This window comes from Rattus norvegicus, chromosome 15, assembly GCF_021556685.1.
Source record: "Rattus norvegicus strain SHRSP/BbbUtx chromosome 15, alternate assembly SHRSP_T2T, whole genome shotgun sequence".
Taxonomy (NCBI): Eukaryota; Metazoa; Chordata; class Mammalia; order Rodentia; family Muridae; genus Rattus; species Rattus norvegicus.
Genome location: NC_141548.1, coordinates 61,996,271 through 62,068,359, shown reverse-complemented (window position 1 = coordinate 62,068,359; position 72,089 = coordinate 61,996,271).

The window sequence follows — 72,089 nt, the reverse complement described above, 5'->3', positions numbered from 1 at the left end:
ATATGTATTAGAGGATGGCCTTATCTGGCATCATGCGGATTGGAGGTTCTTTGTCCTGTGAAGGCTCAATACCCCAGTATAGGCGAATGCTAGGGCAGTGAGGCAGGAGTGGGAGGATGGGGCAGAGGAGCACCCTCCTAGAAGCATGGAGGAGAGGGGATGGAAAAGCAGTGTTAAGAAGAGGAAGCCAGGAAGTAGGATAACATTTGAAATGTAAATAAATACAATAACCAATAAAAAATTTAAGAAATAATGTGAATAAACACAGTTGGCAAATCATCAGTTAATGGTGGGTGATTCAAGGATGTGACTCCTGGTGGGTTAACCACACTCCACTAGATGACCCCAAGTTACAAATATAGGCAGCGCTAAAGTAGGCTGGGAAAGGTTATTCTCCAACTCCCAGCTGCCAATAGTCCCATATAGTTTTTTTGTCCAGTGATAGACTCCTAGAATAGTAACATGACTATTGCTATTATTCCAGTCTTGTATCTTTAGAAATTTCTAGAAAAGACCGTTTCACAGCATACTTCCTGATATTCTGAATCTTTCTGCTCCCTTTTCCAAGATTCTTTGGTCCAGAAGTAGTCATGTGTCTGATGAACTCAGGGCACACAAAGGCAAAATTCCTCTGGGACCAGATACTTCCAGTTTCTAGCTGACGCTCAGACCTCACTGATCCCGGCCCACAGCTCCCTGCTCCCAAACCCCTGGGAAGAGAGAGCAGATCACACAGAAGTGTGGGCAATCCTGAGACTGCAGGGCTGGAGAGACCTCCACTTCTGCTCACCTTTGCCCACATCCTTGGCTTGGCCCAAGAGGAAACTGTATAGTGCCTCCGGGTACAGGAAGATTGCAGCAGTCAAGCTGTAGGAGCCCTGTGGTCCAGACTGCACCCAGATCTGAAAGGACCCAGTCAAACAGCTCCCTGCACCCAAACCCCGTAGGAGGGAGAGCTAGACTTTCAGAGGGGCAGACACACCTGGAAAACCAGAGGAGATTACTCTCTGCCCATATTTCTGATTCTAGAGGAAAACACTTAGCAACATCTGGGTCCCCTGCACTCAGGGACCTAGGAGAAGTAGGGGCAGGCCCTTCTGGATCCTGCACACAGGGACAGCTGAAAGCCAGTAGACAGGAATGACTACGTGTATGAGAGCAGAACACTCTGTTCCCATAAATGGTTGAAAGAAAACAGGAAAACAAGTCTACAGCACTCCTGACACACAGGCCTACAGGAAAGTCAAGTCACTGTCAGAAATAGCAAAACAAGTAACACCAGAGACTACTTCATTGTGAGAGGCAAGCACAGGAACCCAAGCAACAGAAACCAAGAATACATGGCACCATCAGAGCTCAATTCTCCCACCAAAGCAAACACTGAATATCCAAACACTTAAGAAAAACACGAACTACATTTAAAATCACATTTGATCATGATGACGGAGGACTTCAAGAAAGATATAAAGGATTCCCTTAGAGAAATGTAGGAAAACACAGTAAACAAGTAGAAGCCCTTAGAGAGGAAACACAAAAATCCCTGAAAGAATTGCAGGAAAACACAATCAAACAGGTGAAGGAATTGAAAATGGAAATAGAAGCAATAAAGAAAATACAAAGGGAGAAAACCCTGGATATAGAAAACCAAAGGAAGAGACAAGGAGTCATAAATACAAGCACCATCAACAGTATACAAGAGATAGAAGAGAGAATCTCAGGAGCAGAAGATTCCCTAGGAATCTTCAACACAACTGTCAAAGATAATGTAAAACGGAAAAAGCTACTGGCCCAAAAAATACAGGAAATCCAAGACACAATGAGAAGATCAAACCTAAAGATACTAGGTAGAGAAGAGAGTGAAGACTCACAACTCAAAGGACCAGTAAATATCTTCAACAAAATCATAGAAGAAAACTTCCCTAACCTAAAGAAAGAGATGCCCATAAACATACAAGAAGACTACAGAACTCCAAATAGATTGGACCAGAAAATAAACTCCTCCTGTAACATAATAGTCAAAACACCAAATGAAAAAAGCAAAGAAAGAATATTAAAAGAAGTAAGGGAAAAAGGTCAAGTAACATATAAAGGCAGACTTATCAGAATTACACCAGAATTCTCACCAGAGACTGTTAAAGCCAGAAGATCCTGGACAGATATCATACAGACCCTAAGAGAACACAAATGCCAGCCCAGGTTACTATATCCAGCAAAACTCTCAATTAACATACATGGAGAAACCAAGATATTCCATGCCAAAGCCAAATTTGCACAATATCTTTCTACAAATCCAGCCATACAAAGGATAATAAATGGTAAAGCCCACCACAAGGAGGCAAGCTACACCCTAGAAAAAGCAAGAAACTAATTGTTTTGCAACAAAACAAAGAGAAAACAAGCACACAAATATAATCTCACCTCCAAATACGAAGATAACAGGAAGCAACAATCACTATTCCTTAATGTCTCTCAACAGCAATAGATTCAATTCCCCAATAAATGGACACAGATTAATAAATTCGATATGCAATGAGGACCCAGCATTTTGATGCCTACAGAAAACACACCTCAGAGTCAAAGACAACCACTATCTCAGAGTGAAAGGCTGGAAAACAAATTTCCAAGCAAATGGTCTGAAGAAGCAAGCTGGAGTAGCCATTCTAACATCAAATAAAATCAATTTTCAACTAAAAGTCATCAAAAAAGATAAGGAAGGACACTTCATATTCATCAAAGGAAAAATCCACCAAGACGAACTCTCAATCCTAAATATCTATGCCCCAAATACAAGGGCACCTACATACGTAAAAGAAACCTTACTAAAACTCAAAGCACACATTGGACCTCACACAAGAATAGTAGGCGATTTCAACACCCCACTCTTATCAATGGACAGATCATGGAAACAGAAATTAAACAGAGACGTAGACAGACTAAGAAAAGTCATGAACCAAATGGACTTAACAGATATTTATAGAACATACTATCCTAAAACAAAAGGATATACCCTCTTCTCACAACCTCATGTACTTTCTCCAATGTTGACCATATAATCAGTCACAAAGCAGGCCTCAACAGGTACAGAAAGATAGAAATAATCCCATGCGTGCTATCAGACCACCACGGCCTAAAGCTGGTCTTCAATAACAATAAGGGAAGAATGCGCACATATACATGGAAGTTGAACAATGCTCTACTCAATGATAACCTGGTCAAGGAAGAAATAAAGAAAGAAATTAACGACTTCTTAGAATTTAATGTAAATGAAGGTACAACTACCCAAACTTATGGGACACAATGAAAGCTGTGCTAAGAGGAAAACTCATAGGACTGAGTGCCTGCAGAAAGAAACAGGAGAGAGCATATGTCACCAGCTTGACAGCACACCTAAAAACTCTAGAACAAAAAGAAGCAAATATGCCCAAAAGGAGTATAAGGCAGGAAATAATCAAACTTGGAGCTGAAATCAAACAAGTAGAGACAAAAAGGACTATACGAAGAATCAACAAAATCAAGAGCTGGTTCTTTGAGAAAATCAACAAGATAGATAAACCCTTAGCCAGACTAACCAGAAGACACAGAGAATGTGTCCAAATTAACAAAATCAGAAATGAAAAGGGAGACATAACAAGAGAATCAGAGGAAATTAAAAAAATCATCAGATCCTACTACAAAAGCCTATATTCAACAAAACTTGAAAATCTGGAGGAAATGGACAATTTCCTAGACAGATACCAGGTAATGAAGTTAAATCAGGAACAGATAAACCATTTAAAAAACGCTATAATTCCTAAATAAATAGAAGCAGTCATTAAAAGTCTCCCAACCAAAAAGAGCCCAGATCCAGATGGGTTCAGTGCAGAATTCTATCAGACCTTCATAGAAGACCTCATAGCAATACTATCCAAACTATTCCACAAAATTGAAAGAGATGGATCGCAACTGAATTCCTTCTATGAAGCCACAATTACTCTTATACCTAAAACACACAAAAGTCAACAAAGAAAGAGAGCTTCAGACCAATTTCAATCATTAATATCGATGCATAAATACTCAATAAAATTCTTGCAAACCGAATCCAAGATCACATCAAAACAATCATCCATCATGGTCATGTAGGCTTCATCCCAGGTATTCAGGGATGGTTTAATATACAGAAAACTGTCAATGTAATCCACTATATAAACAAACTGAAAGATAAAAAACACATGATCATTTCATTAGATGCTGAGAAAACATTTGACAAAATTCAACACCCCTTCATGATAAAAGTCCTAGAAAGAACAGATTTTCAATGCCCTTACTTAAACATAGAAACAAACCATATACAGCAAACCAGTAGCTCGCATTAAACTAGCTGGAGAGAAACTTGAAGCAATCCCACTAAAATCAGGAACTTGACAAGGCTGCCCAGACTCTCCCTACTTATTCAGTGTAGTACTCAGCGTCCTATCCAGAGCAATCAGACAACAAAAGGAGATCAAAGGGATACGGATTGGAAAGGAAGAGGTCAAAATATCACTATTTGCAGATTATGATAGTATATTTAAGTGATCCCAAAAGTTCCACCAGAGAACTACTAAACCTGATAAACACTTTCAGCAAAGTGGCTGGGTATAAAATTAACTCAATCAGTAGCCTTCTTCTACACAAAAGAGAAACAAGCTGAGAAAGAAACTAGGGAAACAACACCCTTCATAATAGTTCCAAATATATAAAATAACTCGGTGTGACTTTAAACAAGCAAGTGAAAGATCTTTATGATAAGAACTTCAAGCCTCTGAAGACAGAACTTGAAGAAGATCTCAGAAGATGGAAAGTTCTTCCATGCTCATGGATTTGCAGGATTAATATAGTGAAATGGCCATTTTATCAAAAGGAATCTACAGATTAATTGCAATCCCCATAATAATTCCAATCCAATTCTTCAGAGAGTTAGACAGAACAATTTGCAAATTCATGTAGAATAACCATTAACGCAGGGTAGCTACAACTATCCTCAACATTAAAAGGACATCCGGCAGAATGACTATCTCTGAACTCAAGCAGTATTACAGAGCAATAGTGATAAAAACTGTATGGTATGGGTACAGAGACAGGCAGATAGACCAGTGGAATAGAATTGAAGACTGAGAAATGGACCCTCACACCTATGGTCACTTGATTTTTGACAAAGGGGCCAAAACCATCAAATGAAAAAAAAAAGGATAGCATTTTCAGCAAATGGTGCTGGTTCAACTGGAGGTCAACATGTAGAAGAATGCAGATGGATCCACTCTTATCACCCTGTACAAAGCTTAAGTCCAAGTGGATCAAGGACCTCCACATCAAACCAGATACACTCAAACTAATAGAAGAAAAAGTGGGGAAGAATCTCAAACACATGGTCATGGAGAAAATTTCCTGAACAAAAAAAAACACCAATGGTTTATGCTCTAAGAACAAGAATTAACAAATGGGATCTCATAAAACTGCAAAGCTTCTGTAAAGCAAAGGACACTGTCCTTGGGACAAAACGGCAACCAACAGATTGGGAAAAGATGTTTACCAATCCTACAACTGATAGAAGGCTTATATCCAAAATGTACAAAGAACTCACGAAATTAGACTGCAGGGAGACAAATAACCCTATTAAAAATGGGGTTTAGAGCGAAACAAAGAATTCACAGCTGAGGAATGCCAAATGACTGAGAAGCACCTAAAGAAATGTTCAACATCTTTAGTCATAAAGGAAATGAAAATCAAAACAACCATGAGATTCCACCTCACACCAGTGAGAATGGCTAAGATCAAAAACTCAGGTGACAGCAGATGCTGGAGAGGATGTGGAGAAAGAGGAACACTCCCCCATTGTTGGTGGGATTGCAGACTGATACAACCACTCTGGAAATCAGTCTGGAGGTTCCTCAGAAAATTGGACATTGAACTACCTGAGGACCCAGCTATACCTCTCTTGGGCATATACCCAAAAGATGCCCCAACATATAACAAAGACACATGCTCCACTATGTTCATAGCAGCCTTATTTATAATAGCCAGAAGCTGGAAACAACCCAGATTCCTTTCAACAGAGGAATGGATACAGAAAATGTGGTACTTCTACACAATTCAATACTACTCAGCTATCAAAAATCATGACTTTATGAAATTCATAGGAAATTCCAGGTCATAGGACCTGGAAAATATTATCCTGAGTGAGGTAACCCAATCACAGAAAAACACACATGGTATGCACTCATTGATAAGTGGATATTAGCCCAAATGCTCAAATTACCCAAGATGCACAGAACATATGAAACTCAAGAAGGATGACCAAAATGCGAATGCTTCACTCCTTCTTTAAAAGGGGAACAAGAATACCCTTGGGAGGGAATAGGAAGGCAAAGTTTAGAACAGAGGCTGAAGGAACACCCATTCAGAGCCTGCCCCACATGTGGCCCATACATATACAGCCACCCAATTAGACAAGATGGATGAAGCAAAGAAGTGCAGGCTGACAGGAACTGGATGTAGATCTCTCCTGAGAGACACAGCCAGAATACAGCAAATACAGAGGCGAATGCCAGCAGCAATCCACTGAACTGAGAACGGGACCCCCGTTGAAAGAATCTTAGAAAGGACTGGAAGAGCTTGAAGGGGCTCGAGACCCCATATGAACAACAATGCCAAGCAACCAGAGCTTCCAGGGACTAAGCCACTACCTAAAGACTATTCATGGACTGACCCTGGGCTCCAACCTCATAGGTAGCAATGAATATCCTAGTAAGAGCACCAGTGGAAGGGGAAGCCCTTGGCCGTGTCAAGGCTGTACCTCCAGTGAACCCGTGGTTGGGGGGAGGACAGTAATTGGGGGAGCATGGGGAGGGGAACACCCACATCGAATGGGAGGGTGAGGAGTTAGGGGGATGTTGGCCTGGAAACCGGGAAAGGGAATAACATTTGAAATGTAAATAATAAATACCCAATTTAATAAAAATGGAAAAAACTTATTAAATGAGAGATACTAAAAGAAAAAATTAAAAGAGTAAATCCCATAAACTTTTAATATATTTTATTTTAAGACAAATGTATTGCCAATACTTTATAAAATAAGTATGTATTATACAAACATTATACATGTAGTTATGAAGAATAAAGACAAAGCATTTTTCTGAAACTTTCTTTATGAAATTGTAAGAAAGAATGTAAGAATTGATGGCATTACCAAAGGACAGGTCTAGTTGAGCTTGGCTTCTAAATGAGGCTTATAAATTCAAATGTATTTTAGAATGCAAATATATTTTAATAACGAATGGTTATTAATGTTTTTAATCAAGTATGAATTTGTTATTTAAACAAATAATTATCTTTTAGAATTAAAAGATAAATAGGGAGATAATTCACATCTCTGTTTATTTTTCTCTGCATTGTATATTTTGTACAGAGTGAATATCTTATCAGTGACAGTGATCAAGGATACAGATCATTACATGTGTTTGGAAAAGAAACGGCCTTAAAAATACCAGTGGACAAGTAAAAACATTCTTCAGCCTTACAGCCCCTAACCCCATAGTTCAAAGGAACTCAAATTTCTTATATACATTTACATATATAATTTACATATGAACATTAATGTACATATTACACCTATATATTTACATATAGGATATGTATATGCTCCTTCCTAGGATTATCTGTTTATGGATGTCATTTCTAGACCTAGAATTTCACAAGTGCTTTCTCAATAGAGTAACTTCTGTATTTCTTTTTTCAGCAAAGTGAATAATTATTAACGTCCAAGTAATTTGAGGTTTTCTTTTCATAATTCTGGAAGCTGAGGGATTCAAAGTCAAGAAGTTGGCATCTGCTTGGCAACTGATAGGAACATTCCAGTTGAGACATTCTGTGGAAGGAGAGAATTAGCACACACAAGAGAGTCAAACACAGGAGAAGTTTTGCTTTGGTAGTAAGTTACTTCTCAAAACAAAAGCCCACAGTGGCAATAGCAGCATCAGTCTTTCATAAAGGCAAAACATACACAATCTACTCACCTCTCAGACTCTCTCTCTCTCTCTCTCTCTCTCTCTCTCTCTCTCTCTCTCTCTCTCTCTCTCCCTCCCCGCCCCCTACTGCTTATGCAACTTGACTAAAACTCTGAGATGCTTGTCCAGTACCGTGTCTGTCAGCAGGCTGCCATGTTTCCCACCCTCACCATGATGATAACACACTAAACCTCTAAAATGGTAAGCAAGCCTGGGTTAAATGCTTTCTCCCATAAGAGTTGCTGTGGTCATGGTCTCTTTACAGAAATAGAACCTAAAGACAAACTATATCACAAAAAAGTGTCTAATATCTCAGATTTTGCTTTATTTTACAGTTTCTAAAGAATATATTTAGTATTCTACATATTTACTTTTTATTTTAAATTATAAACTTGAAATGTTGCCTCATAAAACTTCATATAAAATGAACCCTGATAGCCGGATGTAGATCTCTTCTGAGAGATACAGCCAGAATACAGCAAATACAGAGGCGAATGCCAGCAGCAAACCACTGAACTGAGAATAGGACCCCTGTTGAAGGAATCAGAGAAAGAACTGGAAGAGCTTGAAGGGGCCCGAGACCCCATATGTACAACAATGCCAACCAACCAGAGCTTTTAGGGACTAAGCCACTACCTAAAGACTATACATGGACTGACCCTGGACTCTGACCTCATAGGTAGCAATGAATATCCTAGTAAAAGCACCAGTGGAAGGGGAAGCCCTGGGTCCTGCTAAGACTGAACCCCCAGTGAACTAGATTGTTGGGGGGAGGGCGGCAATGGGGGGAGGATGGGGAGGCGAATACCCATAAAGGAGGGGGGGAGGGATTAGGGGGATGTTTGCCTGGAAACCGGGAAAGGGAATAACACTCGAAATGTAAATAAGAAATACTCAAGTTAATAAAAAAAATTAAAAAAATGAACCCTGATGACCATCTGTGAGATATTTTATAAACGTTTAAAATATCTTTCCACTCTTCTATTTTATTTTGTATAATATATGAATGTTTCATGGTGACAATTATGTTTTTAATAATTTATTTTTATGTGTGTGACTGTTTTTATGTGTCCACACACACACACACACACACACCACATGCATGCCTGGTGTCTACCAGACCAGAAAAGAGTATTGGATCCTCTGGACCCAGAGTTACAGATGGTTATTTGCTACCTTGTAGTTGGCATTTACATAAACTTTCATATACAAACCATCTCTCCTGCCTCACGGCCATGTTGTTATGATCTTTCAAAAATAAAAACATTGATAAATATTGAGATAAAATATAATAGGCTGGAGAGATGGCTCAGCGGTTAAGAGCACTGACTGCTCTTCCAGAGGTCCTGAGTTCAATTCCCAGCAACCACATAATGGCTTACAACCATCTGTAATGGGCATCCAATGCCCTCTCTTGGTGTGTCTGAAGACAGTGATAGTATACCCAAATATGTGATATAAATAAATCTTTTTTAAAAATCTAAATGTATTTCCCACCGGCATATCATTTTTTCCATCTTCTCACATTATAAACAAAGAGATCCTTACAAAAACAGGGTATTATTTCAACAGGGTTCTGCCATAGGCAGGAACTATGTCTGCATTTTCAGCAAACAAAACAAGGGCAGCCTATATGAGAAGGGCCAATAACCTTGTATACTTCAGTAATGTGTGGAAGGCACAGCATGAACCAAGCCATCTATCCTTTAAGGGAAGATGGTTATGAATTTGCTACTAAGAGTCAGGAAATCCTGGACTCACATTCTAATTCTCTTTTGAGAACTTAAATAATTATTTTACTTACCTAAGTATCTGTCCCTTCCCCTATAGCATGGTAATAATAAAAATACCCTTGTTGAGTATGTTTGGTAAATATGTTTCTTATTAATTAATTAAAACTAATATTCAGGGAAATATAAATGAAAACCACCATGATATGGTATTCCTTGTGTCTATTAGAATGGCTATTATAAAAAGGACCAGTATCATCAAGATGTAGGAGAATAGAGAGCTGTGTGTACTGTTAAGTAGGAATTTAAATTAATACAGCCATTTTGCAATAATGCAGATATTTCTTTCAAAAAGTAGAAGCTATTATATCATATACCAATTCCACTTCTGAGTATATATTTAAAGGAGACACAATCAATTTCTAAATTCATGTCCACTACAATATTATTTATAATGGACAAAAATAAAATCTACCTAAATAAATATCATCAGATTTATAAATGTACAGTACTATCATTCGTGTGTGTGTGTGTGTGTGTGTGTGTGTGTGTGTGTGTGTGTGTGTGTAATATAAAGTACTATTTATCTACAAAGAGTGAATCCTCTTATTTGCAAACATGGAAACTTTGAAGCATGCTGTGTTGTGAGTATGTCAGTCATAGAACAGTGAATACCATGTGCTATCACTAGCTTGCAGAATTCAAAAATGACAGTGTCATAGTAGCAGATAGTAGAAAGGTGGATGAAAGAGAATGACTGGAAATCCAACTTGAGAAAACATGGTCAATGCGTAGAAAGTTTTAGAGAGAATAAAAATGTCCAATGAATTTATTATAAATCACCACACAGTTATTTAGTAATACTATAGTACATCTTGGAAATACTTAAAAGAACAAACCTTAAACATGCTTGACATAAAAATAAATATAGGAGTTGATAGAAGTATTAATTTAGTCAATATGATAATATGCTTATCAAAGTAACATGCCACATAATAATTTATAATATTATCATGTGTGTCCTAATAAGGCAATTAAAAATAACGAAAAATAGTATATATGCACTATTTGACCTGATCTTGACATAGTTCCTTTAAATGGGATAGGGTTTGTTAATTATAGCTTAATCATTATTTAGTCCACTGTTGATTCTGTGACTTCTAACCACTATTTAGTGGACAAATATTTATTGGGTATTGATTATGCAGAAAGCATTGTCTCCTGGGTAAGACAAACCTAACCACATCTCCATACTTCAGGATTTTATAATTACTTTATATTATTAGTGTATGAGCCATGATCTTTCAAGGTAACATAATTTCAATTATACTAGTTTCATTTTCAAATGGTCACAAGTAGATGTAAAGTAATTTCAAATGCAATGGATGAGTATCCTGAGGATCTCATTTCCTTTCCATACTGAAGAATATACCTGACACAACTATTATTTCAAAAGTCTCAAGGTTGCCAAGAACTGAAAGAGATTCAAACACGTTAGTGAGTGCGTGCGATTTCTTTCCCCTGTCCATTTTCTGTCACTTTGGCTATTGTTCTTTTGCTCTATTCCATGTCACCTTCTCCACTTGCCATGCTGTGAAGCAATAATCACCCAAAATAAGATTGCGATACAAATGAGAAAACAATATAGCAAAACCTTGTTAATCCCAGGCAACTTCATTCAAAATAACATTCAAATTGAATCAACAGTTATTCCCCAGTCAAATAGATATGGTTTCTCATTAAAATTGTTCATTTAATACAAAGCATGCATTATGAATTATTTAAGGGAGAAATTAGGTCCCAAGAGTACCTTGCATTATTAAAATGGTACGAATAATTCCAGGAGATGCCACCAAATAGCTGCACATTAGCCACCAGTGAAACTGCATCTGTGAACCACTGGGGGCTTCAGGGTTGGCACACAAGATAATCATTTATTCACCTCTTCTCTTTAAGACAAATATACGAGACCATCTTTATGAGTCTGCAACATTGTGCCGAGGAAGAGCTTCACTGCTAATTAGGGCATTCAGAATGTAGTACAGAGTTATTTCACTTTAATAATTAACAATAATCAATTTAAGAAGTTTGCTCCTAACTATGATCTAATAGATCAATGAGAGACTCCGTGGGTCTTGAATTTTTTAAAGCTGAAAGTTTCCCATTGTGGTGGCTGTGGTTTTATCCTGGAGCAATTGAGTCTTGCTGTCACGGCAAGGTTCTGAGTGTATCTGATTGAAGAAAGGTGCAATAGCAATGCTGTGTTTTCAGGGGACAGATGCCCTCACCATGGCCTCTGAAACAGAGCTACTGTGATGGGACGCTCACAGGACTCAGATGCTTGCTTCTGAGAAATACAATGAGGATGCCTTAGAACCTGAGGACTGTGTTTCAGAGATGTTATAAAAGGTTATAAATGAGGATTATTCAAAAGCATTCACTGTCTCATCTCTGTCTAAACGCAAACCTTATTTTAGTCAGGCTCTTGGGGATTCGGGTGGTATATCTCTCTTAAAACTATCAAACAAGCCAAGACCTGACAGTACAGTATATGTGGTGGAAACTAGTGCCTGATAACAGGCAGGAAGCTAGTGTGACATCCTTCTCTGTTATAGGCTATGGAACTGTGAGAACAATTATTCCCCACTCTAGCCCAAGTAGTGTCAATATGACAATTCATTTGGGAGATTTGTAAATCATTAGAAAAGGTTTGCTGTATCTTATTCCCTAAGGACCACAACGTGCTATGTCACCATGGTGATTTATGGCTCCTCCTAAATTTCCTTGGAATAGATAAGCCATGTGCAGCTTAGCATCTTACCCTCTTTAAATTAACCAGCATAAGTATCTCTACATGATCCATTTACAACACAGAGAGGGGTAGATTTGAAGGTTAAATCAAAACCGCATGCTAGCAGAATATGTTGTATGGTAATATCTCATATTGTGGAAACTACAATTTAGAGAAAAGCCAATTCAAACCATGCGCAAGGCACGATAACATCAAACTTGGGCATATAATTTGTTTACAGCCGTTCTTAAGACAACTATTTATTTAAACTCTATTGTGTGTAATTTTTAAAATTCAGCATGAAGTAAAGATGTTCAAGTAGGGACCGTGTTCTAAAAATGAAGGCCGGAAGTCTATGAATATCCCCTCCTCTCCCATCTCGAGTCCTTGAAACCAAAGTCAAAAGGAAGCAAAAAAACACAAGCATCCACGAAGCCTTTCTGCCTCCAACTTAGACATCACTTTGAGTAGGACTAATGCAATAGCCTTTAAACCCCCGTTAATTTCAGACAGCCACCTGTGGTCCTCAACTCTTCCAATATATTTCAAAAGCCAAAAGAAGCAGAGGTGGTATTTAACCCTTAAGATGCTATTCCCAGTCAAGAAGTGACCAGGAAACTAGTGTCTGTCTTTCTCCTGTGATGAAAGTCACTTCTCCCTCCCTCTCCCCCATCATAATTCCTATCTCCTGCTCATCTTCCATATACGTGGAACTTTCCTCTGTATAACCCACTTAGCCCCACCTTCTTCAGGTGTCTCCATACTCCAGACAGCATTTATCCTTCAAGGCTGTATCACGTAGCAGATGCATGACCATCACCAGACCAAAAATTCAAACTGTGTAAGTTTTTTGACCTTCTCTGAATGAACCTTCTACTTCTACACATCAGGGCAGGCCTTGTGTTTATGGGGTAATTACTGGATAATTATGGAATAATTGCAGGGAGGATGATAGGCTCTAAGCCCATGTTTCGGTTATACACGATGGTGTGACAGGCTTGCACACCGTCCTCAGATCAAACCAAAGTTTTATGTGAAGACACTTTGAGATAACCTGACATAAACAAAAGACAACAGGGTCACTGGTTAGCAACTGTCAGTGGCTGTGAAGGAAACTGTAGCTGGGTGTAGTGTATGCAAGTTAAAATTAATACAAATTGGCTGATAGTGGTAAACAGAATATACATTCAAATTAAGTTTTGCTGTTTTCTCTCCTTTTCTTTTGTGTCTCTGGAATCCATTAGAGATTTGACAAATAATATACGCACTCTCAAGATGACAAATAAGGACACATGAAAACCATACACTTGACCATGTCAGCCTCTGCTGAGTTTTGTTTTAATGTTTTGTATATAACTCAGTCCTCTTCCCAAGACAGGATAAACTACAGTGAGGATGTATGCTTGCTACTCATTTCTAGCCTTGTCAGATCTGAATCTTTAGCTCACTCAGTTTCTGGCCATTATTGGATCAGTCGCGTTTCATTGATGTTTGCATGTTTTGCATCTTCAGCCCATCTGCAACCTCGAATTCATTGCTTCCTCCTCATCACTGCTCCTAATTGAACAGGGTCTTTCACCACTCCAGCCCCCTGCCCCAAATCACTTCAGCCCTGTATCCCCAGACCCAGAATACTATGGCCAAATATTTATCTAGTAGTTTAATCAATGTACGATATACCTTTGGCTCAATTTACCTTACATTTGAAGAAAAGGAAAAAGGAGAGGAAGAGGAAGAAAGGAGAGGAGGGGAAGAAGAGAACAGACTGTCTTTAAGCTGAGACTAGATCCAATTTGATATGCCATGGAAGCAGTGACAGAATGAACCTATTTCATTACTTCTCACTGACATCCACTATTATCATAATCACCATCAACTCCACCACCACCACCACTGCTGCCACTGCCTGCTGCCACTGCCACCAGGGCCACTTCCTCCTCCAACACTGCTGCCATCATTATGACGCTGGCTTTTTTCAGTTCCAGGCCAACCCATCATGACAATCAATGCTTTGTATTTTGTTCTTGGTAGTGTTTGTTTGTTTGTTTCAAATGAAATCCAACTCTGTGTGTTGCATACCCCTATAAAAATGCTTGGCCATCGGAACTCATAATGCAGAGCAACCCATGTCTAGGACAAGAATCATTGCTTAACAATACTCCAGATTATGGGTCGGACAGCTGGGACAAGGAGATGACAGCAGTGTTAACAGCTCCTCATCATTTTGAACGTTCAGGATTAGACATAAATATAATTAAGGGGCTGTGCTGATGTGCTCCTGGTCTCAAGGTTAATTAACCATAGGAAAATGACACCTTCAGGTGTCCTGAATCATAACAGCACTTGCAAGGAGAAGCATGCTTTTAAGTTGACAGCAATGGCCCAGCCAGACAGCACAGTTGCAATGAGCAGAGGTGAAAACAAAGACTGACATAGGTTGCTGCACTGCCAACAAGATCGACAAAGGCCAAATCCATCCTGCCTCTGCTGGATATAGCACTGTGGCAGAGAAACTCATCTGTGTGACATCCTCTGGTGACCACACTCTCTGCCTTGCTCCTTCCATTTGAGACCACCCATTTCCTTCCCAGAATGCACCAACCAGCCTCCGAGACACTTAAGCCCCAAGTAATCACTGCTAGTGTGTTTCAGGTATCTCTTTCCTTCTTGGATGTTCAATATCTCCCTGTTCCCTCCTCCCTCCTCCCTCCTCCCTCCTCCCCCCTCTCACTGCTCACCTAGTTCTGCATTATTTCTTTATTCCTGTTCCCAAGCTATGTCCCCAGTGAGCTTCTCTGGATCTTACAAACCCGAAATACCTAGAAGAGATTGATTCAGACAGAAAGAGAGTCTTCTGCACTCAACATCAATGCTTGGTGTTCTCACTAGGGATGTATATGTACCTTATCAACACGGGCCTGTGCAAACTACTAAGGAACACTGGGGTGAAAATATAAGAAATTCCTATTCTGGGGTGACTAGAACCCCCTCAGACAGCACAGATTTCACTTGAGCTTCTCCGAACATTGAATGCAGCATGCAAAACTCTCCCCTACCAAATCCCCTCTGCTATCAATTTGTAAACATCTCAGCTCTTCCTGCATATGTGAGCAAGCAATGCCAGCGCCACACTGTGCCCTTCTCTGTCCCCAGCCAAGTGCACCTGCTGCCCAGGGCTCTGGCTGCGTCTGTGCTACTGCTGTTACTGTGCCCCGCCACAGCCTGCTCTGCTGCCTGCACTACTGGGGACACATTCTTAGTGGCGGTGATGGTGTGTGTGGTGGTGGGGGAATGTTTATTAGTTTTAATTTGGGAACTTGGCTGGACAGTGACATTTGGGGGGCTGCTGTGTGTCATTCAGCCTGCATCGGGTGATGGCTGTGGCAGCAGATGTAGGTAGGTATTTCAGTTTAGAATATAACCTGCTGATTATTGTCTCCTCAGAAAAGCATGTCACTACATAGCTCCCTAGCCAGGAATATAGGAGACCTCTTTCCATTCTTTTCACACTTCATAAGTCCACTGCTTTCCTAAGTGGGGAGTTATATTTATTTTGGAATACAAACATCTCGCTAACAACATATTTCTACACTTCCTCCACAACCCATTCACACATAGTCTACAAAACTGGGTACCTGATGATGATACAAACATTTCCTTAACTTTACTGCTACAACTCCGTAACTTGCAGGGGGTCATATTGTCCAAATAATGGCGTGGATATGCATTTAGCAAATCCCTTTACCAAACGAATTTTCCCAGTCAGACTCTTCTTCGAGTTAACTCAATATAACCATCCTCTCACGGCTGTGAATCCTCAAAGCTGCATGAATTTTCCAATCTAGCCTATTTAGTTTTTCATGTTGATTTTCCTCCCTTTGCTTTTGTTGTCGCCTTACCCCTTCTGCAGCAGGCAGGGGATCATCCCGGAGGGCTGACAGGGAGCGCCATGCTCTTTCCAAGTAGCAGAGAATGTGTGCTTTACAATTGTCTCTCTTTTATGCACCAGTCCCGTGCCCTGGTTCAAAATCACACACAAATGTAACCTCAGCAAAGACTGTTCATTTCATGATTTTATTTTATTTGTTTTTTTTTTTTTTCTCTCTCTCTCAATCCATTAGCAAAGCACTGGCTTCACCGGACCATTTGAAACTAAGAACTTGGCTCAAAGTTGCTGCTTTATGCTTTAGTAACGGCGGTGTATGTCCCATATAGCTTCTGCTCCTTTATACATTTGTATCAGACTCAGCTGCTGTGGGAATGAGCTGAGACGGAACTCTCTGGCTGCCATTGTGCAGAATCAGGAACTGTAAAGCTCTTCTGCCACCTAGCGGAGAAAGAAAAGCGGCAATCACTGGGGAATGCAAATATGTCTACAGGGCCTGGAATAAGCAACTTGTTAAACTTTGGCTACTGTCTAAAAGCAGACAATTAAAACATATACCCGAGGTCCCCAAGTGTAGTAATTAAAAGAGACCTAAAAGTGATGATTTAATGATTCTAGATCTTTACACAGTAAACGGCTGCACACAAAGCCCTGTACTGATAACTAATTATAGTACTCCCAAATGTTGATTTCTCAAGCAGTGACCCAAGCAAATAAAATCATTGTTGGCAATTTCTTCCCAAGATTCTCGGGGCTGTTAAAGACTAATGTGTCTCACCGAACCACCGTTCCAAAGCTGAAGAAATGCCCACTGTGTGCTTATGGGATGGAAGCGATCCCTCAAATAGACACAGGCCATGTAATAACAAACAGGTACAGTCACAGAAGGCAAAGTTCTCTTAGACCACATTAAAAAAACCCAAAGGTCTCATTCATCATCACAACACAATATGTGGCTGCTGGCTACAGAATGTTTTAAACACTGACTTAAAATCCTATAACATAAGCCAACAAAATATCAAAAATCATCCCAAACTCTGCTCTTATTGTTTTGACACAAGGAATTCCTAGTGGAACTCCCTATTGAAATAGGAAGTCTATTCGCCTTCTGCAGACAAGATAATGGGAGGAGGAACAAGTGCCCCGAAGACCCTAGGAAACACTCTGCAGAGCAGATGACCTGGTTCCTGGTGGATGATCAGCATTCAACATCAAGATTTAACTAAGGCTAAAGGTGTAGAAAACCAAAATTTCCCTCTCTCTTCTCTAAAAATGTACAAGAAGAAAACAAAACCTATGCATAATTTATGGTGCCCCAGGACAGTTTTAAATTATGCAGTCCGCATACCCATGAAAAGTTGCTTAATATATCCCTTAGTTACTTCGCCATGCTGATTGTGATTGTCCCCCTAAAACGCCTGAGAGAGAGAGAGAGAGAGAGAGAGAGAGAGAGAGAGAGAGAATGAGAGAGAGAGCACACAGTGCCTATTTCTGAGATCAGTGGGTTAGGAAAATGTGTTTGCCTCTATCATGCGAAAAACATTTGTTTCTTAAGCAAACACACCAGTGAGCTGGGAAGCTCAAAGGCATTTGCTAGCTAAATGCTTCTTTTATCAACTCAGTGGTCTTCCTTGCTCAGAAAGCTTCTTAAACATGCATAATGGAATTAAAAGCACTCTCAATAAAGTTCATTACCTTAGTGGCCCTTCCCATCTTCCTGTGAAATTAACTGTGTCTCCTCTATGTACATCTACTTAAGGTAGTAATTTAGTAGCAATAACATCTATACCAAGAGAGGTATTTTCCCCTTGGATCCACTTCACACTTAGAAATCTTTTCATGCTACTTAGAATAAAACCAGAAACGTGGTTTATATCCTTCTGTTGCGGGATATAATAAGGAAAGTAACAAAGGAAGAGAAAAGATGAAGTTTAAAAGCAGTGATCCCAGAAAAGCAGGCTGACACAGATATGTACTTAAACTGTTTAATGAGAGAGAGAAGGAAATGGATCTGCATAGCTTCCTCATTCAACATTATCTAAAATTGTATTTAACCCTTTCCTTACCTGGGCTTTTCTCAGGAGCACTTCTCTTTTGTCTCTCTTATTCTTGCCCCTCCACACCATATCTAAATGTGCCCTAATCTATTTAAGAAATCATTCTCGACTCGTACAGTTCGCACACATTCCAAGGGAGATATTTTTATTCCCCTGTTATAGAGAGGGTTATGACAAACATGTGACTGCTCTCTCATTTTGTGGCCAGCTCACTGAAGTTTTTAAGAATATGTTCTACCTTCTCACATGACTCTGGAAACAGTGATCTGTCCCAGCTCTTGCAGAAATCCTATTTTGACTAATCACTATTACCTTATTACTTTCCTTTAATTGAAGGTAGAACAAGACCACAGTCACCCTAACTGAATAGAAGAGCTATTGAGGGCTACATGGCAAAGACTGGGAGAAAGAGAGTGGCCAAGGCTGTGGAGTACTTAGACTGCATGGTAGGAGAAGAGAAACTTTGATTTTGCCTCTTAGATAGGACTCTTAAAGTTCTTCTAGCCTTTACCCACCTCTGAAGAAACTAGTATTTAGGATCATCATTGATGAATAGAATTTTGTTTGGTTTGTGATGTCATTAGACTTGAAGGTCAGTTACCCCCAAGCCCATGATCTGTATATAAAATTATCTCAGGATCTTATTTTTTCATGAAATATATCCAAACTTCCCAACTGACCCATGGCTGAAATGTATCAGCTGCTCCAGAACCCATTCTGCAGTCCATAAACTTCAACAGTTCATAAACCCAAAATTATTCTGTGTCTATTCCCTAATCCCCCAAATCATTTAAAAATATATAGATTTTTCTTTCTAAGTCTTCCCAGAACCAACCTTTCATAATCTGTCCTTTAATTTTCACTGTTTTAAATCAGGATCCATTACTTTTCTTTCATCATAGATCCATTTACCTCTTTTATTCCAAATAAGTTCTATACTCTGCCTTCATGTTGCTTTGTAAAGTTCATACACTACAGTTCCAACCAAAATGCTTACAAAGTGTCTTTTTCCAGTCATCTTCAAAGCAAAAGCTGTGTTCATGCCTCTGTGTGTGTGTGTGTGTGTGTGTGTGTGTGTGTGTGTGTGTGTGTGTCAGAGTGTATGTGTGGGGATTGAAGGGGTGTTTGTGGATGGGGTGGTGCAGATGTGTACATGCCTGTGTGTGTGTGTGTGTGTGTGTGTGTGTGTGTGTGTGTGTAGTTGTTATTTTCCACTTGATCCATGCTTCAAAATCAGACTGTTTGAAACGTTTTTTGTCTTTCTCTACTGAAATGATTAGCTAATCTCTAAGATAATACAGCTTGGCTGTGAGCCTTCACAGATCATCCCTTTGGCCTATAATGACTATAATCTCTATTCTGTAATCAGTTACCTGTAATTAGGTACCAAATCATCTTATTGTAACTTCTGGTTGTATGTCCTTCTCCCATATCCTGTCCTATATACACCTCTTAAGCAACTCTGTCATCATTTTCTTTGTGTATTTGCTCCACTGGACGATGATCTTATTTAAGGTATGAAACCTATGTTAACAAGTAACTTATAACACATCTGGTACAGAAAGCACTCTCATTAAATGCCCTTGGGTAAATGACTGCTTCTTTCTAATAATCCTAAAAGTCCCAAAGCTCATTAGTGGTACAAATGCAAAAAGAATGGAGACCTTGATTCCCAGTCTTGTTGTTTCTCTATTGCAAACACAATGCATTAGGCTTAGTTTATTCTGGATCCTAGGAGTTAAAACTCAAAATTGTCATTTAAGACAAATAGCTTCTTCTAAGGGCTTTACCAGAACCCTGCAGCTGGAATCGCCCAAAGCCAACCTCTGGACCTTCCTATTATCCTTTATTTCTAGTTACAAAATACGGTGATATCATTTCTCATCTCTTTTTGCTTAGAAATGATTAATGTAAGGTTCAGTGAAACCAATATCCATAGAAATGATTAAAGACAAGGCTGAAATTCGAACACACTGTCCTTACAGCATTTTTAGGTGTGTTAATATCTTTCTGTGTGTTTGTTGAGTACATGAAGTGCAAACATAGTGTAACCACTTGGGGTAGAATGCATTTCTCCACCATCAAAAACTGAGAAAAAAATCACACAAAAAGGGTCTTGAAGCAGCATCTGTACATAACTTTCTGTGCTAACAATGGAATTTAAATCATGCTGCCATTTCAGTATGTAATTGTAAATGAGGTCCTGATATCACAGAATTTTATTTAATACATTTAGTAAAGTTCATATCTATAGGTATATGTGTTTTAAAAACACCATTGCTTTAAGGTTTATATAGTCCATAGTAATGTGAATATGTAGTATATGAGAATATGTAATATAGTGGTTTGAATATGAGAATATGACCTTCCCAGGTACATAGAAAGTTTGGGATTGATTTAGGACACATGACACTCAGTCCACACAGTTGTAATGGAGTGAAATGTGAGTTTTATTTCCATTGTGAATATTAAAGAATAATTGGATATATTGTCATGTTAAAAAAGAAGAAAACAAAACAAAACAACACACACACACACACACACACACACAAAGCCTTCTTTAGTTCGACTCCATATGTTATCTAACATTTCTTTCTGGGCTTTCTTCTTCTGTACCTTCACATTAGATGGCATAACATCTGTTTTATTTAAGCAGTAACTCTCTTTCTTCTTACCATATTCGGTTAAGGCAGGGGATTGGTCTTTACATGGTTCTGGTACTAAAGCAGCATTAGGATTCACTGAGTAAGACATAGGTAATGTGTACCAAATGGTGTCATAACCAGCACAGACCATTTCTCTTTAGATGTCGCCCTTTCTTCTCGGTGAAGTCCTCTTTCACCTCTCTCTCTCTCTCTCTCTCTCTCTCTCTCTCTCTCTCTCTCTCTCTCCCTCTCCCTCCCTTCCTCCCCCTCCCTCTCTCTCTGTCTCTCTCTCTGTCTGTCTGTCTCTCTCTCTCTCTCTCTGTCTCTGTCTCTCTCTCTGTCTCTCTCTCTCTCTCTCTCTCTCTCTCTCTCTCTCGACTGTCCTATGATATATCTTCTTCGCCTGACACAATGTTTAACAGAGCTGAAACACTCCTATTGAATTTAGTAATCACTCTGCCTAGATTTTGGGTCTTTTGCAATTTTCATTGAAGTTTACCAGAACTTCGTGAGCAACAAACATTCAATCAGGACGATCTATTATCGTTGCATTATTTAGCAGTCTTCTCAAGTGTTTCCATGAGAATATATAGCCTCGAAAGCTGCATCTCATGCATAGAAACACGATGAGAAAAATGATAAAAGAAGATTAGTGGATCCATGGTTTATCTCAGTGTTTTTTTAAATATTGTATTTAATCTCTTACACATAAAATATGGTGCTGTAAAGTAACAGAAACCAATGCTCCCATAGCTTGCCAAATGCTATCTCTCACCCTGTGTCAGCACTGTGTGTTACTGGAGCTTGTGAACCACCACTGCAGGCTGAGAAGTGAGCAAGGTTTTTAAAGATGACAGTGTCTTCTTATGTGGTAGGCTATAATGATAGTCCTATCATTTTGAGGACCACCTAAGATTTTTTTCAGAAAGTAAACTAGTGTAAACTAGCTAACTAGTTAAGGTTCTCTTCAAAGGGTTACAAGAAGCAGAAACAGTTTTTATTTTCTAGTTGGAAAACACTGCAATAAATACACAGGAATTTAAATTATCCACCATGAAAAAGAAGCAAAATTTCAAATTTTAAGATGAACTTCATTTAAAGTAATCACGAAAAAAAATTTAAAAAATCGTCCCTATGATAATGCCAGAATACAGTAATTATTTATTTATTTCTGACTTCTAAAACACCCAACTAATTCACACCTCCTGTACTCAATGATTCTGTCTATGTCTCCAAGTAGAGGAAGAGTGATATATTTGAATGAAATAAAAAGAAATCATAAATTTAAAAGAGCTGCAAATCTTTTATGTAAAGATGTTGGAAAATATACAGCACAAGATACGTCACTAATTCTAGAAAAGAAATCTGTATGTTAATATAATAAAACGTTCCCTTGATCCATCTGTTATTATTTTTATTCTGTCAATGATATTTAATTTTCATGAATCATATTATTGGAACATGTGTTGCAGAAATGATTTGCAGAATTCTTTTCATAGATGGCCAGACAAAGAAGGAGTGCAATATATATTGGTTTCAATATTTTTCAAAATAATTAGTTATAAACATTTTAAAAGTAAGTTTTATAAAAGAATATGTATTTATTACATTGAAATCAATTTCTTACCCATCCTCCCATTGGGCATTCACAATCGTACTTATTACCATATTTTAGTAGGTACATGTTTTGACTTGGAAAAACTACTTACAAATTCAAGTGGGGAAAAGCTACATATGACACAAAACTATGTGATCATAAGCCGGTGGAATTAATGAGTACTTTAGTGAAAGTGGGGGAAAAAGAAATGTGAGAAAAACATAGCAAAGTATTAGAGGAAAATCAACAGGAATTCACAAGCAATAATCAAAAAGCTGGATAAACAATCCTTTCCCTTCATCTTGTCCTCACCTCCCTCTGATCTATCTCAGCACAAGGGGACATTAAACATGGTAACAGGAAAAAAGCTAGATCTCTACTGTTTTCCATTAATTTCAGTAAAACTGTGAATATAATAATGAATCTAATATTCACTTGTCACCTGAGACATCATCCAGGTGTCTTTTTCTCCTGAGACATCATCCTTCTTCTCTTTTGCTTTCCTCCTAGGAATGAAGCTACAGTTAAGGAAACTTGTCTTTCCTGTGGAGTTGTCCATTTCCAGGTATACTTCATAACGTACCTACAGATCAGTCATTTCAACCTTCCTACTGCCCTGGCCCTTTAATACACTTCTTCATGTTGTGGTGACCCCCAACCATCAAATTATTTCACTGCCACTTCATAACTCATTTTGCTACAGCTATGAATCATAATGTAATTAATTATCTGACATGTGACCAACAAAGGAGTTGGGATTCACAGCTTTAGATAAATTTGATTCATACTAGCAATGCCAAATTATTTTGGAAATAAGATTTCATGCAACAGTGCATCACAGACTTCAGTAAAATCAGTGTATGCCACCAATCATGCATGTCTGTAAATTAGTCAAGACTTTGAAACAAACTTGTCTTCTATGATCGGTCTCAGTATCAGTAACTCATGCTTGCCTGTCTTGAAAGTTTACAAATGATTTTTTTCTTATAAGTTGCCATTTGATCACTCACTAATGAGAAAATTAGATAATATTCACACTAAATCCAGTTGCCTTTTATTTATAAGGTTGGCTTCTTTGCATTTCACAGGCTCTATGACATCTCAGACGATAATCTTTATTTGATAATATACTCATTTCTTTATAAAAATTTCTATCCATTATGTTGACAGTTTTCATGATAAAATGTATCTTGTAACTGAATTACTTTGCTTTAAATTAATATGCTCTGTATACTCAGTGATCTAGTTACTGGTTTTATTTTTTTATGTTTCAACGTTAAGTGTTTTGCCAGAATTAGAAAATATTACTGCAAAGAGTATATACAGTTGTGAGAAACTGAAATATTGCACAATTTATAGCAATCATCTCAATAAACTCCCATAACAACATATCAATGAAAGCTCTAAACACAATAGTACTAGGCATCAAACTGTGCTAGCCACTGGTGCTGGGGCAGAAAGCAAGTGGAGATGCTAGTGATTCTGGTCACATCTACTCTGAATCCTATAGCTCAGAAGAGAATGCAGTGACAGGAGAGTGTTTAACCACCATACACACTCCATCAGCTAATTTTTTCATATATATATAATTTGGAAAAATCACAAACATGAAAATGATCAAGTCTGCTCTTATGTCAACAGTCGTCACTAGGAAGAAACTGAGGACAGCTTTCTCAGATCTTTAAACATTCTCAGGTTTTTAAACATTTTCAAATATACAAGCACTGAAGATACCTACAGGAATGTTTTAATGTCAACTTATAGGTGATTTAAAAAACCTGAATACACATTACAAAAGGAGAGAAAGGGCTTAAAAATTTAAAATGAGATTTAAACAGAAATTTAACAATGAAAGATGGGAAATCCCACACGCAAGGCTTGTAGCTTGTGCTTGTACACAAATAGATTGTAGAGAATTTTGTTGGTTATTGCCTTATCTTGGACTGTGGCTCTCTACTGCCCACACTCATTTGTTGAACCTATTTGGAGATCTGTCTTCACACTTGAACTGTCTTCTCCCTACGCTTGTATTTAACCTGCAATTCAGCTGCCTGAGGTTGAGGCCTAATACATTTTTGTGCTTAATGAGCATAATCACCACAAAAGAACTGTGGTGGGCTCAAACAGGTTGCGGCTGGTATTTAAGCCTATAGTTTCAATCAGGCAGAGGAAACTAAGAGAAGCTATGAAACCTGAACACAAAACTAAGGACCAGCAAAAGGCAGACCAGACAAGTTCCTGATGGCTCTCCTTCCTAGTGTGAATAAATGCATGTTTTTAAACCTAAAGTAGATCCTTATAACAAAATTGCATCTACTCCATGACTATGCACACAGAATTGCTTTTAGAATAATTGGCTTCTCTTCTCCTCTTTAGGACCTTTTACCCAAAAGGAAATTTTGACCCTCAGAGATTTTGACCCTCTACCACTGAGAACTAAAGTTGTTTTGTATAGAAATTAATTAATTCAGCAACATGGCTGCTCTTGCAAGAGAATGTCAAAAACCTTCTAGGTTTTTTAGTTGGTTGTAAGGACACACTTTTAATCCCTCTGGATGGAATATAGACACTCCCTTAGTACGTACCTTTAATTTCAAAAAAAAATGAAAGTAAAGTTAGTTTGTAAAAGGATACAGGCACGTCTGAGAGTAATATCCAATTGAAAGACAGAAAAAGTAAAGAATCAGAGAAAGATTTGACAGAATGAGTCAGAGAAAAGATATGCCAACTCTCACAAGAACAGACTGGAAGGGACGGCTCCTTAAGAGATAACAGAATGTGAATATCACCACCAGTTGAGTTCGGTTGAGTTCAAGCAATGCAATGGGGTTTAGTTGAGTTCATTTCAGTGTAGTTCAGTGAGGTTCAGTTGAATAAAGTTGACTTTGTGAAGTCTGGTTCAGTTTGTGCAGTCAGTGCAGTAGGCAGAGTTCAGTTCAGGCAATTCAGCAAGTCAATCAGTGAGAAGCCAAGAGAGGCCAGTTTCAGTCAGTCAACTTTGAGTGGAGTTTGGAGTCAGAACTTCTGAATTGAAGCAGCCAGAAGGTAGTAAGCCTCCAAGATGGCAACTGCATCAGGTGACTAAAGAGATAACACTTACTAACTCTTTGAAAACTATCTTATTATCTTTATGGTCATCCAGTTCAGTCAACACGGCTTTTGTCTTCTAATGTCGGTGTAAAATGGGCTTGGGGCCCCAAGAAATCAGAGATTTTGCAGCCTTTGAGGAGTGTCTTTTAAACTCCTTTCACTCTTTCTTAGGTATAATGAAACCTTGTTTCCCTGTGTTAGGTAAAACATGGTCAATCACAGAATTCTTTGGATCATTAGCATTGAAATCCCTTTCTTTAGATTACTCAAAACCAATGAAGGGAAAATCAATCATCTTCTTGCTTAGTCTTATCTGCAGTCGTTTTTCCCGACTTAAACCAATATTCCATCTTTGACTTCTGCATAAAACCCCATTGGTGATCATATTTCATTTATGGAGGTGATGGCTGATGAAAAGAAAAGTTTTCCTTTTGAGAATCTTCATCAACTTTTTCTGGTGACATAAACTGACACACTAGAAGTCTTTCACCAAAAAGGCAGTTGTCCATTGCTTTCACATCTACCTTGGCTAGATCCTCAGACTCAAATTCCACAAAGACACAGCCTTTGTATTTCTAGTCCTTCTACTTCTGGACAGCTAAATCTGCTAGTCATGTCATATAGGGATAAGTGTGTGTGTGTGTGTGTGTGTGTGTGTGTGTGTGTACTTTCAGAGAGTGTTGGGGATAGGTGTCCTATAAAGATTACTCCAGAAAGAATTTTTTCCTTGTTTTGGTCTTTTGGGTGCTGGAGAACTTGGCTCAAGTTCATCCCAAAACTGTGAGTTTTCCTGACACTCCATTTAACTTGTGGGGCCTGCTAACACAACCATGGGATAAGGGTTGAATAGCATTTTGTTTCATTCATTTTAATTTAATTCCTATCTAGGCTCTCTCCAACAAACCACGCTGTTTCCTCCTTCTTCAATAAAGGATATAAGTATTGTGAAATTCGCAAGCTTCAAATGAGCTATGAAAAGTCTTTCTATATCTAGAGCACCAACTAGAAGAATTTAAAAAGTCAGAGTCCAAGATAAACTCTATCGAAGTATGGTTCAAATTTTATTATAATATGTGATATTTAAAATAAGTAATTTGTTCACTTTGTAGCACTTGAAAAGGGGAAAGATACATAGTATGTCAGCTAAGTGGACTCACCTCCCACATAAATTAATTCTACTTGATGGGTTTAATTCAATTCTGTTTTTTGTGATTACTACCTCTACATACTACCCCAAGTCTGTCTTCTGTACCAGAGCTTACCATGGAAAAAATCAGCAAATAACCTAATGGCCATGAGAGACTCAAATGTAAGATACCAAAGTAGAACTCATCTGGACAGAGTAGCCCATTAGTGTTATCAACACTCATGAAGCTGAGGCAAGAAGATAGTTTTAAATTCAAGGGCAGTCTAATTTATGTAGTACGAGGCTTTCTCTTACACCAAACCCCTAAAAATCAACCACAAAAAATACTCACTCACTCACCACCATCTAAAAAATTAAAGAACAAAAATTAAACCAGTAGCCTCTTCCTTAAATTCTATTATCAGTGAGTTAAACCAACAGCTGTCCCAGTCAGCATCCATCATTCCCCTATGCAATACCATTGCACCTCACACTCTGAACTGCTCAGTAAATGTTGCCTACTTAGGACTCAAATATCTGTATCTCAGCTCTCAACCTCTCTCCATTTTACCTCCAAAGTTCAAACTTACCTAAGTACTGCTTGACATTGTTTTCCTGGATTAACAACACAATAGGTACAGTTTATTCACTTCCATTTTTATTGGATATTTTATTTATTTACATTTCAAATGTTATCCCCTTTCCCTGTTTCTCCTATGGAACATCCCTATTTCATCCTGCCTCCCCTGTTTTTATGAGGTGTTCCCACTCCCACCCACCTACTCCCACCTCACCACTCTGGCATTCCCATACATTGGATCAAGGGCTTCTCCTCCTACTGACACCAGACAATGCCATTCTCTTCTACATATGCAACTAGAGCCATGGGTTCCTCCATGTGTACTCTTTGGTTGGTGGTTTAGTCCCTTGGAGCTCTGTGGGTCGGGTTGGTTGATGCTGTAGTTCTTCTTATGGTGTTGCAAACTCTTTCAGCTCCTTCAATCCTTTCTATAACTCCTCCATCCAGGTCCCTGTGCTCAGTACAATGGATGGATGTGAGCATCCACCTCTGTATTTGTCACGTTCTGGCAGAGCCTCTCAGGAAATAGCTTTAACAGGCTCCTGTCAGCAAACACTTCTTGGCATACACAATTGTGTCTAGATTTTATGTCTGTATATGGGATGGATCCCCAGGTGGGGCAGTCATTCTCTGTTCCTCACTTTGTACTCATATTTCCTTTAGACAGGAGCCATTTTGAGATAAAAATTTAGAGATTAGTGGGTGGCCTCATCCCCCAACCAGGGGCTGTGCCTAACCTCTAGATTTTCCCTCCCCTTTGTTGGGCATTTCATTAATCTCATCCCTTTTGGGTGCTCGGAACCTTTTGCTTTCCTGGCATCTGGGACTTGTGGTATCTACCTTAGTTCCCTATCCCCCATTGCTACACATCTCTATTCAAATTCCTGACCCTCTGTATATCATCATTGTCTCCTTCAATACCTGATCCTGACCCACTCTTTTCCTCCTCCCCCTCCTTTCTTTCTCCAAGTCCCTTCCACCCTCTACCTTCCATGACTATTTGTTCCCCCTTCTAAGAAGGACTGAAGCAACCATATTTCAGTCTTCCCCATTCCTCTTTTCCCCACTTTTCACTAATTCTTAATTCTTTTCTTCTCTCATGAGTTGTCCTCCATCTCACCCAGACCTTTACATGACTTAATAATAGAATGACTTTCCTTTAAATAAAGAATTCTCCAACTGACTCTGTCTCTTTGTATTGGACAGGTTCTTCATTCTCAGCCAGTTATACCATTCTGTCCGTGAGTAGGCCTTCAGTCACTGCAAGGAATACATTAGATGAGGCTTATAGCTGCTACTTTTCAAAACCAAATAGGGCCCTTATTAATCATTGAATCTCACTGTTGTTGGTGTCTTGAAGTTTTCAATGGATCTTAGATTTGTTGCAAGCCTAGAGTTTCTATATTAGAATAAAAACCATAAAGGCTGAGTTGGATTAGTTTAGCACACATTCTAAATATACACATGCCTTAAGCACACCAAGTTCTGACTTTATGACAGAAGTAAAATTAAGCACATTTATGTGACAGGGTTTTTCTTACTGTTCATTATCTTATTTAATCTGTTTTCAGTGAAAATACTTTATATTACTACAACAGAAACTTAAATTAGCTTAACATAGTCTTGTTCTGTAACAAAATTAACTATATCAATCAATAAAGAAGCAAACGTTCTAGATAATCCTGGATATAGAATGCAGTTTCTTTAGCTATTTTTTCCATTGCTGACAATCTGTCCTCTATATATAGTCCATGTCATCTGGTTCCTTTCATAAACTGAGGTACTGAACAGTGAGTTTTCTTTATCGCTCACCTTTTCCCCAAGAAAACGGAGTATCCTTTCTTAAAAATAATGTTAGCAAAGGTTCTAGAATGTTTCCATCTGTGATTCTGATTTTTTTTAACAAAAGTATCCTAGGATTAAATTTCACTTGACTGAGGTCACAAACCCATGTCTAAATAAATCTTTATGATGATGGTGATTGATAAGAAAAATCTAATCAAGGACAGCATCTGTTCTTAAGCAAGCATGATGGAGTACAGATGATGGGTATTTCACATGTGGAAAAGAAAGACCCTATAGTGGAAGATTGATTCACATTGTCCAAAACCACTTAGCACATAGTCTACTACAAGTTTGTCAGTGTATCATGTAGCTGCTATCACCACAACATGTGTTTCTATTGGAATAGGGATCAGCAAACTTCTTTTGTTAAGAAGCAAACAATACATACTCTGTTTTGTGAGACACATGGTTTTCATTGCTTTTTGTTCTTTGTATTACTGGAAATGAATTACTTGTCATTGTTTCTTGGTTTGAAGTTTGTCCTGGATTTTACAGGATCAGCCTGCACACTAGTGCATTAGTAGTAGACAGACAGGTTAATTAATTTAAAGATAGAAGTCACATATTTTAATATGTAAAATTAAACTGTAATATGAGGGGCAGGTCACATTCAGTTTGTAAGCAGGTGTTCATCTAATTTTCACCCTCTTCAGAAAACAGATAGAAGAGAGAAAGCACAGTAGAGTTAAGGTTGCTGACTCTTCATTCGCACTGATACAGTTTCCCTTCGTGAGTGGGGCCATGAGGAAATAATTCTGAGACATCACATAGATGAGACACTAATTACTACAAGTCTAAAGAAATGATCAGTGAGAGAAACCTTGAAGGGTCAGGTGGAGGTGCTGACTTCTGCCTTCTGGATCCAGTATAAATTATCCTTCCAAACTTATAAGGGCTAAAGCTATTAGTATGCCATAGTCACATGTGCTAAGATCCATATCTGTGACAACAATTAGAATGGAGAGCCGTCACACTGCCTGGCATCAAAGAGTGTTATGAATTACTGTTTATGTTAGGGAGTTCGGACTGGCTCCTGGTATAAATGGTGCTTTCTAGTTTATCTTTAATGAATTTCTTGACTTCATATACAACACTTACCTATCATCATCTTTAAAAGTCAATGTATTAGTTTTAGTCCAAAAAGATCACCCTCAACTAGGCTTCCCATTCCTCATATCAAATGTAGTCCCTATATCACTCACTCCCCCAACAATGTCTTCTTTTCCATCTTTTTATTGTTTAAAATATACAAGTGTGCAGGGGCAACTGTATCCCAGCCAACCTCTTTGTACCTGGGGGCATCTGAATGGAGGTACCCAGTAAAGCGATAGGACCGGGCACCAAGTTTCATAACCTTCAAAGCTTGCTTTACAAGAACAAGGGCCACTGTAGATATAAAACTGTGATTAGAGTACTGAGCTGAAATCTCCACAATCCAATGCCCTGTCCTTGGATTGGGGACATAGAAGAAGACAATACAAAGGCAGAGGCAGAGACTCAATACATTCAAATGTTGCATAGTAATTTCCTCCAAGTTAAAAATCCTCTTAATGAGGGACAAAACAGGCTGGCAAGAATCAAGAAGTTAAACACCATACAAGGCTCATGTAAAATCCTGAAACGCATGACTCTCCTGACTCCTGAAACCCAGAACTGGCACTGCTATGCCCTATGACTGTACTGTTCGACCTATCCTCTTCTCTGTCCTAAACATGGCTTGTTAGGCTCATTTTCAGCATAACCTTATTTTATCTTTCCCAGAACATGAACAAAAGTAAACAAGTTCTACAGAGCCAAGCAGTCAGAATTGGTACACATTGATTGGTTAAGTAGAACAAACAGAGACGTGTCTCTCTCAGTATCTAAGATCCACTTGCTTGGTGACCATTTCGACAATCTATGCTTACCAATCAAAGGGCAAGTTCCCAAAGAGTCACACCTACAGATGTGTGAGGTTTTTCCTTGGGCTGAATTATTTCTTTCAGTTTACAAAAGTGTTCATCTCTGTTCAATCTACTGTGAAAGAAAGTTCACTAAGAGTTGTTTGAATGGCTCCCTCCAATTCTGTTTTTCTATTAACTTGTACCCACTGTTCTGTGAACAACCTTCTTCTTCCAAGGTGACTCATGGGCCAAATGTGGGTAAATTTGATGATTCATTCCTATTTCTACTACGCAACTGTTCAGAGGCAATCAACATAATTGTTACTTCTTCCTTGTTTATCATCTCTGCATGTGACTTTCAGAGCTCCCATATTCTTGTCTCAATGCCTATAGCACTAACAGTTCACTCTTTTGTTATTTTCTTTGCTGTATTCTCTTTGCTTCCTTACCTTGTAATGTTAGCATGCCCTAAACATATACTCTGTACTTTGACCACCTACAGCATGGACTTCCAGATTGAATACTGCCAATAGAGTCTGATTTCGCTCCCAAACCATTCCTATTCACCTTTCAGTTCACACAGTTCATCCATTAGCAGTTGGAGGGAAAAGACATCACCATGCCATCCTTAGCCTATTTGACTTTCTGCTCTTTCCGATTCCTTGTACACCTTTAGTGCCGGTTAGTATTTGTGAACTTGGTACAAACTAGGGACATCTGGAAAAAGGAAATCCCACCTTAGAAAATATCTCCATCATTTTAGCATTTTTTGATAAGTAAAGGAGAAAATCATATATTCAAATGGTGAGAGAGGAGAGGATTCAAGATGAAGACAAGGAGGAAGGTGACTCTGATCCAGGTTGTCAGGGTCAATTTTATCTTTTCTAGGTGGGTGGTTTCCATCGTTATTAAGAATTTGCCTTATTTTCAGTGAGTGGTATCTGTACAGTTACAAGGTCATCTTATTTTTTTTCTAGAAAGCATTGGACACCCTACCTACATAAACAGTTCACAGAATTGTTCCCTAACCCCAGAATACTATTCCTGTCACATTTCTGAGTATAATAATTCTATGGCCTATTGTAATCCCTGTCTCCAATACCATGTTCTCAAAGAAGCCCACAGTTACTATCATATTTGAGAATTTTTGTGTCAAACTATTTTAACTCTTTATTTTCTGCCACCTCTCTATTTTTGACACTTTATGCTCTTCAATATCATTGACTTAATTCTTTAGTTTATTGTTTAATTTTGCCACTCAGCTGTGATCTTCATAAGGTAGAGTCTTTTGTCTATTTGTTCACATTGAAAAATACAAATTCTTGAGACAGTGCATGTGACCAAGTAGGTACTGATTAAACCAAATGACACAGTATTCGAGTGGACAGGCATGAATTTGAACTCTAGTTCCTACTTTGCCTAAAACATGCAATTGATCGTTGAGCAGTCCTATTTTAGCAATATGTTTTGCCTAAAATGAACAAGTGGGTTGAGCAGAAGAGAAACCAAGTCTCAACGTTCCTTTCAGTCCTTTCAGATATCAACACTTCACACATCAAAATTTACATTACTAATTGGTAGGATGATGTCAGTATGCAGCAAGGCGGGTCCAGGATAAGGCATAGCCTATCATTGGATGGGAAAGAAGGGTGGGCGGGGAAAAGGTAAGAGAGGAGAGGATTCAAGATGAAATCAAGGAGGAAAATGATTCTGATCCAGGTAGTAGGGGTCAATTTTATCTTGTCGAAGTGGGTGGTTTCCATCTTTATTAGTTGGCAGTGAATTTATTCTGTGGATGTATTGTGGATGAAGTATTTAACATATAAATATTATTGTTAAACTACAAGTTTCTAGAGCTTTGATCTGGGCTACGGGGAATGTGAGCGAAGTTAGCAGTGAGACTGCCAGAGCGCAGGACTCCTGCAGAATCGAAGGGAATGAGAACACACGGGAACCGTTCAGACGCTTTTTTAATCTTAATGCAACACTAATTTATGATCATAAGCAAATTAACCAATAAACATAGGGCACTAGCATTCTGCTAGATATTTTAAATGCATCATTTCACCTACAGAAAATTCTACCAGCAAAGTGTTCTCTTCCTTATATTACAAGTAAAGTATCTGTAGAAAGCTTAAATTGGCCCAAAAGCAAAAGAAACGGAGACTGTAACACATAAAAGATACATTGACCTATTTCCTCAGAAACCAAATGAATCCTGATCTGGCTAGTGTCCGGGCCTTCATTAACATTTCCTGCCCAGCATTCTTTTTTTCTCTTTGTAATTAACAGCTCTGCATCTTCCACAGGGCTCTAGAAAGAAAGAATTGCTATATTTCAATATGTTTTAGAACATATATTTACTACATTTCAAGTAGTTTTAGAAGTACATAGTTCATGTAAACCGGCCAACCACACCCCTTCCTTTGAAACCACGTGGAGAGTATGATGGTACTCTTCAATGGCACTATTTGCAGCTCCTCATCTGCTATTGTAGAGAGTAACCACACAAAGTGGAAGGAAGACGGAGGGACACAGAAAGAATCGAATGCTCAGTCCTTAGAGTAGTGGTAATTCTCCCTCAAGCATCGCCGAGGTAGCACCTGCCAGCATTAGTAAAATGTTCCTTGGATTCACATCTTCATGCTGGGATTTGGTCTGGCTTGGACTTGTACAAGTTTGTGCATGTTGTCTCAGCCACTGTGAGTTCAAGCATGCACCTGTCCTGCTGTATACAGAAGACATTATTTCATATATATACATATATATATATATATTATTTCATAGTATAAAGATGAGTTTTAAAGAAGTGATATATATGATTCATAGATGCATATATAATATATGGATATATATATATATCACATCTTTAAAACTCATCTTTATACTATGATTCAACTTGCCTTTTCCTCATTCTCTAGACATCAGCAACCCAGCCACAATTACCACATGGATAATGATTAAAAGCAACTATGCAGCTCTTGACGATAGGGTTTATATTCCTCTCCACCTACACTTAGCTTGCCAACAAGTACACCGGTGTCCTTCTCCCATCTGTCCTTTGTGATGCCTTTAGGATTTTAGAGATTGGTTTAGAAGGCAAGGCACCAATCTTCTTCTCCTCTCTTCAACTTTGACCCAGAGGCAGTCACCCATAATAATGCACATGAACATCACACCTCAGCAGCTAAAGAAGAGGATATCAAAGTCCCTCTATGCCATGCATTCTTTACATACAATCCTATCCAAGGTCATGATAGCCACCTGAAGGAATTAAAAAGTCATCTTCAAACTCCCCATTTTCCACTCCCCACAAATATGAACCAAGATAGGAATATTTGAGATGTTCTAACCTTCTCCCTTTCCAAATATACTCTGATTAGGTTTTTAATAAGCCTATGAGGATAGGTTACAGAAGTTAGGAAATATTTTCTGTCTGGATAAAACTATCTCCCAAGTTGTTGAACTATTGAAAAAAATCATAATTTATGTGTTGGCAACTGAATGTTTTTGCTTCTTCTTTTTTTTCTTTTTGCAGTCATCTTACAATATTTCACACTCATGGAGGGAAATGGATGCACTAGGATGGACATAGAGTTCACATGCAAGAAAAATAGGAACAGCACTACAGTAAACAATCCACTAACAGGTGGATGGAAACTAGGTCAAGAATCAAACACGCCCCGTCTGGCTGCTTCACTAAACCATGGAGCACTTGGCACTGATTCTTTTTTATGTATCTGAGTCCTCAGTTTGAAACTTGAACATTTTCTGAATGCTGTGAGCTGCAGGAGATCATTCTTTCCATCATGTTCAATTTGAGGATGTTTCTTGCTTTCCCAGGTTCCGGTTTTTAGTGAGTGGTGACTAACACAATATTACCAATATGAGTCACTTTCTGCCCATATTTCTCCTTTCACAACCTGTTGAAATTTTTCTTTAACTCTTAAGTTTCCTACCATTTTAGCATCAAAGGAACTTTCCTTCCTGGAAAGGCAAGCTTACCTGATGTAATCTAGTATTTTAATTATTTTAACTTACTAAAATTTTAGTCATTTTTCATTCAATTATACAAAGTAATTACTCTTTTGAATATTGAAAGATTAATTTGATGTTTTATTACACAGTCACCTTTCTCTAATGTTGTATTTGTTCCTTGGTACTCTACAATTTTAAAAATTAGTGACATTCATTTTGTAGTGAAATGGACATGTATAGACATGTATAACTTATAACAAATGTTCTTTTGAAAACTACTTTGAAAAGTAATGGATCCAGTTTGATTGAGAATGGATGTTAGGCTGAGATATAAAACAATAAACTTAACCCTGGGTTTCACATGGACTAGGTGACTTTGAAAATGCACAACTATGGGAAATATTTGTAAAGAGTTGATAGAAAAATAGATATATTTTACCGATGATATAGACACTTTCTTACCAAGTCAAGCTTTTAAGATTATAAATAAAATATAGGTTGAATTGATCTCTTTTTAAATGTTTATAAAAACTCGAAGAACTGCCATTTTAATTACATTTTCAAATATCAATATATATTCATAATTTCATAAAACACTGATAACTGTAGCTCCCATAGTTCCAAATGCAAATGTGACAGTGTTGTAAAGGAGGTTACAGGATATCTCAGGTCTACTTTCTTTGTCTTTTGCATGCAAAGGAAACCCATCCTTGCCTTACTTGTGTGGGTTTGATGGATGGGCTGAGTATGTGGGGAAAGAAGAAGAAAGTATCCCTTTTGAGTATGGTCCTGAGAGATCATTGCAATTTGCACAGGCCTTCTTACATCCATGACACATCAGCCGTACTTTTTTTTTCCTGTTTCTTGGTTCTGATACCATGAGTACAAAACAGACCCACACTGAGGTGGAGTGGCTCTCAGGGATAAAAACTCAATCTGCCTTATTGTAGCCCATGGAGATTTGGGTACTCGAGGTTCACAGCATCACTGTAGCAATAGCTAAAAAGAAATGAATATAGAGAAAGTGCTTACTACTAAAGTAAGAATCTGACATGTCTATCTGCGGCTTTAGCGTAAAAGGACAAGTAGCACTGAAATGCACTACAGAGTAGGAGGTGAGGTGGTAACTAACTCAATATAATGGCAGCCTTCTTTTCTTCTCCACATCTCTCCTTTATCAACCTGTTGGAAATTTCTTTTAAGATTTCTATCATTCTAGCTTCAAGGAGATTTCTCTCCCCTCCTGGTAAGATAATTTTATGCATTGCAATACATTATTTTAATGCACTTACTAAAGTCTTAAAGCAATTTCTTCTCTGGCAGTATTCTGAAAATAGACACTCTGAGTCAAAAGCATGTTAACTATTTTTTATTTTAGTCTTGTTGCTCCCAAAGCAATAGCACTGATTAGCATGTGGCCAATTCCTATTGGACCTTTCCCCTGGTCAATAATTGCAGTAGGAAGTCACCCAAAAACAAAACATCTCCTCTATTCCTTTCCCTCACATACTAGAAAAATCCTTTGTGCAAGGCAAAATGTTTTGTAAAATTGCTACCTCTGGTAATACTGAAGGCAAAAAGGATACATAGTTATTCTATACCTTTAAGCAAGATTTTGAGATTGAATATTATGAGCAAGGAAGGGTTGTTTTATATGAGAACAGTTAATTAATACTACATGATATGAGTTTAAGAAACAATTGCCAATCTATCCAAGAGGGTAAGAGGGAAAGAGAAAATGAACATATCGCTGGATGTTTAAAGCAAAACAGCAACTGATTCTTAAATTCCGTCTCCACAGTGTTGTGAGTTTGGCCTATATTATGTTAATTTGGGCTCCCAAAATTACACAAGAATTTGCACATCCGCACTTAAGACACTGAGGGAACCTAATTAGTTTTGATTGATAAAATTGCTGACAGCTAATGGCTGGGCAGGGAGACAGGGGTGGGACTTATAGGACTCCCAGATACGGGACCAAGAAAAGAAGAAGGAAGAGGGAAATCAGACATGATGGGAGGAGAAGAGAGATGCCAGCCTGAGAGGACCAGGACAGAGAACATAGCTACCATGTACAAGGCTGGCTGGGATATCGCAGCCCAGTAGGTTTGCATGTCTGGGTCTAGAGCAGCAAAGATAGATTATAGATATTAGTAGGTAATAACTCAGGAGTATAGGAGGGGGTGGATTAGTCATGTGGAGGTTAGGAAGTAGCCCAGCCATTGAACTGTTTTAGACATATCAAAATATAAAGACTGAGTGTGTGTCTTTCATTCAGCATATTGGGGTAGGTAGTTGCTATGATTGATTTAATAGATTAATAGAATTACAGTTATAACATGCAATTGTCATACTGAGAAAGCACCCAGGAGATAGGCCCAGTTAAGGAAATACCAGTACCCCCGTGTGCTAGAATTCTTGGCTGTTGCCAGATATCCTTAGGAAGTTTTTAGAACTTTGAAAGGAAGAAAATAAAAAAGTTTTAATAAAAATACGTTAGGTACTGCTATTTTCAATGAAAGGATTCTATGACAATAGGTTAGGATCAGTCTGTAGACTTTTAATAAACACAAACTATGTCATAGTCTACCTATGTACCTGAGAAGGAAGCAAACAGTATGAAATGCATTTAAAACATATTTAACACACAACCGCATTGCTGGAGTTTCTGTAAAACCAGACCTAAAGAGACTGTAACTGTTAAAACAATGACTGGCTCCCCACTTTCTAAGACCAGGGATCAGATGGATAATGTCACTCAGCATCCATTTATAGAAGTTTCTTCAGTTCCTCCCTCAGATGCTATGAAAGTGGCTCATAGAACAAGGAGACCTGTGGAAGATAAAAGTCTTATAAAAAACTGGAGAGCTAGTATTGACCCAAACTGGAGTCTACTCAGACTATTTCCTATGCCCAGTATAAAGAGCCTCAAACTATCTTCCCAGTGGGATTTCAGAGCTCCTATGAATCAATGACTATTGAGAGATTCCCATTGTCTCCAATTTTGAATAGGGATGATGATTGTTGTCTAGGTTCCTGGCTTACCACTGTGCATCAGAAATGTGGGAGAAAATGTTTTCTTTCCAGTTTATTGATTTCCAGATCAATAAATCCAACCTTCACATGTAGACTTTCACAAGGTGAGCAGTTCAATAGTATTTATTGCTTACAGGGATGAATATTTTGTTATGAAAAGCTTATCATACACAATTTGATCATTCAATACATTTGTTCCACAAACATGTATTGGTATAATAGTAGGCCTAGTAGTCATGTAGGTATTTGAAATGGAACAGTCAACAAGAAGGACCAGGATGCTGATCGTGTACATTATACATTAAAAGCAAATTGGAGAATTAAAACTATTTTTCTTTTCATCCCAAGTCTTTTCCCAATACCTGCTTGTTGTGTACATTGTCACTTGGATATAATCTCTAGCAGTATCCTTAATAGAGAGAATCTGATTTAAAGGTGTGTTAAATACATTCTCTCTGAAACTTGACACTTCCAAAACAACGTCACTGATATAGATAAAGGAGATTCTTCCTGGTCCTTTCCCAAGGTACCATTGCACTAGGAAGTTCAACGACCAAAGTCACCCTTTACAGCCTTACCTCATTCATTACCAGGATCCCCTATGCAGCTCAGCATCACTAGGTAAACTTCCTTAGTTTACAACTTCACGCTCTTTTCCTTTGTTCAATAATTCATATTCTACTCAGAACCTTGGTGTTTTAAATCCTGTGGCAAGAATGTTTCTCCTTATTTGAATTCTCAATTTCTTTTTAGAGTCATCACCCTCCATATAGCCATCAAATTCATTTATCTAAAAAAAAAGTTGACCACATCAGACACCTCTGACTGAACTCAAGTAGTCTCTTTTCCTCTTTACTAGATAGAGTTATATTCCTTAAATATTATGAGAGCTCTTTGAGAAATGGGTCTTGGTTTCACTTTTAGGGTCATGTTATCTTTGCTCTCAAAATTTACACTTATCAATATTAAATTACTGAGAACCAACATCACTTGTTTGATGAATCTCAAATTATCCAACACTAATGGATGTATTCATGCACTGTGACCACAGGAGCCTGAACAAACCAAATTAGCTTCTCAGGTATTTCAACAAGGCGTCTAAACAAGGAACTGCTAGTTAACAAAGGTACCTCTGTGTTACATTCTTTTCTCTGTCCCCAGCATCTCATAGATTACCATTCCCTGATCAAAAACTATTTCACTGAATTTGTCTTTTCACTGAACAAAAGTGAAATACCACTAAGGGTTATGAACTCCAGCCTACAGAATTGTTCATCACTTAAAAGTAACAATGGTAATGAGAGGCGAGAGATTACCTTTATTACCTCAAATGCTACTAAAAGAAAATATGGAAAGAAATAATAAATTCCAGAACTCCAAAATTTTCAAAAATATCCTGAACTAAAACTGGGGTGTACTGAGGCATGTGTGTCAATTATGGAATTATGGAAGAGTAACAAAATTTATAGAATTTAATAAAACATCATCTCATTTTGTTTCAGTTTTCTTTATTGAGTGAAGTCATTTTTCTTTCAAACTAAGGCTACTGATAAGAGGGGCTAGATTCTCCTCTCTTCTGAGCATCTGAGACAAATGGGATATGCAAGTAGAATCATGTTTAACAGTTTCCTATGCCCCATATGCAAATTTCCCTTTGAGTAATCAAAACTCTTTATAGACATTTTCAACTACACTCTAAAGGAGAGAGAAAGGGATTGGTGTCTGATTCACTAAGTTTTTCAGATCTATACCTCTGAAGTTCTATGTTAGTTTCCCCTTTGTTTGACATGCTTAAGGCAGAAAAAAATATGTCCATCTCTATAAGATTTTCATTAAAATTACTTAGAGGTGCAGTGGAAAATAGTGGAAACTGAACAATAAAAATATGTTACCATTTCTGCTACAGTGTTGTCCACTTGAACATGATTTTACTCTGGAATCTATTGGGTTCACGGTATTATTTCCAAACAATGAACCAATAAACACCTGGAGAATTATTCAACTGTCTCCAACTCAGTTTCTCAATAGGCAAAATAAACACCCTAAGTCCAGTCAACTAAATAGTGGCCCTGAGAAACAAAGACTTAATCAGTGCTAATGTATAGCTAAGTGGGAACACTCTAATAAAATAAATAAAATAAAATAAATGATACTGCCATTTCTTCAAGTCCAGCTTAAAGGTAAAAATTTAGATACCCTACTTAGGTGACATCATCATCACTCTAAACTCCAGGCTCTAAATTAAGGCACTTCTACTAGAAGATGGATGGAAGACACAGTTAACTATTTTAAAGAGATGATCTAGCAAATACTCCCTGAGCCAGTTAAATTTTAATTGCTTGTACATGGATGATTCTATAGTGCTTTGCTCAGACTAATACTTAATAAATACTTGTGGAATTGAATGAACCGAACCAAAAGACATATTTCCTGCTAATGGATTTAGCAGAATGACAGTTACTACTTCAATCATGCAGGGATAAAGTATGATGTATTGAAATATTAGCTCATAGGGACTTGATAAAGCAAGTTCAGAATAAAGTATTCTATCTCATCATCACCCATTTTGGATGAGTTGTGTTCAATCAAACACCATGAGCATTAATAACCATTCTTGCAATTTACTTCAAAGCTGATAATTTTAAAACTTTTAATTTATCAGACTGCTTTTTTTTCCGATTCTATCTTTTTAAAATCCTCCATTCTTAGAAGCCCAAGATCAAGGCTTATTTGCAAAGTCAAAACTACACTGATCTTTATTTTGAATTCTACTCAGCTATTGGTTCTGCAAATCAGAAACTATGCTTTATGTTTTATTATTTAGAACTTCATTTCTTGCATATTTTATAAATGTCGTTGTGTTCATTGTTTTGGGTTTATCTGGTCCTGGAACCTGTATGTCACACAAATTCAGACCCTGTATCTTATTCCTCCTTTGCATTCCAGGAAGAATTTTTCAACAAATATTTGCTGAATATCTACTATATTCAAATCACTGAGCTCTGTGCTTTTGGGACATAAATATGTGTCACCTGCAATCCTCCTCTTTCAGTATTTTAAATGCATAATTGATAAGTGGCCTGAAGCCTATCATATAATTATACAAATTTCTTCAATTTAAAGTATTTTAATATTTGTAGCTAACTTTCCCCACCACCACTTTGTTGTTTTCGTGTTATTTTAAAAACAGAACGTCTAACTAGAAAGGGTGAATTTCAACTAGTAATGAATTTCTTAAATATCAGAAATCCTTTCATGTGTGATGACCTTGATTCTACAGTTCCGTTACGCTTAGTTTTTCACTAAGAGAACGCCATCATACACATGTTCTTCAGAACAGCTGGTCTCATATAAGACTTTCATATTTTCCATCATCTGCTTCTCACACATCATCTATTCAATTCATTACTTTCAAGTTCACAATCTCACTGCTTAGGAAGAGCTTCATCTTCCTGTCCCAATTTGGACTCCCATGCCTTTTGGGGGGTAATTTTGGAAGAGTCAGCAGCTGCCTCTAAGGAAGCAAGACTTCATAAATTCCACAATTGTCATCATAAATGCTACTCACTCTGAAAGCTAATTCAGGCAACAGCCAGAGGATACCTTGGAAATTTTACCTCTGTAAATTTATTATGATGATGTAAACAATAGTACTCCTAAGCCATTACCGTACAGAACGTGCTGGATCAATTCTATTTGCTAATGTTAATCTACTACATCTCATTAAAATTTGACACGAGAATGCCTTCTTTAATATTTCTAATATAAAATATTTTAAAACATACATATACTAGAATAAGTACCATGCCTGATTGTCAATATACATTGACCAAAGATTTCATGTCACAATCATGCTAAGCCACTCAACTGTACAACATGAAGATCACTGATGAGTGGGACCGGTACAAAATCAAAATGCAATTTTTAAAAGATGAACACTTAACACACGGTACAATGGGTTGCTTTTACTTGCAGGTCCTTCTTCCTATACATAGCAAACACTCACCGCCTATAGATTCCCAGATGCTGTGATCATTTGTTTGTTTATTCTATTGTTGGCAGCAATCATGATTACTAGATATCTCCACTCCTTATCATTTTTTACTGTGGATAATATCAAACCGTCAACTCTGAAAACATATACACACCACTAGCGTTTTATGGACTGAGTGGGTTGTATTTTTATATTTAGGATTATATATGTGGACAAATGAGTACACATGGGCATGTAACAACCATTAAAGGAAAAAGACATTGAAGTTGATTGGCAGAAATGAAGATAATATTCATTGGATGCTTTGGAAGGAGAACTGATGCAATTATAATACATACATATGGGGTTTTTTTTCAAGCATAGAAGTCTCTTTGTGTATGTTTGCAGTTAAGGATGAAAAAAAGAGACAGCTGAGCTCCCTAGAACAGTACATCACATAAGACAAGGCTTCTCTGTGGAGTTTACTGCATTATCTGGAAACAGCTTCCTAGTGATCTTATTAAACACTTTGCCCCAGCTGAGCAGAGTAACAAAGACAGTGTTCTAGGAAAGACAATTTCTTGTTCAGACTCCTGCCAAATGAGTGCCCATAGCTACATGAATTTCCTCAACTGCTCAGACATGATAGCCTGCCTGTAATTCTATAACTGCCTGATTTTTCAGCACCATTACAAAGTTCAAGAGAACACACTTTGCACCCAGCAGGCTTTGCTTCATATAGAAAAGTCGTCTCCTTTCATTTTCAGCAACCCCCTAAAACTATCACCACAGAGTCTTTACAATTAAAACTGAAATGTAAAAAAAGGCCTGTGCTGTCTCAGCTCAGAAAACCGCTAATCACTTAACATGAAGCTCTCCTTTCACTGGACTTTCCTAAATACAGTGCATAATGGTTGTTAATGTCTCTGAAAATTCGCAAGATAAAATGGCATCTCATTGTGGTTTTCACTTTATGTCTCAAATGACAGCGAGATCAATGCTTTTTCACCTATTCTTTGGTCATTTACATCTCTTCTTTGTAAAATATCAGTTAAAGCTCTTCCCTCATATTTCTATGGAGATATTCACCTTTTCATACCTATTTCTGAAAGCCATTAGAATACACATTAACTCTTTGTTGGTTAAGTGTAATTTGAGCTTCCCAAAAGTATAATAAACCATCTGATCATTCCTGTTACATTTTAGCAGAGCAAATCCTCATCAGTTTTTCGAAAAACCTACAGAAATATTTCTGTTTGATTTTTTTAATTTCATATTTACTTCTTTTAATATTGCTTTTAAAAAGTTGGTGGTTTTTTTTGCCTTCGAATTTGTATTTTTTTTTATTAACTTGAGTATTTCTTATATACATTTCGAGTGTTATTCCCTTTCCCGGTTTCCAGGCAAACATCCACCTCCCCCATCCCCTTCTTTATGGGTGTTCCCTCCCCATCCTCCCACCATTGCCGCCCTCCCCCCAACAATCTAGTTCACTGGGGGTTCAGTCTTAGCAGGACCCAGGGCTTCCCCTTCCACTGGTGCTCTTACTAGGATGTTCATTGCTACCTATGAGGTCAGAGGCCAGGGTCAGTCCATGTATAGTCTTTGGGTAGTGGCTTAGTCCCTGGAAGCTCTGGTTGCTTGGCATTGTTGTACATATGGGGTCTCGAGCTCCTTCAAGCTCTTCCAGTTCTTTCTCTGATTCCTTCAATGGGGGGTCCTATTCTCAATTCAGTGGTTTGCTGCTGGCATAAGCCTCTGTGTTTACTGTATTCTGGCTGTGTCTCTAGGGAGAGATCTACATCCGGCTCCTGTCAGCCTGCACTTCTTTGCTTCATCCATCTTGTCTAATTGGATGGCTGTATATCCATGGGCCACATATGGGGCAGGCTCTGAATGGGTGTTCCTTCTGTGTCTATTTTAATCTTTGCCTCTCTATTCCCTGCCAAAGGTATTCTTGTTCCCCTTTTAAAGAAGGAGTGAAGCATTCACATTTTGATCATCCGTCTTGAGTTTCATTTGTTCTAGGCATCTAGGGTAATTCAAGCATTTGGGCTAATAGCCACTTATCAATGAGTGCATACCATGTGTGTTTTTCTCTGATTGGGTTACCTCACTCAGGATGATATTTTCCAGTTCCAACCATTTGTCTACGAATTTCATAAAGTCATTGTTTTTCATAGCTGAGTAATATTCCATTGTGTAGATGTACCACATTTTCTGTATCCATTCTTCTGTTGAAGGGCATCTGGGTTCTTTCCAGCTTCTGGCTATTATAAATAAGGCTGCGATGAACATAGTGGAGCAGGTGTCTTTTTTATATGTTGGGGCATCTTTTGGGTATAAGCCCAAGAGAGGTATAGCTGGATCCTCAGGCAGTTCAATGTCCAATTTTCTGAGGAACCTCCAGACTGATTTCCAGAATGGTTGTACCAGTCTGCAATCCCACCAACAATGGGGTTCCTCTTTCTCCGCATCCTCGCCAGCGTCTGCTGTCACCTGAGTTTTTAATCTTAGCCATTCTCACTGGTGTGAGGTGAAATCTCAGGGTTGTTTTGATTTGCATTTCCCTTATGACTAAAGATGTTGAACATTTCTTTAGGTGTTTCTCAGCCATTTGGCATTCCTCAGCTGTGAATTCTTTGTTTAGCTCTGAACCCCATTTTTTAATAGGGTTCTTTGTCTCCCTGCGGTCTAACTTCTTGAGTTCTTTGTATATTTTGGATATAAGGCCTCTATCTGTTGTAAGATTGGTAAAGATCTTTTCCCAATATGTTGGTTGCCGTTTTGTCCTAACGACAGTGTCCTTTGCCTTACAGAAGCTTTGCAGTTTTATGAAATCCCATTTGTCGATTCTTAGAGCATAAGCCATTGGTGTTTTGTTCAGGAAATTTTTTCCAGTGCCCATGTGTTCCAGATGCTTCCCTAGTTTTTCTTCTATTAGTTTGAGTGTGTCTGGTTTGATGTGGAGGTCCTTGATCCAATTGGACTTAAGCTTTGTACAGGATGATAAGCATGGATCGATTTGCATTCCTCTACATGTTGACCTCCAGTTGAACCAGCACCATTTGCTGAAAATGCTATCTTTTTTCCATTGGATGGTTTTGGCTCCTTTGTCAAACATTAAGTGCCCATAGGTGTGTGGGTTCATTTCTGGGTCTTCAATTCTGTTCCATTGGTCTATCTGTCTGTCTCTGTACCAATACCATGCAGTTTTTATCACTATTGCTCTGTAATACTGCTTGAGTTCAGGGATAGTGATTCCCCCTGAAGTCCTTTTATTGTTGAGGATAGTTTGAGCTATCCTGGGTTTTTTGTTATTCCAGATGAATTTGCAAATTGTTCTGTCTAACTCTTTGAAGAATTGGATTGGTATTTTGATTGCATTGAATCTGTAGATCACTTTTGGTTAAATGGCCATTTTTACTATATTAATCCTGCCAATCCATGAGCATGGGAGATCTTTCCATCATCTGAGGACTTCTTCAATTTCTTTCTTCAGAGTATTGAAGTTCTTATTGTACAGATCGTTTACTTGCTTGGTTAAAGTCACAGCGAAGTACTTTATATCATTTGGGTCTATTATGAAGGGTGTCGTTTCCCTAATTTCTTTCTCGGCTTGTTTCTCTTTTGTGTAGAGGAAGGCTACTGATTTATTTGAGTTAATTTTATACCCAGCCACTTTGCTGAAGTTGTTTATCAGCTTTAGTAGTTCTCTGGTGGAACTTTTGGGATCACTTAAATATACTATCATATCATCTGCAAATAGTGATATTTTTACTTCTTCTTTTCCGATCTGTATCCCCTTGACCTCCTTTTGTTGTCTGATTGCTCTGGCTAGAACTTCAAGAAAAGTTGGTGTTTTTACTTAGTTCTCTTTTTTCTGGGTAATTAATACAGGCATGAAGCAGATTTCTGATTTAGTAGATGGCGTTTTTAAATGGTTCTCAGTAATGTTCTTGTCCTCTTAATTAAGGTATCATTGGTAAGAAAAATTTCAGATTTCAACATTTTACTTTTTATTCTTCCCTTTTCTAGATCTTCCCTATTTAGATGTCTAGTTATTACCATTATGTTTATTTTAGGATGCAAATGTCAATCATGTGGCCAGTACTCAGACACATGACTGACACATCCGATGCATTCGCAAGGTGATCTTTTCGGAGATTTGTGCTATGGAGAAAGAAAGCTGTAAATAACTGGAGTTCCTTCATTCCAGCAGTAACTGCGTATAGGCTTTGCTTTAAGTCATAGCAAGTGCTTCTGGCAGTACTGTTGGGCCAGTTAGACCCCTTAGCATTTGGCTTCTCTTCAAGCCCCTGGAATTCCTATGCACACAGATTCCCATTTTTATACCCATAGCCGGTTAACATGTAATAAACACACACACACACACACACACACACCACATACACACACACACACACACACACACATACACCTGACAAATGTTAGTATTCACATATTACAAAACAAAGATAAAGAAAAGGCAAAATGTATTTCCTCTGTTCCTTTTCCCCAACAATTTATTTATTTTTATTCACTTTACATCCCAATTAAAGAACCCCTCCTCCCAGTCTTGCCCTTACAAGTCCCTCCCACCATTACCCGTCCACTTCTCCTTATTCTTAAGAAAAATGTAAAATGTTGGTATGTGCTGGTTTATTATTGTGTTAGTCAACAAAGGGCCAGAGTGCCGCCTGATATAACAGGTTACTGATTATTTTCACAGGCTACAAACTAATGTCAGTCGGGCCGTCTTGAGGATGCTGGCTGCTATCAGTGTCAGCAACAGAAGCTTCGTTAGAACTTGCTTAAAGGATGCCAAACCTGCAGCAGCAGAAATACGCTCTTCCCAAGCCTAGCAAAGCACAGCATCATTCCAGATGACTCTGGGCTCCTTCTGAAAAGGCATGACAACTCAGACTCGTGCCTGGCAGCAGTATTTGGACTGAGGAAAGGATTCACACCTATGCGTGCGTCTGGAGAATGCAGGGAAGCATAAAGAGAAGCTTCTGAAGGTATCACCAGACCATATCCAAGAGCCTGGTGCTATTTAGATGTCTGACTGGGTCTGTTAAACTCCACATTCTGACAGAAGTTGCAGCCCAAAATTCAATAGAAATGGTTTCTGTATGAAATTCCACACACAGGATCCTGTGTTGACCTGAGGCTGACACACTATTTGGAGAGTTTGTTGAAACTCGTAGAGCTGGTGTCAAGCTGGAGGGATTAGATCACTGTTCTTGGAGGCTGTGTCTTAACCTGGCCCCTGCGTGTATTCTTCTCAATCTCTGTTCCCTGTCCAAGAAGAGATGAACTTTTCTTCAGGTTTCCACCACATGATGAGCTGATAAACACTCAGAACCAAGCAACTGCGGACTGTGTGAACTCTGAGAAGCCAGCAGCCATAAAAAGTTGTTCCTGCCTTATTTCTGTCCCAGCTCTGCAAAAGCAAGTAATACAGGATTTGGGATTTTAAGTTGCTCGCCAAATTGCAATTATGCTAGAGTTTGAACAAAGTAACACTTGAAATCGTTCGACTCCAGGAGATTCTGAAGCCTCCTTCATTTAATTGATTACAGCTTATCTCCAGCTGTCTGACCAAAAGGCAAATCCTTTTGAAACTTCTCTTTCTCATTCATAAATTTCACTTGCTTCTCTGCTCAAAATATATTCAGATGCTAATCATCTTCCCTTTTTTCACTGTTTCTGCTTGCCCAAGACACAGGCATCTCTCACATAAAGCAAAAGACTGCACACTGCTCTGCAGCTACTGTCCTGACCTCCCCAAAGTCTTGGTTTTTTTTACAGGACTGCTAGATTAACAGAATTAAAAACTAACTGGACTACATTTTGTTCACAATTCTCTTATGATCTCCCTCCTCAGTCTCAGAAGCAAAATTTTCAATTAACTAGAAAGCTTGATATAATTGTCGCCTATGAACTCAGAGCTTGCCTTCTTCACTCTCTCTGCTTCTCCGTTCCTACTACACTACCCTCTCGGTATTAATAAAACACGCTCAGGGTGCACTGACCTCAGCTTATTGCATACTCTCTTTGCTCTGCTTGGAATATTCTATCTCCAAGTAGTCCTCTTCACTTCTCTCAGGTTTTATTCAAACACCATTTCCTCTCAAGTTGTCCCTGTCACCTACTCAGGGTTCGAATCCCCAGTATCTGCTTTACTCACTGAGCATCCGCCATGCTCACATTCTTGATGTCCGTTTAGCCTCCTTTGCATCTCTATGCACAGCGTAAGATCCATGAGGACAATGAGCTTCCTCTGTCTAGTCCTCTACTGAGAATTATTAAAGAATGGTCACAGTCAGCTCATAAAATTGATTGAAAGTATAAAAATCTTGGCATCGATAGTGCTCAGCATTGTGGTATAAAAAAATGGGGTCAAAAGTCCAATTCTTACAAAAGACCCAATCCATTCGAGTTCATTAATAATGAAACCTGGGATTTGGGAAGATCCACAGAAGAGAAAACTAAAAAGCCAAAGAGATTCAGTAAACTCCTTTACAACTTTTCTTTAAAATGTGTAAAAAGGCTGTGTCATTGTTTATAAGATCATTATGGAGGAACTACAGTGAACACAAAGTTTCCCAATTATCTGAGATGTTTATATGAGGGAAGAATCCTTGAAGCTATAGAAAACAAATTAAGGTAAAAAGGAAGCCCTATTGTTTTATAGAGTGGATAATAAATACAGGAGTGAGTAGGGAAGAGCTAGGAAAAGGAAACAAGAGAGAAATTTGAAAAATACATAGGGAAATTAATCTATAGGAAATAATAAAGAGAAGTCAGCCTTTATTTCATAAGTCAAGAGATCCATGTAAGGAAGGACCTCCACCAAGTCATTCTGTCTCTTTGCTGATGACCCTGGAAGGAAGGAAAATTAGGACACACCTTTGATCTGAATCATGTAGTAATTTTCTTATGTTCTTCGGTCTAAATCTCTCACTCCATCTGGTTCAGCTGCACTTATCTAGATCCCATTTCAGTTTCTTAAATAATAAAAGTATTTTACTAGGGAAATAAAAATAGCAAATGCTGATCACTGGTTATGGCTTGTGAAAGAACACATTGCTTGCAACTATAGATATATATTGAGTCCTGATGAGTTGGATTTTATGATTGCTCGCAAAACTAAATTAATCTTCTACTTATATGGCACAGTAGAGGAAATCAATGTAAGGGATGATATACCTTGTAATCAAGTGATGCAGATAAATTAGATAATCAACATAAAATCAATGTGCGAGTAAAAATGAAATATAAGACCATAACCAGAAGTCTAAATATGAAAGCTGATAGAAATTATTTTATTATTTTCTTCTTAAAATATGACTATGAGCAGAATTGCCTAGAGAAATTTTTATACTACGAATTTCTAAAGTTCCAATTCAGAGATGGAAGTGGGATCTACAGACATCATTATAGCTCTCACACAACATTTGGAAATTGGTAGGTGAGGTGCACTGCTAATTAATGATTCTGATATTCAAGTATGTGACCAACTATTGAGAATAAAATGAGCCTGACATAGAAAAATTGAACATAATTTGGAATCATAGTAATAGAAATTCAAGGAGGTTAAAACTAATATAAATTTATACTCTAGGGATGTAATGTGGGTAGAAACCTTTTGAACCCTGTAAGACACTGGATGACATACCTCAACATACCCACAAGTACAGCCATTTATGACATTTGCAAAACTGATGGAACAAAGCAAGAACGACTTTCAAACACACACGACAAAAGGAGTTTTAAGTTATTCATATCATTTATCAAATCAGTAACATTTTAACAAAGATTCTCAGAATTAAAAAAACAGTGCTCTCTCTTCAACTCCACCCAGGAGAAGGTTAGAGTTCTGTCTGAGTTCTCCATTTACAGAAGAAGCTGCTTCTGTTTAAAGCAGGGCACCTCCAAGAATAAAACTACCAATCGCAGACATTCCACATTAACCAGCTTCAAATAACACACCTCTAGTTTTCAGCAAGGATATAAAAATAATAGCAATTCTGCTTGCAGAGAATAATACTTTCTCCTGCAGCTGAAAGTGTTAATCTTGCAGCCTGCACAAAGGTCTGGCTGCCTTGGAATCACATTCATTTGGAAGCTCCAATATCAGTGCAATCAAACTAATTCTTTTATTTTTTAACTGATCAAAGTACACCCATATACTAAAAATCTAGAATGTAAACAACACTGGGGTTATGAAGAAGACTCAATGGATAATGTTATTGCCAGGGAAACATGAAGACCCGAGTTCAAACATGCATAGCCTATGTAAATTCAGATACAATACCATGCCTCCACGGTCACTATGCTTTTATTGCAAGATGAGAAATAGATGCACAAAAAGAAAAAAACCCAGAAGCTTGTGAACTAACTAACCTGACATTCAAAGCAATGAACAATAAAAGAAGCCTTTCTAAAGCAAAACAGAAAGTAAGAACCAGCATTCAAGTTTGTCCTCTGACCTCCACAGACATAAAATGCATGCCCATATTCATACCATATCATAATCTTGCACATCATAAATCGTACATATACACCACATGCATACAAACTAAAATTCCAGAATCTACAAATGTAACTAAATCTCTTATATAATTCCTTGATCTTGTCCCACACTCAGCATTTTTACATCTTATAATGGTAACTATTTTCTGAATTCCATGCACATGTGTCTGCCTATCTCTCTCTCTCTCTCTCTCTCTCTCTCTCTCTCTCTCTCTCTGTTTGTGTGTGTGTGTGTGTGTGTGTGTGTGTGCATGCAAGTACACAAACTAATTACTTTTGCACTTGACATACTTGTGAGATTCATCCAGGTAAGTATCTGGAACACTAAATTACATCAAGATTTAAGTATTTTATAATCTTCTAATTCTGTTGTTGAACTTTTATATTATATGATATGGTTAAAGTAAACATTAACTATTGTGGTTGTATCTCGTTTTTAAAAACATGTATAAAACTTACATCATTTTTTAATTTTATAACAAACAAATTTCTCATGATCTAAAGCTGTCATAAACTACAAAATACTTCTTATAATTTGTAAGATTTTTAGTTTATTTTTCAAAATCTTAGCCAAAGATCTTTAGTAATTTTACTTTTTTTACTAAGTTTTCAGAAATTGATCTTCAGACAGAAAATTATTGAACTTTACATACTGATGAAACTTTCTTAACACAGTCAGTGACCAGGAACTAAAATGACATGATGACTATGTCACATATTTTACTCCTCAAGTTATGGACAGCTCTTCACTCAGAACAATGATTCCCAAATAAAGAGACAGTGTCCTATGCCACCACTCAAGAAATAGTTTAAATAAACAGTTGAGAACATAGCAAACAAGTTTTCTAAGTCTTTTCTCCACTACCAAACTTAGTTCAGTAAGAACAATTATTGAAACACAGAAACCTCTCTCAGGAATAAGGAGCAAGGATGCTTCCAGAATTTACTTCACATACTGCACAGGGAGTCTAAGTTGGCAAGTGTCACAAGAAGACAATAGGAGAATCATCAGTATAAAAGTTTTGGTGAAAGGGCTACATTTCTAAGCTACTGTCTGTCTAAAACTTAAAGCTAACTGCATCCACTCAGAGAGATGGTGAGCCTATGGGCAAGGCAAGACCTATCATACCAGGCAAATCTCCACAACAAAGGAGACAAAGACTCCTAGTTACAACTCTACTTTTATATAAGACCAGTAGAAATTTCTATTTACCATAGGGGTAACAGGAAGGTAATAGGTGACAGGAAGCAACAGGAAATTGATTGATCTAATAACAAAACAACACAGATAAAGGACAGAAGCTGAAAAAAATCTGCTTGGAATTGAAAGACCCCCGAAGTGGGGAGACCCTCACTCAAGTCTCTGGATGATGTGACCACCCAAGAATTCATGAGAGACCGATCTTGATACAATCAATAAGAGGTTTATTGATAGGGAGGACAGAAACCAGTGCACTGGGGTCGACTCCCATTCCATGTGGGGGTAGAGGAGTTCAACCTCGAACAGTTGGAAGAAGGGGTATTTAAAGAAAAAAAACATACCGAATCACAAGGAAGAACCTCCTGTTTCTCATGATTGTTGTTTAAGATTTTAATCTAACTTTATGGTTAACCAGTTCCTGATACTATGGTCAGCTGCTATTATGGTCAGCTGCTATTATGGTTAGCTAGTTTCTGGAATAATTACTCTTTCTGTGATCAGCTAGTTTCTGGAACAGGAAGTTCTAGGGCCCTCTTTTGGCTTCAACTTTTGTCTAAGGGGCAATTTTAAACTTTTTCCTTTCAGGAGTAAGTCCAAAAACACCTAAATGAAAACAACAAATATGTCTCAAGCCATGACCAACGAAAAAGTAATATTTGTTCAAGAGATGATAGAAGGTAAAAAGAAAATGATGAAATGCAGTTAAAAAAACAAACAAATCAAAAAACAAAGATAAGTATTTTCCAACAGTGAAGATAAAGTTCTTCAAATTAAAATCATCCAACAAATAGAAATAAGTCCTAAAGATAAACTTTCAGAAGTCAAAATACAAATGATTTTAACATTTATATTGTATGAAAATAAGATCAATGAAAAAGACATCAAAATTTTAACCAATAGCTCTCAATTGTACAAAATTTATGAAAATATTTTACATGAATTTATTATCAATATATTAAAGCAGAATAAACTACAACAAAAGTAGCAGCTTAGAAGGATATATTATTTCCTTCAAATCACTTCATAAAAAGACATGAAATATATAAGAAACTGTGTGATTTTAAAAAAAAACTCTAAAAGATGCCTACACAGCTAGCCTAAAAAGATGTTGGCCCAAATTAGAACAGGAAGTCAATGAGCTATAAGCAAAAATAACCTCAGGACAAGGTGGGATACATTTCCTATGAAATATATTCCCACAAAATCTGAAATAAGAAACTTTAACTAATATCAACCTTGCTAAAAGTAGAGCATAGTTTTAATCAATAGAGGGAATGTAAGAAAAGATAATCTTACCTGAACTTTTGTTAGAAATGGCTTCGTAAGTTTTCACAGGAAGGAGAAAAGGAAAGCATGTAATCATGATATAGCACAAGTTTGTAGACTAGAGCTTCCATAATCATAAGATAAATAATAGGTTTTATGTTTTAGAATTGAGTTTTACTTGAAAAGAAACAAATTCACAAGGCTCAATTTCAAAGCATAAAGGTAGAGCTATTTACCTTTACATAGAGCTATCACTTACGGATCCTTGAAAGAGAATGTAAAGGACAGGGTTATTAAAAGGAGGTAGAGAGCGATGGTAAAATTTCCCAGCGCAGTATGTATAAGACTATGTTTGTTATCTAAGTGCAATTAGTAAATTGAATACTAAAGGAAATGCTCTAATACTTGCATTTGGAAAGGAGATCAAATTTGTGGGTTTAGCACTAGTAAAGCTAAATCTTCGTCTTCCATAGAACAGAATCAATAGCTAATCAAGTGTTGGTTATTTCTCAGCAAATGCACTCACTAGAAACACAAATATTAAAAACCGTTGGTTCAGGTTCCACAGCTCTCTGACACAAAACCTGCCTGCAGAGAGCTGGTCCACAAGGAGCGCTTTCCCTTCTAAAACCACAACCCACACGTGGGACTCTACTTTCTCTCTACTCTACTGACAGTTCAAGGAGAGACACTAACTGAAGCCTAGGACAGAATCCTTCCTATCTCCATCTGCACCCAGAGCTAAGGCTGTCCCACAGCTCTGAGACCCAAAACTTGCCCTGAGAGAGCTGGTATCCCAGGAGCACTTTCGCTCTTAAAACTCACTCATAGAAAACAGGATTACAAGCTCACAGGCCTACGGGAGGGACAAGCTCCAGTCAAAGACAGCAAGACCAACTAACAAGAGAGATAACCAAATGGCAAGAGGCAAGCTCAAGAAACTAAGCAACAGAAATCAAGCAACTTGGCATCATAAGAACCTAGTTCTCCCACCAAAACAAATACTAGATATCCCAATACACCAGAAAAGCAAGATTTGGATTTAAAAATCACATCTCATGATGATGATAGAGGACTTTAAGAAGGACACAAATAACTCCCTTAAAGAAATACAGGACAACACGAGTAAACAAATACAAGCCCTTAAAAAGGAAACACAAAAATCCCTTAAAGAATTACAAGAAAACACAACCAAACAGGTGAAGAAATTGAACAAAACCATGCAGGATCTAAAAATGGAAATAGAAACAATAAAGAAACCACAAAGTGAGACAACCCTAGGGAAGTAATCAGGAGTCATAGACACAGCATTACCAACAGAATACAAGAGATTGAAGAGAGAATCTCAGGGGCAGAAGATTCCATAGAAATTATTGACACAATAGTCAAAGCAAAAAAATCAAAAAGTTCCTAACCCAAAACATCCAGGAAATCCAGGACACAATGAGAAGATCAAACCTAAGAATAATAGGTATAGAAAAGAACTCCTCCCTAATGGAGGAATAAGAGAAGACACTAAAGAAGTTGAAGGGGTTTGCAACCCAATAGGGAGAAAAACAGTGATCAACCAACCAGACCCCACAAGAGTACCCAGGGTCTAAACCACCAACCAAAGTGTATACACGGAGGGATCCATGGCTCTAGCCGCATGTGTAGTAGAGGATGGCATTGTCCAGCATCAATAGGAGGAATGGCCTTGGCCCTGTGAAGGCTCATTCCCCCAATGTAGGGGAATGCCAGGGTGCTGAGGTTGGAATGAGTGGGTGGGAATGAGAGCATCCTCATAGAAGTGGGGGAAGAGGGTATGGGAGAAGTGGGGCAAGGGATAACATTTGAAATGTAAATACATAAAATACCCAAGAAAAATAAAATTAAAAAAAAATCATGGTTTAGCTAAGAGTGTGGTTGGATTCTCTGTCATTTAGTTTTGTATATTATTTGAAAATAGATACTCCATTTTGTTCAGTGTTATTGGATTTTCCTTAATTGCTTTAAATAATTTTAAATGCAAAAGGTGATAAATATTACAGTAGAAAGATTACATATCTAATACAACTTGTATATATAATACAGCTCTGCCTTCTTTACTTCAAAAAAAAATAATGTTGAAACCAAATAGGTTTGCCTTTGTTAAGAAAGGGTGTCAGTGAAGAAAAAGAGATACATTACAGTAGTAATTGGATGATGGTGTTGAAATTCTGCCCATTTCCATCCCTATTGTATATTCTAGGACTGAAGAAATAACCACAAAATAAGTCCAAGGACCTACTGTGAGTCAGACTTCAGCCAAAACTCCATTAATCACCTGAACTTCATGAGCACCAAATTTAACTAGAGAGCCAAATGATTTTGGAGTCTCTCATATTCAGTGTCAATTGAGAACGAGTATTCACCAAACCTCAGGAAACTCTGCTTTGTTAACTTTTTCCTGTATGCAGTCACCCTTATATAAGGCTGTAGGTATCTATAGGAAAAGATGGGAGAATGGCTAAAAGTAAATTTCTAATTTTTTTTTTATTTCAAGGTCCTTCCTAAGCCGAACTGGTTTTCTCTTCACCAGGAGATTCTGGACCTGCACACTGGCTCAAATCTAGAAATTATTTCAGGACAAAACTTGTTTCCTTATTGCTATGATCCAATGTAGCCTTTCTTTCATTTGTTTAAAGGTTTCCTGTTTATGTAGCTCAAAAACAAGAATAACAACAACAACAACAACATGCCTCTTAGGAGCATAAAAGTAAAAACAAGGGTTAGAAAGATAGCTTACTGAGTTAATTGTACTATTTGCTAAGTCCGATGGCCTAAGTTTAATCCCCAGGATCAACATGGTAGTAGGAGAGAACCAGCTTCTACAAGTTTCCTCTGAGCTCCAGAATCTTTCCATGGCATACACTCACCACAGACAGACAGACAGACAGACAGACAGGATAGATAGATAGATAGATAGATAGATAGATAGATAGATAGATAGATAGATAGATAAATAGATAGATGATAGATAGATAGATAGATAGATAGATAGATAGATAGATAGATAGATAGATAGATGATAGATAAATAGATGGGTATACAGACAGATAGGTAGATGATAGATACTTGCAATTAAAGTCTTGATATTAGAAAAACATAATACAATATCTAAAATAATGCTCACTATCAAATTAGGACCTTTCAAAACTCCAAATAAAATGCCATTTCTGAAGTAACCCAGGCTGACAAAGCATACTGTTCTCAAAGGCAAATACATTCTATCATATTAAATGTTACTTTAGAATAGCTTATATAGGCATAATTTCAATTTTTTTAGAGATTTCAAACTATGTTACAATTACCGTAGTAGAGAACAAATACTAGCATCCTGTTCTCTAATTTTATTTGCTACTCAAAAGAAAAAAATAATAACATTGTGTTTTAATGAAATTCATCCTTATAACATCTCTAGTCAAACTAAGAACCATTTATTAAAATGAAAATTATATTTTTAAGTATATTTTATTTTGTACATTAAACACACATGATGTAAAATTGCACACATATACTAAAATAGCTTTGAGAATTGGACAAATTAATATGTTCATAATCTCAAAGTTATCCATCTTCCTCACCTGCAGCCTACTTAGCATAAATCCTGAATATGCTCATTAAGTCACTACTTATAACAATTTTCTCTATAATAGTCCCTGACTTTCCATATTCCTTGAATAATATATACCTTATTAATACCACTTTAATAGCTATAGATGAGTCTATATTTTTCTTCCAATTTTTAGTCATTCTAAAATGAACTCTGATTTCCTAAAATGTAACATTTATTATTCCTGTGTTATTCTTCAGATCTTGAAAATATCATTGCAGGAGGAAAAGATAGATCTGACGGGTCTCTCCTGTGGATCCAGACATTTTTACTTAGAAAAAAGAAATGTAAGACTTATGGCAAATATTGTTAATGTCTTTAAAGATGTGAGTTACAAAATCGCTGCCATTAAAGTCGAATGGCATCACAATTAAAAAATTCAAGAATGAGAGGCACAGAACCAGTTTTGCTTATTTTATTATTTGATGTCATCTTACATTCTTAAGCAAGAAGTAAACCTAAATTTCAATGGCTTTGTATATAAATGTGCCATATTACTGAGAGTTTTGTGAATTCTGTCTAAAGCAAATGAGTAACATCAACTTACATAGTTTAATATAATTCCTATGAATTTTTTTCAAGATTAAAATTAAGCAGAACTATTTTATATATTCTATACTTAACTTTAGAAACCAAAAATAGTATTTTAATCACGTAACTTATTCATTAATATTTTTTCTTTTATACAGAGTATTATGGCATTCACATTCAGAGCCAGCTGTAGGACTAATCATCAGCCAGATGAGCACAGGCTTGCCCAGCTTTCTCATTAGCAAATCTCTGATGCAACATTGGCTATCTTTCCTTGCCTTCTAACTAGATTCTTAGGACAAGGTGGGGTGTGCTAGGGTCTCTACAGTTGATATAAGCAAGAGATCCCCTCCTACAGCCTTGAGTTTGAAAGTAAATAGAAATTAACATGAGACATTTATGCATAAAGCTATTCAAATTTAGGTTTATTTCTTCTTTAAGAATATAAAATGCCATCAAGAAATAAAATAAACATCCCTAGACTAAGAATTGGGGGACTTAATCTAACTCTATATCTGCCATCTCTCTTATAAAGCACCATTTCTGACATCAATGGTAGTGACTTCAGTGAGGCCCAAATTGACTACTTCTTTCCTTAATAGTATAATAGAAACCTCTACAACAGTTCCTTATTCCTAAAACCACATTAAATTGCTTACAAAGATGAATAGATGTTCATTTACACAGATGTAAGCAAACAAACTCAGAGGTTTCCAAACAGTATAACTGACACATGTAAAAGCCATGCTCCAGAAGCCCCTGAAGTCTCCCAGTGACTCCCAAACAGATGTTGCATGCAGACACACACTATTACATACCTCAGTTTCCTTTTTGGAAAGCAGAGAACAACTCAAATGGCTCTTTGATCCCAAAATTTCCCTTGAATAAGAAACAGAGATGTGCATGTTCACATGTCCTGCCAAACTGTTTGTAAAATGAAATTGGGCCCATTATCTTCTTTGCATTGTTCTCCTTCTCCCTCTCTAATAAACAGATAAGCAGCCCAACTACACAACCCTGTCCACAAGGAGATGCATGCCAGCCCTACAGAACTGGGATACTAGGAGACCTAAGGAAAAAAAAACAAAGAAATCTACCTATTACTTGGCAGACCGGAGGCTCAGTTTGAGTACATACTGCTGTTTCAAAATCATGGATTGTGACCTTAGTATCAATATAACCAGGAATCATCCTATAAATAGAATTTAAATGACCTCTGAAGGAAAGTGGCCTTTAACATGTAAAATGTGGCAAGAGAATGGAAATGAACTTGCCAGAAACAGAAATGCAAACCTCAGGAGGCTTTGAAGCTCAGGATCAGTGAATCTTGAATATAGCATGGGACGCCTCATGTGGTTTGCTACTCCTTGTAATTATAAGTTTCAGTGCTTCTCAGGGATGGATATCCTTATAACAAATCTACCACTTATCAGCTGTAATATACATATTTCCCTGTTTTATCTGATTTAAAGATGTATGTGTGTATCTGTATGTATGTATGTATGTATATATGCATGCATGCATATGGCATTTATTTTGAGTAAGGCTTAGAACTAAATGGTTTTTCTACTTAACTCATTTGTATTTCCCAAATCTTAGACACCACATCATATCCATTAACCTGTGTCATAAATGCATAGCGTTTTCTAAGCAGGTACATTTTAAAGATATTGATGTTAAACCCTTGAATGCTATTATTTGCAGAATGCAGGAAGAAATGGGTAGAATTTCAAATTTTCAACTTTTACAAACAAAAGAAGCAAAGCTGTGGATAAAGCTGAAGACAAGGACATATGTTAGAGTTGGGAGTGGTTAAGAAGGGCACTGGGTAGCAGAATGTCTAGTGACCATTGCAGGTCACAATGCCTGGTGATGACAACTACAGATGTCAGTAGCAGGAGTTATGACAGGACCAGAAGTGAGATTTCTTGTGACCTGAATGACAGCAATTCTGAGAAGAGTGGATAGAAACCATTGAGTAGCTCCATGAATAGAAATTCCTGAGGTAAAATATGATATTAATAGTCATTGCATTAGAAGATTAGACTGTATTTAAGAGACCAGGCAAATCTCTAACAAAATTAAAAATATTTTGCAAACTCTAAAACTTTATTCCTTTCAGTCAATGACAAACTTGACCAAGCAATTTATGTTTGGCCTTTTATTCTTTAGATCTATATATGATAGAGCATGCTGCAGGGTGGGGTATATCTACCGGGGTGTGTCTGTTTACTGAGGCTAGAAGAGGGAGTTGGATCTCTTTGGAGCTGTAACAACAGATAATTGTAAGCTTGCTGATTTGTGTGCTAAGAACTGAACTCAAGTCTTTTGCGAGAGCGATCTGTGCTCACAATAGTCAAGCATCTCTCTCCAGCCTTCGGTCATGTAATTTCAGTGCTGACATATCAAGTATGGACTTCATAGAAAGGCCAAAAGTAATCAGAAGGATGGCATGCTATTTTGAGCCAATCTTCAAAAGCAAGTACTGAAGGAATGACTCAGTTGCCAAAGAATTTATGTCCAATCTAAATCTAAACCAAATCTACTGAGATTTCTTAGTTTTCTAAAAATTTTTTGGTGTTGTTTTTTGAGAGTTTGTTTGTTTGTTTGTTTGTTTTTGATGTTACTTGCTTTGTTCTATTTTTAAGACAAGGTGCAGAGAAATGGTCAATCAACTCCCCCATCCCTCACCCACTGTCTTGGAACTCACTACGTAGTCTAGGCTGGCCTCAAACTCCTGCTTCTGCCCTGAAAAAGTTGGGATTAAAAGTGTGCCACCAAGCCCATCTATAAATTTCTCTTTTAACTAGATATCCTCATGACTAAATGAAAGACACTAACAGGTAAAATTACCACTCAATGCTTCCCGTGTAAGGGCTTAATTTGTGCCCTTTTATTTCCTCATGATCCCATGTTCAGGCATAAACATCAAGTGCTTCAGGTGAACAAATATGAATTTCTGCTATTCGCCATCATTTGATGTAAGTCCAATGTCAATTTATTCACTTTCAAAACGTCAGCAACGCTTGTTCAAACTAAAAAGAAATAAGGAAAAGTAAAGAAAAATCAAAACAAAATTTGATTGTCAGAGTATTGAAAAAGATAAAATGGAATGAGAACTAAAAACCTGTAGCCATGTTCTCTAAGGAACTTCACAGAGAACATCAGTCCTGAGACATCACAAATCAGAAAATCGACACAATTATCTTGCAGTTTTTGACCCCAAACTCAGAAGCATTTCTTACACTTACCTACTGTGTGTATGTGTATGGGAGAGTGCTTCTTCAGTGCACATGTGTAAGGAACGGGAAAAAGGGGCAAACTGCAGTACTTAGTTCCCTCTTTCTACCATGTGACTATTGGGAAGTGATCCCAGCTCCACAGGCTTACAGACAGGCATTCTTACCTGCTGAACCATCGGGCTGCTAGCCCTCAGAGGCATTTCAGAATATAAATGAAAGCCAGCGGGAAACAGTATTAGACAGAGAATACCTACTTGAAAGAAGGAAGGAAAGAAGGAAGGGAAGGTAGGAAGAAAGGAAGGAAGATGTTTAAGATCTCAAAAAGCTATTCCATTTAGCTGATCCATCATCCCCAGCCCCTATGGCTGCTGAGATGGGCGTTGTCTCCTGGGAGCCTTCTCTACAAAGTACTCTATCAGGTAACTTTCCACTCACCGATTCCCACTCTCAACCTAATTTTCCAGCATCTCTGAAGCTGGGGCAGAGATATGGAATTTCAGTTGTGACTTCTTTTAGCAGGGACTGTGTGGCGGGCAGCACTATTTGTGGGTAGAAAGCAGAGGGAGTATCAGAAGCATATCAGGAGCAGCCATTGTTGAGGTTTAAGCTGACACTCATGTCCAGCAACCTGTGTGGAAGCCATGTGGAGATGATTACAGCAGTTTCCTCTAGGCTTCTCTGATGTATGGTGAGAATGTGCTTCCTGATTGCTCGTCGGAAACTTAATCTTCTTGAACACTGTAGATGCTCGGCTTTGTTTATAAATGTGTCTTTTTCCTGAAGTGAGATCGTAAGGGCATTCTTCTTTGTAACCAAGGATGCTTATCTTTAACCATGTACACTGCAGATATTTCCATTCAAAAATAGATCAGTCTAAGAATAATAACAATCATTCCCTGTTCTGTTTTTAAGAAGGCTAACTTTACCTATGATGATGTTTTCCTATCAAATTTCTGGAAACATGGTTGGATTTTTAGCTCTGCTAATTTCATGTATTTGTTTCTTTATTCCACTTTGATGCAAAGAACCTTCATATGCTCACTGAATTTGGAGAGTGTAGTCCATTGTGATGCTAGAAACTCTGCCCATGACTTAATACACTTCCAGGGCTGGCAGTGTGAGTGACCTAAAAGGTATATGATACATATGATAGATAGAATGGCATCAAATGATTAAAGTTGGTAAGGGTGGGTACAAGGTGCAAAAACAGCATATGGCATAGTGCTCTAGTTAACCCTGACTTGGCAAGTGGGAAAGACAAGATAGCTCAAGTAAAGACATGTTTACTGTTTAAAAACAATGACTGAGAAAGAAAAGGACATATGGAAGACAGGCTGCACGTATGATATTAATCCCAAGAAACAATCAATTGCAAATGCAAAATTTGAGTTACAAATGTAATACAATTATGAGAAGAAGTAAAGCTAACTGTAAAATAATACACGACATCACACAGCAAGGAACTGGTGAGTCATAAACTCACTGTTGACTGGGGCTTCTAGACCTGAGACAGAACAGAAGTGAGCTGAGAGGAACACAGGCAGACGCTGTGATGAACTATAAAAAATGACAATTTTCTCTCTGTGGCAAGACATACCGTTTCTTCCGCAGTGTGCAAAACAATTGGGATATATAAAAGTATCTATATTTAGGGTCCTCTTATGTTTTGTTAGAGCTGAATTATACATGAACATTAGATGCTCAGCCGGCTAGCTTTCACCTTAGACATTTATATTTCTCTCAAAGCCATTCTTCAGCATCTTGCTTTTCAAATGACAAACCCATGCAAGAAGCAATTATTAGAGATAAACAGAGTCATACCAGGAAGTGACACTGCTACTGCTAATCAATATCCCTGCTATTTTGAGCTAAAAATGCAGATATTTTTATGCTATATATTTTTTCCTCTTAGTCTATAACTTACCCTCTTCTGACTGAAATTTAAATGTTGTCCTCAGTATCAAAGGAAGCTTAATGCTTATATTATCATCAGCATGTGAGTTGAAAAGGAACTTTCAAAAGTTCATTTAAGTACTGGTCATTGTGGGTTCTATATCAACCTAGTCCCCCTGCCTTGAAATGTGTTTTAACCCAGGGAACTGTAACCAGTGTAGTAAAGAAGGAATGACAAAAATAATCCCAGCTTCTTCACAGTGCAAGCCTTACCTTGGATCCTCTGTAACCAATGATGACCAATGGACGGTTCCAAGAGCTGCTGCACAAAATCAGTCAAGAAGTTACTACAAATGAATATTATATGAGTTCTTCCAAGGTGCAATGAGAAAGAAACTCTATAAATTAGATATCAGAATTCTGTACTATAACAAGTCATCCATGAACTCTGATATATGCTTCAGCCTGAGAATCAAGATGCTAAACTATCACAACAGGTGGCTATCCAGGCATTAACCCTGAAGAGCAAAGACCTCAGAGAATGGTTGAGGCAGTCATGGAGCAGAGTATTGCTTCATTTAATATTAAAAACCACCCAAATGGACAGTATACAAAAATACATTACCCTACATGCATGACACTAGCAATTTGTCTTCAAAATCTTAATCTATTGGTTATGATTCATGGAAATAGGGAATAGGATGAAGTGTAGATGTCTTGATAATGATGATGACATAATAATCAAAAAACTGAACTACCTAAATTCTGAAAACAAAACAAAACAACAAAAAAAACCCTCAATTTTAGCTGCAGGAAATTGATAAGATGGCAAAATGGTACCTTTCCCAAAGTCAGAAAAACCTGGGTTGTGAAAGGCCTGACATTTATCAGCTGAATGACCTTGACTGACATTCTTTAAATTATCCAAGTTGAGCCTTCTGTTGGTAGTGCTAATTACAAATGGCACCTGAATATTTACACAGAATAAATGGAGTAAGACATAAAGAATTACAGAACAACCAGTTATATTTATGGAACATGGAATGTTATAGTGTAGATCAGTTGTTCTCAACCTGTAGGTCACACACCCTTTGAGGGCTGAGGGATCCTTTATAGGAGTCACTTAACCTTGGCAAACACAAATATTTACATTATGAGTCATAACAGTACCAAAATTACAGCTATGAAATAGCAACAAAACTAATTTTATGGCCGTGGGTCACCACAACATGAGGAATTGTATTATAGGATGGTAGATCTATGAAGGTTCAGAGCAACTGGAGTAGATACATCTGAAATATCAATACGTAATTATAATAATATTATCAGGGCAAGCCAGATGGGCCATAGGATTAAGACAACTGTCACCAAATCAGAAGACCTGAATTCCATTCTCAGAATTCACAGCCAAAAGAAATAACTGACTTCAATTTGTTGTCCTGTTGCCTCTACACATGGGTGATGTGAAATGTGTTCTTACAGATAAGCAAAAATATATAAAATATAAAACAAAAAAGTATTATGCAGACTGCAAGTACAACCAGGTATTACTGATTCATTGACATAACAACTCGGTGTATACTCAGGGTAAATGTCATCGTAGCCTAGAGACTTAACAAATGTCTTGTACTAGTCTAGCAGTACCATTATTTAAAAGACTTTATAATAAAAAGCAGTGAGAGCCAAGATTCCTAGTTAAAACTGAGACTAGCAGTTCTGTGAGGCTCAAAAAAGTTTATATTCATGAAAACTTCATAATATGCAGATCACTGTGCTGAAATACAATCTTAGGATGCTACAGATCTAGAAATACCCCTGAGTAATCAAAGACATTCAATATCCTGGGCTTGAATAAACCCAAATTAACTTGAAAACCTGATTTGTTGAAACATTTGAGTGTCTCATTTCTGCTGCACCATAAGAAAATATTTGCTTATACATGTATCAAAAAACTCCTCTGATAATAGAACGAAATAGAGAGTGAAAGTGGGGCTGCTGACTCGGGAACAGAAAGAAACCCATATGCTATCAATTTGTTACTAATAAAATGTAAACATCCTGGAACTTTAAATTGCATTTGATTCAGGCACCAAAAATAAATTCATAGTTTTTAAAACTGTAAAGTTATCTCCTATGCCAATAAAATCGAGTGACTTATAATTATGCCCCTGAAATGTATGTGACACAGCTTAAAACATTAAATTTGAAGCAGAGGAGGATACTTGCTATTCGCCTCATCGTCCCCCTCATTTAGAAATGGCGGCTGCATGCAAATGCTGAAGAAGACAGCGTTGTGACAAGGGCTGTCTTCACTATCACAGTGACAGGATGCTGAATGCTCCTGAATGATCGAGTCATTCTGGTTGTCTTAATGACAGATGGCGATAGCTCCCTGATCAATCCCGCTTGCTCCTGTGATGCGTATTGACCTATAAGGCAGCTAGAAATGACAGAGTTGTAGACGAATTCACTTGCTACATAAAGAGCTGGCTGAAGTTGAGGTTGTCCAGGGAAACAATGAGATGCCTTAATGGTGGAACTGTCTGAAAGGAGTCCAGAGAATGGTATTGCTTAACATGGGTTGGAAGTGACTAGATTAAGTAGAAAAGAGGAATTGCAGACATAGGGAAGATGCGGTCAACAAGTGTTATGGGAACCAATAAATAAAGAGGAACAAAGTGTTCTTAAAAGAATAAACTGAGTAAATATATGATTCAGTAAATAAGAGATAGATAGATAGATAGATAGATAGATAGATAGATAGATAGATGATTGATAGACAAACAAAAAGACAGATAGATTATACATAGATACATAGATAGATAGATATAGTCACTTTGGCCTTGTTTATGAGGTTCAAAAAGTAAGTAGCATGGTCCAACACAATAAAATTCTGAGGTTTTATCAGTCAGGGAATAATAGGTCCCAATTGGATTGTCAAAAGTATAATCACAGAGAGCACAGAAAGCATGCTGGAGGAGGAATGAGCTGGAGATGAATAGGTTGGAAACTCATCAAAGTGTCAGTGCACAGAGGTAAGGAAAAAGCACTGTGGGAGCAGGCGTGTCAAGAATTTAATGTCTATAGTGAAATTAAGTCCTGCAGAGCAATGCTGAATAATACATAGTGTGCACTTAGTGATAATATTATGAGAAGAGAGAAAAAAACAGGTAAGGATCAATGTTGACAAAGTACAGTGACGGGGATGTGTACAAAAGGGTAAGAATACAGCACAGAATATCTTGTGTTAAAGCTTAGAGAGAACTTTCCCAAGGGAAACACATAGTGACAGCACATAAAAAATGGAAAGCAAGAATATAGGTATAGAGTTGACATTTAGCTTCTGCAAAAGTTAGATGAGTGAAAATGAGAGATATAAACGTGATACTGAACCTCATAAAGCCAGGATGGTAGTGTTAGAAATGCTAATACAATTAGCCTAGATTCATAGTAAATAGTAGCTAAGGTCGAAAGGTCGTGCAGATAGCCAGAGAGGAGAGGGTCTAGATTTGGACCTACCAAAAGGAACAGGCTTCCAGCTGCTCAGATATTGACAATGAGTGTTCTGTTTAGCCAACTGCGTGGTATTTTCATAAGGGGATTATGTAGTATTACATCCTGGTAAATGCTCTGTACTCATTCTCCTATCTAATAGTGATCTGATCACTTATCTGATGCAGGATAACATTTGTCTGCCTGAGATAGACAGTGTTTTAAACTTGTCCACCCTGGGGCTGCTTTGCTGTTGTTGCTGTTGTTGTTGCTGCTGCTGCTGCTGCTGTTGTTGTTGTTGCTGTTGTTGCAAAGTCTAAATGTATCTAAAATACTTTTCTTTTGTCAAAATTCAACCAAAAACACATTATAGAAAAGACATCCTTTATGGGAAATGTCATTGGGAAAATATATATGTACGTACAGAAGAATAAGATTTAATACTTACCCCTTCACTCTACATAAAAATCAATTTCAAATGCATTGAGGACTTCTATATTGGACCTGAAACTCTGTAACTGCTAAAGGATGCAGTGGGACGTACAATTCAAGATATTGACAGAGTGAAGGTTCTACGACCCTGTTCCCTCCTCTTCACCTCTGAGAGGGTAAGCCACTCTCTCCCTCCTGGGTATCTCCCTTTTCTGGGGCATCAAATCTCTCCAGGATTAACCACATTCTCTCCCACTGGGATCAGACAAGGCCGGTCCTTTGTTACATATGTTCCAGGGGCCTCAGACTAGCCCCTGTGTGCTCTTTGGTTGGTGGCTTAGTCTCTGGGAGCTTCCAGGGTTCCAGTGAAGATTTTTTTGAATAAAACTATAGTTGGGAAATAAACAATGCCAACATGAGTAAGCTCATTAGAAATCTTGTACACTGCCCTGGAAACTGTTAATGGAGCCTACAGAGTGGGAGAAAAATTTTTTCCAATTACACATCTGACAGAACATTATTGTCTACAATATACAAAAAGCTTAAAATATGAATTTAAAGAAATAAACAACCTCATTAAAAATTGTCTATGGAACTGACCAGAGAGTTCTCAGAAGAAGAAATACAAATGACTAGTAAAATAATGTGTGTTCAACATCAGGCAACTCAAGAAAACTACATGGGGATTTCATCACACTATGGTCAGAATGGCTATTATCAAGAAAACAAACACCTAGAAATACTAGGGAGGATACATGTAAAGGGAACTCTTAGTCATTGTTTATGGAGGAAGGGAAGAACAGGCGTAGCTACTGTGGAGGTGTCTCAATATAACTGAATATATAAGTCATCTGACTGAGCTGTACCACTCCTGAACCTGTGTCCAAAGCACATCTCCCCTCCAAGAGACCTATCTGCTCTTCACTGAGGCTCTGGTCACAACAGCAAGTTAGTATAACCTGCCTAGATGCATATCAACTGATGAATAGCAATACGGTACATTTGTGCAAGAAAACGGTATTCAGCCATAAAGACGGAAAATAGGATAACTATGTCTGAAAAACAGTATAGTAAGTGGGTGATACCAAGCTCAGGAAGATAAATGCTACATGATATCATTTATTGTTGATTCTACTTATGAATTTTTAGGGTAATTAGCTTATCAGTGAATTCCTGTAAATGTAAGAAAGATAGAAAGGAATTTTAATAAAGCAAGGCTAAGTCACTACACCAGATAGTAAAGTGCATGGGGAGATACTGAGGATAAAATAGTCTATGCAGCGTGCAGTGGGTACACAGAAGAGGTAGGGGTGACCGAAACTACAAAGATATGCAAAGACTATGTGGAAACATACTATTTTATAAATACATTTAAAATATAATATAAACTGAACAGAGTCATACCCCATGTACAGCCAGTGCTATTCACAGAAGCCATGGGTTAATAAATGGACATCTCAATGCAGATGTGAGATATTTCCATAACCACTGTTTTCTAAGCAGGCTTTAGGAGCATCTAAACATTCAGGCGATTGTTACTGTTATTGGTCGCCCACCAGAACTTGATAGCAAAAGCCTGTTGCTGAAGACACTGCCAACAGGTCACATAGAAATCAACCTGAAGCAGCAGACTAGATTTCACAATACCAGAAACTCCCATGCCAACTGTGAAGGGGGAAATTCATTCATAGTCTTATCCACCTGTGAATTCTGTGAGCTACACCTGACAGGTATGATGTGTCTGTGGGTTCAGTTGGTGTGAATGTTCTAGGATAATCCACTACTTTTTTGTTTGGATTTGAAATGTACTGCACCTGAGGAATTTATGCCTACTTCTGCAATTCTCATCAAGTTCCTATGACTGGAGACATCATAGGCCCTAGAGGCAAATCTACTACTTCTATACTCCTAAGTAACCGTGCCAAAGTGCCTTTGAAATACTCGTTTGTATCCATGGATTAATGGGGGATTAATGAGGGGATCATGTCTGGACTGTAAAAAGAGATTAAAGATAATTTCAAAAATTATCTTTTGGTTTTCAAAACTAACTTTGAATACTATTTCAATCGATATCTTAGTACAGCATTCATTCCCTCTATTAACATCTCAACTTGCAGGTGATATAGTCTGATACATCTATTGTCTACTACACATCCTAGCAATTACTTGTTTTCTTTAACTTTGAAATGAGTCCCTTTATCACTTATTTGTGACATAATATAGCACTATAATTTCAAAATTCTGAATGACATTCTTTGGGTAGTATGGAATATAAACAGGCCATCAAATACCAAGAGTAAGTACTGACTGACACATAGATTTGCTGACAGTTTGCATATTGAGTCAAAGGACCCGCATATCAGCATGTGAGATTTATTCTCAGAAATTTCTCCCATTGACTAGGACCTTTATAATGCCTCTGCCTTTGCTCATAGAGGGGGAACCTTGTGGATAGCATCTTTTATAATATCACCGATGTTCCTTTAAACAATTTTGGATTTGATTACCTTGGGCTCTGCTTCAATATCCATTGAAACTCAGATGAGTATTCATTTAACCCATTTTTCCATCAGTCTGTCATCTTATCAAAGAGCATATTTTTACGGGTCACATTAATTTCTGGAGTTTGGTCCTCCCTTCATGAAAGCAAGTCAGCAAACAAAGAAGAAGGGGTTGTCAGAGTTGTTGGAGCAGAAGGGACCACAGGTCGCATCAATCAGGGGTTTTGCAGAAGACAAACGTGTTTTCTGTATATGCAATCTCATGTCTTTGCACATATCATAGCTTGTATGTCTCTGTACAGGAAGTCCTTCCATTTATTTTATCAGATGCCATTCCTCTTTTCTTTAGAACAGTGGATCTGTCTATCATTTCTCTCCATTTAGCTCTCTCCCTTTCCATCCACCATCCCCATCCCTATTCCCATCCCATCTCTATCTTCATCTCTGAGACACAAGTTCTTGTCTCATATTACTAGGAGTGGGGGATGGAGACTCCTTGCACTAGCTGTCTACAAGTAACTAGAAAAGAGAATTGATTAATAGTATAAGTTTTCCTGCTTAACCTTCCATTCCTCGCACCCTCACAGGTTCAGTACCATCCCACATCGTACCACCCCAGGTATCAAGATTCCATTTTAGGACTAACACAATTTTACTATGAAGTTTCTCGGCAATGGCATTCCACTTTGTTTTCCTACATTATAATGAGCTACACAGACTGCAGCTTTCTCAACAACATTATGATAGGTTTGTACTTATTCCCTGAGAGCAACTGACACTGTAACATTGGTGGCACTACAAATCTTCTACTTTATTTCCAATTGAACTCTCATTTTTTGTCTTAACCAATCTCAATTTTCAATAGCTTTCAAGAAATTGGTCATTCAAAAACAGTGTCGCCAAACCAAAAAGGTTACATCAATTCTCAGAGTAACCTTTTCAAAGTCTGAACCTAAAACCTTTCAACTTGCTGGATCACTCTTCACAAAGACCAGTCCGCTCTGCTCATTCCTGAATTGATACAAAGGGGGAGATTTGAGATCTTCTCAGGCAGGATACCTTCTGAATATCTTCTCCTTCGAGGTAATAATGACTTTTCCAGGACGCAGACAACTACATCAATAATTATCCATTCAGAGGAAACCCCCCTATAACAAGACCTTTGCTTTCAGATGCGTGAGTTACTATGTAGACAGTGAGCAAAAGTAAAAGAAGAATGCAAGCAGCAGATGACCAATGCGGTGTCAGGAACTGAGGTACTCAACAGCCTCCAAAGGTGAGTACCACACAAGTCAGATGAACTGCCAATTGACCAAAAAAAGACCCTGGCAGAATTGCCTTCTCCTCAAATGTAACTTCCAATGAGCCATTCCCACCAGGGACTTTTTTATGTTGTTGGAAATGTAGCTGAGTCTTAGTTTTGAGAGAGCCCTAGACAGTGTTGGCTTTATGTACAAGTTCTTCAAGGATACATTGTTTTTTCACTCAAATAATTCATTCTCCTGTTTCATAAAACACAGTGGCATTTTCACTCAAATCATGGACTGTGTTACTAACCCTGTCTCCTTGTTATCTACCTTCTTGCAGTCCATCATCAAGCAAAGAAACTTGAAAGACACCTAGTGACAGAGGAGTAACCATGGTATTTCATAGAAAATTTAAAGAGCAAATAGCATTTTATTTATGTGGTATATATTAAACCAGTCTGTAAACTTATTGTAGCACCCACTGGCAGTCAGCAGACCATAGTAGACAAAAGAAAATAAAAGCTTGAGGGAGGAAATCTATAATGAAATCTGAGGGTAGTTCTTATAACATTAAGAATGGCTGCGTCAAAAAGTACCTCTGCAGAAACAGCCGAAACCCATTACACTTTTGGTCTCTTCCTTTGTCCCTGCTAAGTATTTATACATATTTTTGAGACAGGATCTCACTTTGTGAAACCGGCTAACCTTGAACTCATGATAGTATGCTATTTGCTTCCTGTTTCACCATGTCTAGTTATCTTCCTTGTTCTTAATAAAAGAAGAACTGCTTAAAGAAGAAAAAGCACCACCAATGCAGTTTGGTGAAAAGATTAAGCCAAAAATATACTATGTACAAACTCCAATAAAAAGAATGTTTTTGGAAGAGACATTTTTTACATATGGAACACACGGTAGAACTACAGTTAAAAATCCCCACGACATAGGATTGTTCCAATATTCTTCTACATTAATTTTCTATTTGCATTAAACTGATTAAAGGCCTCTATCTCCCACGCTGTCACCAAATTCATTTCTCAGAAGGATTCATTGGTAGGTACAGCTCAGCATGAAATGTTCCACCAGAACTATTTGGAACTACTGAGAGTAAAGACCTGCAATAGAGAAACACACGCCTACACTTCCCAGGGTTAATTGGTTTAAGTGATATTGTGACACCCAGAAACATCGCCTCACAGAACAGCTAACAGTTGGTGTGTTTGTTCTATTTGTTTCAGTTTTCCTTGTCTCTGTAACACATAACTTATATGACATATATCTTTAGTTTATATCAAAGAATGAGTCATCTCTAGGTTTCAAACTCTTGTCCGCTTTACTAAGACAATAGAACAGCTGATTTTGCTCTGTAAGAAAGCTACTTTATTTCCCTTATCCTCCTACTACTCTGCTCTCACACCTCACTGTCCTCTCCTGTATGTGTCAAGTACATAATTATAGGCACCAATGTTTGGGAAGAAATTTTTTGTATGGTGAACCTTTTTGACTAACCGTTTCTGAAGGCTAACAGCTCTCTGTCAGTAATGCAATTTGTTTGTTTGTTTGACTGTTTGTGTTTTACATTAATTTTATATTTTTACTCTCTCACATATTATGTCCTGACCACAGCCTTCCTTTCCTTTCTTTCTCACAGTCCTCACTCCCACCCCCTTTCCCTGAGGTCTACTGCTCCTTCACTTCCCTTCAGGAAAAAGTAGGACTCCCAGTGATGTGTTTTCTAAGGAAAAAACAAAATTTTTACTCATATTTTAAAATAACACGATCTAGTTTCATAAAACTGTAAACATGAAATGGATAGTGGTCTTAAAGATTTAGGGCAAATTCTATTTTAACGAAGTAGTATAGACTGATAATGT